A 60,948-nucleotide genomic window follows, 5' to 3' on the forward strand; every position below is an offset into this window, starting at 1 on the left:
CTTAGCGACGCCGCTTCCAGCGACGGATATCGCGACCCCAGAATCCTCTCACAGAAGTGACCCAGCTGATGCCCCTCTACCACCTCCCATCATACGGTTGACGATTTGGCTTGATGGCAGAACGACGCAAGTATTACTTTAAGTCTTGTATATGTTGATTATGTATGATTATTGATTCTAGTTTTAGTGGATTTAGAGTTGTAGGTTTGAACTACTAAAGTATTTGATATATCGTGATTAGTGATTCTTAATAGTTGATTCTAGTTTTAGTGGATTTAGGGTTGTAGGTTTGAATTCCTAAGAGTGTTTGATATATCCTATTTATTGATTCTTGATTATTGATTCTAGTTTAGTAGATTTATGGATTTTGCTTCTTGATTATTGATTGTTGTTAATTGATTGTTAACAACTAGTGTTGTTTAAGTTAATTGTTGATGGATAGAGTTTGTGGCACATTCCAGTTATAAATGAAACTCTGCAAAAATTTTTAAAAAATTCTCTATATATTATGGTTATTTGCTTTTGAAGTTTTAATTTATATTATCATATTGGTTTGTTTGTAAATTGTTGATAGGTAGGTTTGCGCCTAACAACAACGCATGTACTCAGGAGATGACCAACATTATCAAGTTGATGTACGGTATCCAAGGCCGAGCTACAAGAAGATCCCCTCTGAGACCAGAGAACAATGATTTCAGAAGTGGACAGTAAGAACTTAATATAGTTAAACCTTCTTAACTAGTTAATGAAAGATATTTGAATTATCTATGTTATTATATATTATATAAATGTTGACTTGTTGAGTAAATTAGTTAATATATTTTTTAATTAAAAAAATAATATAATCTGATAAATTATGTGTGTAATTTGTATTAAAAAAATTATTACAAAATAAATAGTGTTTTGTAACTAAAGAAAAAATGTTACAAAATCAAGTTACATTTTGTAACAAAATTTTATGATAGGAAAAAATAGATTGTCACAAAAAATACCTTGAAGATCAAAATTTGTTACCACTTTTGTAACGACTTCTGATTTTTTATATCAGAAAAATTTGTTACAAAATATCATTTTGAATTGTAATAGTTCCGTTTTTTGTTACAGAAACTTTTTGTAACGGGACATACTGCAACGACCCCTTTTTTTATTACAAAATCCTTTTGTTTCAAAATTTTGATTTTTTGTAACAATTTTTTTTGTTACAAATATTACTTTTTCTTGTAGTGTTTGTTTAATACGATATATTTTGATTAAGTAATTTTAAAGTTTCTTTGTGCAACTAAACTTTATATGGGACAAGGAGCAGGATCTCATCATCAGGAAGATATACGACCATCGTATCGGGAGGAGGCTGCAACACATGCTGGAGGATGTACGTGAAAAGCGCTACCACCTCATTTCCTAGCTCTGTCCAGAAACCAAGAGGACTCTGTACGTTCACTAGGAGACCAATGAGGGGTTCAGGCATCAACATTTCACAAACAGAGCTAACATTGACACAGACATCACCGCCTTCTTCGCCTCCTTAGCAGGGCCATGGGATTGACGACAATGATGAATACCAGGATCTTTAGGGTTTAGGTCTTTGTTTTACTATTTCATTGTATTTGATTTATTTGACTTTTAATTTATTTGAACATTTGATATTTAATAATATTACATAATTGATTTCTATTATTTATACTTTGACCACTAATTGTGTGAAAAATAAATTTAAATAAAAAATTAAAATTAAAAAAGAAAAAATTTAAAAATAAATTGTGTCACAATATTTTTTTTTACCAAAGACATAATCCAATGGAAATAGTGGGGAAACTATATGTTGTGGCGCCAACGTTACCATCAGAAAAATTTGCTGGTAACAAAAAGATTTTTTGGGCCAGTAATTTGCCACAGAATTCAACGGTAATTACCGTCGGATGATAAAATCTGACAGCAATTGATTACCGACGATGTTTATACAGTCGGATTACTTCTGACAGTAAATCTAATGGTAATTAACTTTTCATCGGATTTTATTCGTTTTCCGACAATAATTCTAATAGTATTCAACTTTCTTTTGTAATGACATTACAATATTTGTTGGTTTCAAGTTGCATCAATCTTGTGGTGCTTCTTGAGCGGCTACCAACTATAAATTCAATTTAATTTTTATTGTTGATGTGCTTTTAGAATCAAAAATCAGAATTATGATACTGATTAATTGATTAGAATTCCAAAAATTAAATATGATTATATGTTTTGGCTTTCTTATATTTAGCCCGTTTAAGAATTTGTAATTGAATTGAACTTTGTTTTGTGTTAATATTATATATTTTTTGGTTTGAAAATTTGTATTATTCAATTCTTTATGTGATATGTTAAGTTAATAGAAATTTTTTTTTAAAAATATTTTTAACGATAAATTATGGATGAGTTATTTTGTAAAATTATAAAATTTTAAAATTAATTTAAAAATAATTGAATTTAAATTTTTAAAATTATATATTAAATTATTATTAATTTTATTATATATTTAATTAAATCGATTTAATTACAGTTCGAATTCAGTTAAATTATTAAATTAGGTTTATTTAATGACTGATTCCGTTTTCGCAACTTTAACAAAATAGTATATATGATATATTTTTAAATTTAATTAATATTCAGAATGGATATATAAGAAGATATAAAGTTAGGATTTAAAATATAATACCAACTAATATATAATTTTTACCCTTCGCTAAGAATAGTATAGGAAAAAGCACCTTATTTTAAATATTGGAAATTTTAAATCTAGGTATAAGTCAAATAGAAGAGCCATATTCATCTCAGGAAATTTGAATACGTCTCCCAACTTGAAGAACTATATTTAGGAAATATATGGATAGGATGAGATAGGATCGAATTATGGGAGACTAAGATTTTTGCTTGTGCGATGTAACCCTACCCCAATTCTGCCCTTTTTCTTTCTTCCGAAAAATCACGTATTAAAATTTTATTTAAAAATTTATCGTTGATTAATAAATTTATTGATAATATTAAAAAAATATTAAAATTTATCTTATTTAATATTTATTAATTATTATAACATTATATATATAAAATAAAATTTAAATTTTAATATTTATTTAAATAAATTAATAAATTAATTATTAAAACAATTCAAATCGATTAGTTCTGGTCCTACTTATCCTGTGGCTTTTGCCTTTAGTCATGAAAAACACGGTCCAGGGGTGTAAATGGTGTGCCAATTTTCTTCGCTGATTCAAGTATGACTAAACTTAGCCACTCCATTTCATAGGCCAAGGAGGGAACAAGAAAGATAAAAAAAAAGAAGAAAGAGAAAAGAAACAGAAACTGAGAAAAGGCTCGAAAAATATAATAGAGTACAACTATTTCTAAGAAGTAGTATTCAATCTCCTTTTCCATATGGAGTGGAGTTGGAAGAAGCCATGGTTGGTAATGATGATAGCAATAATAGTGATAGGACTACTTCTATTCCAAGTATCCGGGAGTAACAGTAGTGGTTACTTCCCAGAAGAGAAGAAGGCACTGCTAGAATTCAAATCTGCTTATTCCAATGAGTCTTTGCTGCCTTCTTGGGTGAATGACTCGAAGAGTAATTGCTGCGAATGGGAGCGGGTCACTTGTGATCGCTCTTCCGGCCATGTTAACTACCTTTCTCTTGAGACGCTAAACATTTAAACAAGAACCATGGTCTTGGAAACGGGGTCATCGGGGGCATGAACAACTCAGCGACACGTGTCAACTGGTCCTTGTTCCATTCCTTCAAGGAGTTGAGAAGCCTAAATTTATCGGATAATTGTTTTGATGACTTTATTTGGGAGGAAGGTATTCTCTATACTCTAATCTAGTTTTTTTTTTTTTTCCAGATTTATTTATTTTATGATTTACAATTCACAGAATGAATCTAAACTTATCATAGATTATTACTAAGCTGATTATATATATGTATGTGTGTGTGTAAAGAACGAGGAATAGACACAAACAGACAGAATAAATTAAATTCAGAAAACTGAATCAGGTAAATAATAGTTGATAGCGATAGAGATTGAAGATCAAAGAGAAGAGCGACTACAAAATTATTTTTTATATTATTATTCTTTTTGTTTCGTTTTCTTGTACTCAATTAATGTTATATTTAATTTATCTATCACTCCATGAAAAGAAATGTTTTTTGTTGGTCAAATGGTCAGAGTCCAGCAGGAGGACAGAAAATTATTTTTATGAAAAATATTAAAAAATTATTAAAATTTATTATTTTTAGTTATTATTTAATTATTAATTTATTTTTTTAGTTTAATTCTTTTAATTTAATAATTTAATAATATACTTTATTTTATATTTTTAAATATTAATAATAATTAATAATAAAAAATTAAAAATTCTGATCATTTTATAATATTTCTCTAATTTTATTATGGCAATAAATCTCATGTTTAATCAGAAAATGGTGCATTTTAGTATTTCCTGCGTGTTTAACACCAAGGTTCTGAAAATTGGACCGGACCGGCCGGTTTGACCGGTTTAATCACGAACCGGCGATGTAAACGGTCCGGTCCTCCTCTAAAAAATGCTCAGAAGAACCGCTGAAGAACCGGTGAACCGGCCAAAAATCGGCCGGTTGGGTCGGACCGGTGACCGACCGGTTCTGCTAAACGACGCCGTTTTGATTTTTAAAAAAATAAAACCGTAACCCGACCCGACCCACTCGTGGAGCACCCCACCCCCCTCTTCTTTCCCCGACCCCATTCATTCCTGATTCATCTCACGGTGAGTGAACCCTATCCGCCCTCTGAAGTCTGAACCCAAGCCGGCCAGTCGCCCTCCATCGTCGCCGCGGTCTCAGGTGGTCAGCGCCACCGCCGTCGCCTGGTCCTCAGCCCCAGTAACCCTCCATCGTCGCCTGGTTCCCTGCCCAGTAGCCCTCCATCTCCATCGTCTTCATCTTCTCAACACCAGCAGGCAGTAGCCTTCCATCTTTGCGCGGTCATCAACACCATCTCATCGTCTTCATCGTCGCGTGGTCCTCAACAGTCAACACCAGAAGCCTTCCATCGACCCCAGGTGAGTGACTCATCCTCTGCTCATCTTCTTTGTTCTTCGCCTCTGCTCATCTTCTTTAGTATAAGAAAGATGAAGTTGATACTCTGTGAACTTCCTCTGTGAACTTAGATTTCTGTTCAATTTTTGTGAACTTCCTTGTGAACTTTGATTTCTGTTCAATTTCTGTGAACTTTCTCTGTGAATTTTCTCTGTGAACTTCCTCTGTTCAATTGTTGGTTAGTATAAGAAATAAATAATCTGAAAACTGTTGTTATTCCATTGTATTCAATTTGTGAACTTCCTCTGTTCAGTTGTATAAGAAATAAATAATCTGAAATCTGTTCAATTGTTGTTCAATTTGTGAACTTTCTCCTGTTCAATTGTATTCCAAATTGTTAATTTGTGAACTTCCTCTGTTCAATTGAATTCCAATTTGCAATTTGTGAACAAATGGTTTAATTTCTGTTATGTTTAGTTTCTGTGTGCTAACTACTTGTATTGTTTAATCAAGTTTGTTGGTATTTAGAACCTTATAAAAAGAAATGAGCAATTATATAGCTCAGAAAACCCTCCCAGTGGTATATCTTTACCTTTTATTCTGGTACAGGTATACCCGCATCGCACTGTCTCTTGTTTTTTGTTCAGTAGAACATGTCATTTTTTCCCCTTGGATCTTCATCTGTATAGTCATTCTTATTCTATATTTTGTTGTTGTTAACTCCCTAATTGGCATGTAGCAATCGACTGATTTTGAAACTATATGAAATATATGAGATCTCGCAGTGTTGTGACCCTTGTATTGAGTTTTGGTAGATTTCATACATCTGACTTTTTTTTTAAACTGTAGACACGTCCTCATGCACTGTTGAAGTGGAAATATTAGGCCAAGCTGATACAATAGGCATTGCGATGGGAAGAGTTTTGCTTGGAGAAATAGAGGGAACATGTATCACACAAGATATGCAGCTTGTGCATTTTGATTTCAATAGGTAAGAAAGCTTCGACTGCATGTATCTCATTTTGATGTTTTCTTGTCCCAACTTTTCAATTCATATATAACTCTCTCTCTCTCTCTCTCTCTCTCTCTCTCTCTCTCTCTCTCTCTCTCTCTCTCTCTCTCTCTCTCTCTCTCTCTCTCTCTCTCTCTCTCTCTCTCTCTCTCTCTCTCTCTCTCTCTCTCTCTCTCTCTCTCTCTCTCTCTCTCTCCAGTACTCCTTTTGAGCTGCATGATGACAACTATGTGCTAAAGGCAATGAAGTTCTGTGGGAGACCACAGAGTCATAGTATATTTAGTTTCTAATGATTTTTTAGAATGTTGCTAGCTTTTAATATAATGATAACATGTCTATTTTATTAGGTGAAATTGATGCTGATTTATATCAAAGTGGCGGTGGTAGTAATGGTCTTTATGCTGCATCTCTTATTCTTCTGCTCAACAGGGTGTGAATGAAAGTGAAGATCATCCCACCGAAGTAGATTTGCAACAAGTTCTTGCGGATTTTGATGATTGATAAACCATGATGTTGGGATTTAATATTTAGATATGCTTTTATTACTATTTAACTTTTGAGTTTGGATTTTGATAAGATCATATGTATTTGGTTGATGATATTTTATGTAGTGTTTTAAATTTCGAAGATATTTTAAGATTTATATTAGACTATAATTATATTTTAGGATGTGTATTTATAATTTATTTATTATTCTATTCTAAAACAGTTTTTTCGGTTGAACCACTGGTTAGACCGGTTAGACCAATAAACCAGTAAACCAGTGACTAGAGCGGTTTGATGACCGGTCCGGTTTTCTGAACCTTGTTTAACACTTTAACCAGTATAGCCGGTCACATAAATAAAGAATTGGTTGAGTTAAATTTTTCACTTGTCATAAATATATTTTTACAAATAGTAATAATAAGTGGATAATTAAAATATTTAACATGATTAGTTCAATTTATATTTTGGTTTAAATTAAAAAAAGGCCGCACTTTAAAAAGAAGGCTTGGTGTCTGCTTGCATTTTTTGAATAAAAAAAAAAAGTAAATCCCCAAAAATGCATCTGAATAATTTTATCGTTAATAAAGATGTATTTAAATTTTGTTATCGATAAAAATACTTTCGAATAATTTAAAAACACGACAAAATATCGAGCATTAAATATGTATTCTCAAAAAATATTTTAGAAATTGAATTTTGATGTAGCTTTTTGCAAGTATGTTAAAAAAATAAAATATTTTTATCCTTAAAATTTAGTAATTTTTTGCTAAGTATCTTTTTTTTGTAATTTTTTCGTCAACAACTAATAATACTTTTAAAAAATAAAAATGTATAGAGATAAAATTTTATCCGATTTTTATGTGTATTTTTTAAATAGTTATCTAAATATTTCTATAAAATTTTGGATCAAATGCACAAGCAGTTTGTCAAATACAAAAGTCGTTTGTTACTTATAAAAAAATTGGACATTTTTGTCGCATTTTTAAATTATGAGAACGTTTTCACTGATAACGAAATTCGAGTGTATTTTTATCAGTGATAAAATTATTCGGGTGTGCTTTATCCTAAAAAAACTTGAATAGTTAAAAGCTCAAAGTCCATTGCATGGTCTATTTTCCAAAAAAAAATTTAAAATAAAATAAAAATAATACTCAATTAATATTTACTTAGCAAATATTTCAATCAATATAATAAATAATTTAATTTTTATTATTTGACTAATTAATTTTATTTTTTCATATGTTTAGCTAATAAGATCAAATCCTATGATAACTACAATTATTTCCAGCATTTTTTTTACACTTATTTTTTTTCATATTTTATTTTCTCATTTATTTTTCTTCTTCTTCGTCGCCTTTTAATATTCTTTTTCTTATTCACTTAAATATCAGCAATGTATTTCACCCTTTTTCTTCTTTTTCATCCTCAATTTCAATTTTTTTAATCATTTTTCATCTACATAATTATTACTCTTTCTTCTTTTTCGTAGGTCATCATTATTTTGTCATTATTAATCTTTTAATTTTTTTCATTTATGCTTTTTCATTGTTCATGCTATATAATCGTCTCTTGTAAATTTTTGGTGATTAAGAATATTTCATTTTTTTTATTTATAGGCTATATAATATATTTTGTAGCTCATCCCAGTCTTCACACTATAATACATCCATACACACGCGGACACGCCTATATAGTACACCGATATATCTCATAATATTTTTACATTATATGCAACATAACACATTCATGCTCTCATGTTTTGATTTTTTGGTTTTTATTTTGAATCTATTTTGATTTTGTTTTGAATGCGATGAGAATTTTTAATAATATCACCTTCAAATTCAATTATATTTTGTGTATATTAAAATTTAGCTTTTCAATTAGTCATTAATATAAAATAAATATTAAAATATAAAATATATATTGATGACTATTTTTTGTGTGCATATCATATCTTTGTTTTGAGTTTTAAATGGATAAGATAGGTGTGAAAGAAATAAATTTAAATTTGTTGTCTCTATAATTATTTTGTTATATCTCATTTATTATTTACTAAACAATGACAACCAATTAGTGTTGATTATCTATCAGCATTGAAAATAAAAAAAAAAAAAATTAATGGACATCAATTATATTGTTCTTTTCTTCCTAGCTATATTGTTTACACATACTCCAGTACTCCACTTATTATTCTTTCTCTTCCTATTCTTAGCTCCTTTCAAAAAAAGAGAATATTATTCCTTTCTTAGTCACAAATCCTTTTTTAACCACCAGTTTTTTCTGTTTTATTTTTTCTCTTCATCATACAACCAACCATATTTCCTCTTCATCTTTATCCACCAATCTTGTTCCTCTCTTAGCTTTCATCGTATTATCAACTATATTCTTCACCACTCTATCTATCTTTCCACCAATTTTTCTCTGATCGAGGGGCAAAGAGGAGAACGATAATGTGGAATAACAACTTTATATCAGACTATTTATTAGTTAGGACAAGAAAGTTATGCCAATTAAAAAGTTAGTAGTTAGTTATTTCGGTTAATGTAGTTTCTCTCTCCTTTTCATTTCTAGCTTTTATATATATATATATATATGGTTAATAGTCAAATTCGTCTCTAAAAGATCACCAATTTTTTAAATTAGTTTTCAAATGATTTTTTTAGTCATATTAATCTTTGAAAGATAAAACATAAGTCAAATTGGTATTTCCATTAGTTTGATGATGATGTGTCACATTAAGTGCCACGTGGCATGATGACGTATCACGTTATGTGCCACGTGTTACCAGATGATTGGTTGACGTGTCAGGTTAGTGACACCTAGCATGTCACGTGTTACTTAACATATAAATAAGTTATTTATAATCAAAATAGTCTCTGAAAGTCCAAACGTAAGACATTTTCATCCCTAAAATTTTAAAAATTAATCAAATTAGTCTTTATATAATTTTTTTATTTTTTTATAATATCAAATTAAAAAATTTTTTATAGTACTTTAGACCTTAATAAACAAAATTTTCTTTACATAAAATAATAAAAATAATTAAATTATTATAAAATTATTTTATCATTTGTATTTTAAAGTTTTATATTTTTAAATTGTAAGTTTTTTTTATAGTGAAATTTTTTTATTTAAATGAGTTTATCAAATTATTGTTGATTATATATTTAAAAATTTAATATTTTAAATCTCACTAAATAATATAGTAGTTATTTTAAAATTTAAATCTTTTAAATTTTTTAAAATTATAATTTATATTATTGTTTAATTTATATGATAGAACTTAATAATTTAAAAATCAATTTGTGGGATCACTTGTTGAATAAAAGATTACAATATTTAAAATAACTACTATATTTATTTAGTGAAATCTAAAATATTAAAACGTTTAGTATATACTAGTTACATACTAGTTATTAAGATTCAACAATAATTTGAGTTCTATCATATAAATATATTAATATTCTATCATATAAATATTTTATATTAAAATATTAAGATTCAACAAGTGATTCGACAAATCGATTTTTTAATTATTGAGTTCTACCATATAAATTAAACAATAATAAAAATTATAATTTTAGAAATTTAAAAGATTTAAATTTTAAAATAACTATTATATATTATTTAATGAGATTTAAAATATTAAATTTTTAAATATAATCAACAATAATTTGATAAATTTGTTTAAATAAAAAAATTTCACTATAAAAAAATTAAAATATGAAAAGGTAAAATTTTAAAATACAAATGACAAAATAACTTTATAATAATTTAATTATTTTTATTATTTCATGTAAAGAGAATTTTGTTTATTAAGGTCTAAAAATAATATTAAAATTAGTACTATCAAAAAATATTTTAAATTTAATATTATGAAGAAAAATAAAAAAATTATATAAGGACTAATTTGATTAATTTTTAAAATTTTAGGGATAAAAATAACTTACGTCTAAACTTTCAGGGACTATTTTGATTATAAATAACTTTTTTACATGTCAAGTGACACGTGGCGTGCTAGGTGTCACTGACCTGACACGTCAACCAATCATCTGGTGACACGTGGCACTTAACATGATACGTCATCATCTAACTAACGGAAGGACCAATTTGACTTATGTTTTATCTTTCAAGGACTAATATAACTAAAAAAATTATTTGAAGATTAATTTAAAGAATGGATGATATTTCAAGAACGAATTTGACTATTAACCCTATATATATATATATGTGTCATAATGAAGTTGACTTTTGGTGAGTCTAAATTTTCTTTGGGATTTTCTTTAGAATTTTGTGACTCCTCATGAATGATGTTAATGGCAACTTTTGCGGATTATTTAGTGACTCTTGTTGATGACTCCGTAGTTTGAGAAGTTTTAAGGATAGTCATTTGGCTAAGGAGATGGTTGATTTTTTTGTAAAACTTCCAAGTCTCCTTAATCTTATTTTAATATGGTAGAGTTTGTTACGATGGTACAAAGGGTTTAAGAAAGAAAAGAAGAATAATTTAGAAAAGTATCATTGATTTCTTGTCACTTTTGATTATAAGGTTCTTACCAATATATAGACCAAGAGTACACTAATGAGTATGCTAATTATGAAATAATATCCTAATAAATTAATTGATTTTTTTCTGATCCTCTTTGATATTTTTCTGATTTTGTTCCCTAATTATGATATTCTAATACTCCCCCTCAATGTGAGTAGTGGGATCACCAACACTCAGTTTGATTAGAACTTTAGCAAGAACTTGTCGTGAAACTGCTTTAGTAAGAATATCAGCCAACTGATCTTCTGATCTTACAAATGAAAGCTCAATGGTGCCATTCTCAATTTTTTCTTTGATAAAGTATCAATCCACCTCAACATGTTTTGTTCTATCATGTTGTACGAGATTTTCTAAAATGCTGATTGCAACTTTGTTGTCACTTGTCACATTTCAACTAGCTTGACAATTGTTGTGAAAACCCAATCTCAGTCACCAATTTTCTTATCCACAATACTTCAGTTATGTCTTTAACGATCCCTCAAAATTCTACCTCTGCGCTTGAAAGTGCTACAAATTTTTGCTTCTTACATTTCCAAGTTACCAGGTTGCCTCCAACAAAGGTAAATTAACCAGCGGTTGATCTTCTATCGTTTGGGTTGCTCGCCCAATTTGCGCCAGTGTATGCCTCAACCTTCAAATGGCCATTCCTTTTGAATATGATTCCACTTCCTAGAGCTCCCTTCAAATATCGAACTATCCTCATGGCGGCTTCCATATGATCTTCTTGTGGCTTATGCATAAACTGACTTACTATTCCACAGCATAAGCTATGTCAGGCCGAGTATGTGATAAGTAAATTAGTTTTCCAACCAGCCACTGGTACCTTTCCTTAACTGCTAGGGTGGCACCTTCTACTATCTTCAACTTGTGATTAACTTGAATGTGCGTATCTATTAGTTTGCAATCCACCATTCCTGTTTCTGCCAGAAGGTCCAAAATGTACTTTCTTTGGGAGATAAAGATTCCTTTGCTGCATTGTAGAACCTCTATTCCTAAGAAATATTTTAGTCTTCCCAAATCCTTCATTTCAAAGTCTGTAAATAGGTTCCTTTTTAATTTTGTAATTTCTTTAGCATCACTTCCCGTTATGATCATATCATCCACATAAATTATTAGGCAAGTGATTAAATCTTCCTGTTTTTTTTTCAAAAAAAAAGGGTATGATCAGAGTTGCTTTGCTTGTACCCATACCCTTTCATGGCCACTGTGAATCTTCCAAACCAGGCACGTGGAGATTGTTTAAGCCCATAAAGAGCCTTCTTTAACCGATAAACTTCATGTTTTCTAAATCCTGTTGAGAAACCTGGAGGAGCATCCATGTACACTTCTTCTTTCAACTCTCCATGCAAGAAAGCATTCTTGACGTCAAATTGATGGAGTGGCCATTCTTCATTTGCTGCTATTGAAAACAACACCCTGATGGTATTAATCTTTGCAACCGATGAAAAAGTTTCAGTGTAGTCGATACCATAGGTCTATGTATAACCTTTGGCCACCAACCTTGCTTTGTACAGTTCAATGGTGCCATATGCTTTGTGTTTAATGGTGAAAACCTATTTTCATCTGACTAGCTTTTTTCCTATCAGTAGGATACACTTCTCCCAAGTTCCGTTCTTCTCTAGAGCTTCCATTTATGTATTCATGGCTTTTCGCCATTCAGCTTTCTCATTGGCTTCTCGAACAGTTCTTGGAATGTCTTCTGTCAAGAGTGTGGTGGAAAAAGTCTTTGCAACGTTCGCTATTCCTTCCCTAGCCACCCTTATCGGGTATCTTGAATTACGGGAAACATGTTCTGGTGAGTACCGATCAAGAAGCATCCCTTTGTTTCTTTTTGGAGGAAGAATAAAGGTTTTGGACTCTAGTTCTTTATGTTCTAGTACTATACTGTTATTGTTAGTGGCCTTATTAAAAATAGGGAGTAAATTACCAGATTAGCAATTACTTACCTCTTGTCTGACATTCTCAAAAGGACTCTCACTAGTTGTATGTACCGAGTTGTTTCCTACGTTGAGTGAAGTATGCTCAGTGGCTCCATCTGCTTGCTCTGTTTGAACAGTTTTTGGGCAACAAAGGTTACTTTAGCCAACTTGGTGGTTCATTATTGTTCTTTCCCTGAATGCCATGTTGGCAGCTGAAGTAAAATTTGGATTCTAAAAAATCACAGTCCATGGTCATATGAACATGACGAGTGATTGGATTGTAGCACCTATACCCCTTTTGGTGTGTAGCATACCCAACGAAAACACATTTTTCTGCACAAGGATCAAGTTTAGTTCTATTGACTTTGGGGGTATGGACAAAGATGGAACATCCAAATACTCGAGGTGGTAAGGTTAGAAAAGGCGGGATTGCAGTCTGAGTAGCCAAGACTTGTAAAGGTGTTTTGTGGTGGAGAACTTGGGTAGGTAGACGATTCAGTAAGTAGGCAGAAGCCGCTATAGCTTCAGACCGAAAATTTTTTGGAACTTGTGCATCAAAAAACATGGCTCGAGTCATCTCAAGTAACTTACGTTTTGCTGCTCAGCCACACCATCTTGTTGGGGTGTATTTGGGCAGGAAGTTTGATGGATAACGCCATTTTGCATAAAAAAAAAAATCGTGCATTGATTGGTTTATAAATTCTCCACCATTATCTAAACGAAGTACTTGAATTTTCTTGTTGAATTGAGTTTGAATCGTTTGGTAGAAAGCAAAGAATTTATCAGGTATTTCAGATTTGTGTTTTAAAAAATATACCCAAGTCATGCAAGAGAAATTTTCCACAAATAACACAAAATATTAAAAATTATTCTTGGAAATAGGGGATGGACCCCACACATCAGAGTGTATTAGAGAAAATATGAAATTGGCTCTAGTGTTGGTTGGAGGAAAAGAAACTCTGTAATTTTTTGCACGAATACAAGTTTTACATTTGAGGAGTTCAGTGCTACTTGTAAAAAGACTAGGAAATAAAACGTGGCCTTAATGAAATCCTTTTGCCACGCTTTTAAAACGTCCTTGTTGCTCTCTATGGACACGCTTTTGAAGCGTGACAATTTTAAAACGTGGCCGTTTCTCTAATCAATTGCCACCCTTATAAAAGCGTGGCCGTTGATCCTTTTTGCCACGCTTTTGAAGCGTGGCAAAAAAAAGGTGGCCAAATCTCTAATCTATCGCCACCCTCATAAAAGCGTGGCCATTGACCACTTTTGGCCATGCTTTTAAAGCGTGGCAAGAAAAAAGCGTGGCCATAGGCCTTTTTTCTTGTAGTGACTTGAGGTACCCAAATGAAAGATGTTCGAGACGCTTGTGCCACAACTAAAGTTTCCTAGTAACCGTTTCGTAAGCAAGCATGGCATGACCCTGGTGTGCTATTTCATCAGCATAGTAAAGGCCTTCTCGCTCAATACCACGCCCAATGATCTCCTTCGTAAGAATGTCCTGTAAAAGAGAAAAGGTAAAGTACATGAGTACCACACAATTTAGTTCCTTTGTTACTTGACTAGCAGACAATAATTTTGATGATAGTGCAGGGACATAGAGGTAATTTTTAAATTTTAATTTTTTTGAAAAGTAATGGAGCCTCCTCCTTTAACATGAATTAATTTTTCACTAGCTATTTTAATATGGACTTTTGAGCGCATAGTCAAGCTGTTAAAATCATGGAGGTCATGAGTCATAGTATCGGTAGCCCCACAATAAAAAATTCATTCATTTATTTTTTTTAATTGGATTCTAATTTTGGGTCTCCCTTTTATATTGAGTCACGATCTGGGCTGAGCAGCCAAGGAGTTCAGTAGTCCTTGAGCCATAAAATCTATTAGGGCTCAACAAACTTTCTTCCTCCTTACCTTCTGGCACAGTTTCAGCCCTTACTGCTGCTACTGCCTTGCCATCGCGACTTGCTTCCTTTTTTCTGGCCTCGACGCTGCTGCTACTGGTGACCTCTGGGATCCTCACAGCGACAGCTCCCTTGCTCTGATTTCTCCATGACTTGGGATTGTTTTTCCACCAATCTCGGTAACCCACAATTGTAAAGCAGTTTCCTTTTATGTGTTTCTTCATTCCACAGTGTGTGTAGGAGAGATGACTTTTATCCTCCTCGTCTCGTGGCGACGAACGCTTGAAAGCAATTTCTGAGCGACTACGTCCTTGTACATCTTGGTTTGCTCTATTTTTTGCAGCTAGTCTGATCCTAATTTCTCCTTGTGATGCATCGCCTACGTAATCGGTGGTGGGCTTCAAGATCTGAAGTCGAGCCACCTCCCTACGGAGAGCGGCGTAAGCGAACTCGACTGAAGGAGATGTCTCTTGCTTCAATAAATCCCTTCTGATTGTTTCGAATTTTTCATCAATTCTAGTAAGAAACTGATACAACCTCTGTTCTTGTTTTAATCGGTTGAAAATCAGAATATCTTCAGGGCATTTCATGGGATTTGGTTGTTTTCTGTCGATGGTCATCCATATGGCTTGCTATTTGTTCCAAAATTTGTCTAGGGTATCCTGTCCTTGTTTCTGAGTGTTGACTCATCGATGTAGGTTGTAGATCTGCATCAGATCGATACCGCTTCCATAAGTGGTTGCCAGACCGTTCCATAATGCCTTTGCAGTTGGAAATTGAGACATGTTGTTCATCAAGTTTGCTTCGATGTTCTGGATAATCCAAATAAAAATTATTTGATCTGCTTGTTCCCATTGATCATATGTTGGTTCTGTCTCTGCTGGTGCCGGAGGTACCGCTGTTAGGTGAGCCTTCTTTCCTCTTCCACCAATTGCTTTTTTCATCAGAATTGCCTATAATGGATAATTATTTACATTTAATTTGAAACCAATTGACAAATTGTCAAAATTGGTTTGTGATGATCGCATTCCAAGACTATTGCATAGCATATTTGCAATTTGTAATGTTAATTCGTCAGAAATGGTTGATTTTAGGTTGGTAGTGTTGCTGGTTTTTTCAAATTCGGACATGTTGGGTTTTGGTAGTGTTGTTGGGACAATGATGATACTTCTGAGTTCCCAGAACCTAACTCTGCTCGGATACCATGTTATGATGGTACAAAGGGTTTAAGAAAGAAAAAAAGAATAATTTAGAAAAGTATCATTGATTTCTTGTCACTTTTGATTACAAGGTTCTTACCAATATATAGACCAAGAGTACGCTAATTATGAAATAATATCCTAACAAATTACATTGATTTTTTTCTGATCCTCTTTGATATTTTTTTGATTTTGTTCTCTAATTATGATATTCTAATAGACTTGAGGCTTTGTCTAGCTTTGTGGTTAATTTTGAAAGGTTAAAATAAGGATTTTTTTTTCAGCAGTTTAGATGTTGAAGCCTCTTATATGCTAATTTTTTTGTTTTGAAAGGCGAAGCCATAACGAAATTATGTGTTGCATCAATTGTATCTGTAGGGATAAATTCTTTTATTAGGGGAAACTTAGATTTAACTAAATCTCCATCCTTAATTTTTTAGGTTATTATGATGTTCGTAGAATGAGATATGCTCATGTCAACTTTGAAATGAGAATCTATGTTATGTTTGATGCTATATACATAAAACCATTCGAAGAACGAGATATGCATTTTGGCTTACGGGAGAAAGTTATAATATTTTTTCCTAAAATCTAAGACTTGTGGTGCCTTCTAAGTCTATACAAATTATTCTTTCTGAAGTGTTCATTCTTCAGAGTTAATGTTTTTACGTAAGGATTCTTTATTAATAGTAAACTTTTCAGATGACATGGACATCATCATTTAAAAAAGAATATGTTGGGGGATTAAATAGACTGTTCGTCTATATCCTCTTTTTTTTGGTATGATAGATTTGGGAATGTTAGAATTAGTTTGTAATCCTGTAATATTAATTTCAGAGTTGGTGGTTTTGATATGTGGGTTTCGAAAAGAAGATTGAGAAGAGATCGAAAGAGGCCTTCTGGTTGAGGCAAAGTCTAATCTATAGGTAAAAGCTACTTTTGACCTAGAAGAGAATGAATTTTTTCTATCAAAAAAGATTTCAACTCTACCAATTTCATCTTGTTTAATCTCTTGGAGTTGGGAGACTTGTCTAGGAAGACTTGTCTAGGAAGACTAGATATAACTCTGTCTATGGTCCAAGATTTAGGAAGATCAATTTCATCCCATTTGATAAAGACGTGGTATGGTTACATTTGTCTTTGACATGTCTGTGACAAACAAAGTTGTTTTCCGATCACTTGTTTTTAACAAGACTCGAGAATTACAAGTGTTCATAACCTTATATTGAATCCTATAGATTAAAGCTACAGGAATAGATCTTTTTTTCATGTCTAGACCATGAAGCCGGATATTCAGGAATAATGAATCTAAGATATTTCTATATAAGAAACTCATTGTTTTGTTTGAAAAACAATTGAAATATATTGGATCATGTCCTAGAATGGTTTCAATTGTCCCAATGAGAGTCATGAAAATTGTTATGCCGAATATCTCTTAGACACATGAGGATAAAATCATTTAAACCTTCTCTAATTAGTGGTTTAATTGCAACCTGAACACATCCGATGCAAAGGTAATTATACCTTCTAGTATGTTTTTGTATAGATTGTTTGTTTAAGAGATGAAATTCCTCACTAGATTTAGGCTCTAGAGGGATGTTATTTTAGCCGTTTTAAATATATAATCAGATTTGCTGCAACGTTTGGTTTCTTCTGGAATGTATATTTCATTCTGGGAGATGCTTGGTATCTCCCAATTGTCTATAACTTGATTAATATCTTCGAAACAGACCTCTTCTTCAAGGATATTATGTTTGTGAGAGAGTTCCTCAGGTAAAGTCACTTTTTCAATAAGAGGATTGGATTGTGAATGTGTGGAAGAGCTTGGATTACTAGGGCTTTTAATGGTAAAGCGATAGGAGATAGAATGGATTATCTTTGACATAAATTCAAAACATCTGATAGCATTTTCCTCCTTTAATTCTGTAAAAATATGCTTATAAATATTAAACTAGCACTCATCAATTGAAACTGGGTTTTTACTCTTTTTTTTCACCAGTTCCATAGCCACCAGAAATCTTTATCGTTTTGTTCTTATCATTTACAAGAACATTGATAGGTTAGTCTTACTACCCTTCTAGCAGGTCTTACTACTACTGTTTTGTAAGAGATAGGAAGAAACAACCTGTGCTTCCAAATCGAAGAATTAGATTCTTCATAAAATATGTACAAGGAAAAAATAAATAGTAAATCATAAATAATTCTAGTTTCATGTGAATTAGAGTTATTCTAATATTAATAAGAACATTTTCTTACTTCTTCATTAGGCTCTGATATACAAACTTTACCATTATTCTCTCAAAATTATTTCTCTTTTTCTATCTTAGATGACATTATCCAGACTCATCCACATCCCTTCAACCTTCTTTACAACTCATTCTTCATATTCACTCTCTAAAATTTTTTCTTTTTTTTCTCTATTTTTTCAGTCTCATACTCAAAGTCCAACAACAAAGCTGATAAGAGTTGTTTGACTTAATGATTCAATAACTTGATGAAATGAATGCTCTAATTATGAGACTGAGTGTGGGAGATCTTTTCATTCAATCTCCACATTCTTTTTTCTTCTTCTGCAGATCTTCAAAATCCTTCAACCACAACAGATCTCTATGCACTTTCTGCAGCTAATCAACTAGTTCTAATTCTTGTCACTCGGCAATCACTAAGGAAAATTAACACTCATGGAGAGTCGTGCCATGAAGAAAGTTCTCAATGTGAAAAGAAAGTTCATGAAAAATCGTGGCTTCCTTACCTAATTAAATTCTGAGCTTTGTAGAGCTCGACGCTACGGTCGCGTGGCTGCAAACGGTGCGGTGATCAGAGCTCCGAATTGAAAGTTATATGAGATTTAGTGAAGGGTTAGGGTTTGGAACTTACCCTCTTTGGTGTTTCTGCATTCTTCACATGCATAGGAAAGAAAATGAGCTGAAGCTCATTTATATTAAGGAATTGGGTTGGGCCTTAGGCCTAATACGGGTCCGGTTTGCCCGGTTCGGCCCGTTTGGCTCAATCTTGGGCCAAATTCTTTGAAATTAGTGTCAAAATTCTTGTTTTAATTAGCTCTACCTCACTATAAAATTCTATTTCCTAATTATTTTAATTAATAATTAATTTATTGGATAATTATTTACAAATTTTGTGGAGTTTACATCCTACCCTCCTAACAGAAATTTTCGTCCTCGAAAATTCACTCTCAAATCTTCATATACGCCCTCTCAGATTTAACCGACCTCTTACCATTCATTTTGCCATTCTCCCAACATTAATTCAAATACTAATTCACATTCTCTAGTCTCAGGTAAAAGATCATAAACTTAGTCAAGTCCGAGCCTAAGTTATATCATTTGTTTCACTCTCAGTTTCGTCTAGCTCTTTCTCAATAGTTAATCAGATGTCTAACTTGCCTCATCTCTTATAAAACCTTCCACAACTCTCATCCGAACATACTTTCAAAACTCCCAACACCTTCCAATTTCTCTTCAAGTTTATCATTCAAAACTCATCCATTCCGTCAATCATTCATCAATGCCATACATATTCTATACAATCCCTCAACCAACCAATCAATCCTCATCAATGCTAATGGTCACATAAGCCTAAAGTATTTATGATCATCCTCTAATACTCCTCATTGCAACTATCCGCAAGCTTCTACTGCACCACTCTGATCTCAAATCACTAAGGGCTTATTTATCTATCAATCTCAACTAAAACTCTCCTTGAATCTCTTTACCTTACTAACTAAACATAGCCCACTTCACCAGTGCAACAATAAAGTCCACTGTATCACCTCGCTGGCGTCCACGAGTCACCATTTGGGTTCTGTTCACACCGGACGAGTGATATTAAGGTGATCAATCTTAATATCTCAAGTCTAGTGCTTCGAATTCCCAAACATATGCTCATGAACATTCATGCCACATATGTCAAGCAGACATCCTAGACAACATGTACACACAACCAGAGTATGCTCAGAAGCATAGTCAGTCCATTTCCCAAGCTCTAGGGGAACGAACTGCTCTGATACCATAATGTAACACCCTACCATACAGAACCTTATGCTCGAGTCATAAAGTAAAGGGTGGCGAGGTATTACGACCTCTAAAATAAAATGTGTATATATATAATAATTAAAATAAGTGTACTATACGAGGAGCCTTGAAGGATAGTTAAAGCAAAACCGTAAAATTAAAAGTGCAACGCTCGGAAATAACGTTTACTTGCGTACGAAGAAAGCTTAAACACATAATATATAGGCATATATAGACAAAGAGAGTAGAAGGTCAAGAATACATGATAAACAAGCTCTTAACTCGACCTTCGAAGCAAAGGTCGGCCAGAGTATACATATATATATACAACCCAAAATTGTCCCAGAAACATAACAAAACACCTATCTCTCTAAAAGTCCACTCAAAAGGCGAAATACAATGTATATATATATATATATATATATATACACACACACACACACATAGAATAACCGAAAATATAGTAATCCCAACCTTCGCTTGCAAAATGAACTCCAGACGCTTACCGAGGTGCCTCTCGACCTGCATATGAAAAACAAAAATATTGTATGGGATGAGAACCGGGGGTTCTCAGTATGGTAACAGTGTGATAAGCGAGAGTTTTGTTGTGTCGGTTTAGATTTTCTTCTCATAGAGATAAGAACTTCTTCGTTGTAAGCATAGCTCCAAACCAACAAATAATTCTCACATAAAAAATTTTGGTTGTCACAATAACAAACCCCAATAAAAATTAACCAAAGTATTTAGACTCTGGGTCGTCTCACAAGGAATTGCATTGAAGTGGTCAATTATTGGCTATGACGAACAAGGGGTTTGGTTGATAAAAGGGCAATAAAATAAATGACAAGAAAGTAAAGAGAGCAATTAAAGAAAGCAATTAATAAAGAGAGACATTCATAGCAAGGTTTGAGATCATAGGCTTTCTATCCTAGTCATTAATCATAACAATACTTAACAAGAATTTATCTTATTTCGTCATCCCCAATGTTGGAAGAAGGTGTAAATTATCTTCCATTAGAGAAAGTCAAACAAGACTAGTTAATCTCAAGTCAAAATTCATAATCAACTCACTAATTAAATTAGCAAGAGATTAGAGTCATTGAAAATGATATTAACTAACAACTCTAGATCACCAATCCAAATTGGGTATTAATGACTCAAGATTGCCCAATTACTCTTTCCAAACCAAGAATGCTCAAAATCTACTCAAAAGCCCAACCAAGCATTTTGTCAAACACTTGGTGGGTACAAATGGGAAGCATGGTGAAAATGCAAGAATTATAAATCTACCAACTACCAATTGCAAGGAAAGTAAATCAACAACTCAAATCATCAATTAAAAGAACATCAAACATTAAATTTCATTCAATGTAAACAAAATCCAACATGAGCATTCATGAACATAAAAAAGACATAAAAGTAAAATTGACAAGAGAACTAAGAAGAATAGAGTAGTATAAACAAGAAATTATGAAGGAAACAAGATGAGAACATGAAAATTGACCTAGATCTAAGATGGAAATATCCTAAGAACCCTAATTCTAGAGAGAAGAGAGAGCTTCTCTCTCTAGAAACTAACCTACATGATGCTAACACTTCAAACAACTGCTTCCCCCTTTGCTTGGGCTTTAATTATGCATGAAATACACTAAAAAACAAGTTGGAATTGGGCCTGGTGAGCTCAGAAATCGCCCCCAGCGTTTTGCCTTTAAGTGAGTCACGTGCGAGTATCGGTGCGTACGCGCCATGTGCGCGTGCGCGTCGATTGGCTTAATTCCTTATCCTTGCGGACGCGTCATGTACGCGTGCGCGTCCCTAAGCGAGGTCACTTTTGCGTGTGCGCGCCTTGTACGCTTGCCCGCCCATTGATGCATTCCCAATTTTTGTTTCCTCATGCATTTTCCACTTTGTATGCTTTTTTTTTCTCATTTCTTCCATCCAATGCTTGCCTTATGAACCTGAAATCACTTAACAAACACATCAAGGCATCGAATGGAATTAAGGTGAATTAAAATCACCAATTTAAGGCCTAAAAAGCATGTTTTCACATTTAAGCATAAATTAAGGGAGAATTACAAAACCATGCTATTTTATTAGATAAATATGGGAAAAGGTGAATAAATTCCCTAAAATAAGCACAAGATAAACCATGAAATCGGGGTTTATCACAGTGCCCACATCTCTAAAATATAATGACTTAGGAAAGGCGAAGGCGATCCTAGAACTTTGACAATCAGATTATGAAACTTAAAGATAATAAATTGTAAACCACAAATAGGGTAGGTCATCTAAGGTTCTAAATCTTAACTAATGTCTAACTAAAACCCTCCGTCATCTACTTTCCTCTAAAACCTCCAACTCCGGGGGAAAACACAGACAAGCAAGGAGACAATAGCGAACACAAGTAGAATACAATTACAGCAGGTAGCAAATTTAGCAAGTAGGCATAATAATCATGTAGGCAAGCCCAATTAATGCAGAATCAAACAAGACACACAAATGTATATGTTGCATGCCTGTCCTATGGCTGATGATATCATCTGTCAGTTATATAGCCAATCCGACATGTCTTGGTAGCTAATCATGGACAGAAACACCCTTCGCGGAGCAAGCGGGTTTGAGCTACAACCCCTTTACTACTACCCGCTTAACCCAGGGCCAGTGGAATAACCACTACTGCGGCTGCTACCCAGGAGGGTGTTTAAAAGCTCAACCTGGAGCAAGCAGAATAATCGACTACTGCTACTACTACCTAGGCGTCACAATCACTGACATGGAGCAAGTGGGACGAACCACAATCCTTGCTACTGCCCAGATGTCACAATCACTGACATGGAGCAAGCGGGACAAATCACAATCCTTGCTACTGCGCAAGTATCTCATTCAAGAATTCATTCAATCTTAAGTCAATCATTAATTATAATTCATCAACATTTCATCATCAATCATTCTCATGTATCATATTCATTCAAAATTCAATAATTAACTCAGTTTTTCATAATTCTCCTTCCTCATCTCATACCCAGAGCAAGTGAACAATGCCAGTGCCTACTAGCCGGGGGTCACATATCACATTTATTTACAAACTATCATTTTCGCACTTCCTCAATCATAATTCATTACTCCAAACCTTTCTTCATCAACAAATTATCTTCCTCACAGCCCAAAATCATACTTCACTACCTACCCAAAGATCCACCTACCAGGCTTTAAACAAATGTTAAAAGGGTTTTGAAAGCTAGTGGAATACATTTAGAAACAAAAATCAATGTTTTGGAAAAACAGGGCTCGCGTATGCATCACTACGCCTGCGTACGGATCATTGAAAAATTCGCCCATCCCGCGTATGCGCCACTCAGCCGCGTATGCAGAGGCACTGGGCAGAGACCACCATCCACGTATAGGGGGTCCGTGTACGCGGGCTTAGCAGCAGAAGCAAAAAGCTGCTAAGTCCAAAATTCCTGTTTTGCACACCGAACATCGAACACGCATAACTTTTTCGTTTTAAAATATTTTTCCTCCGTTCTTTAAACCGTGTAAACCTCTCGGACCAAATTTTCTTTCAAGAAAAGTTTGATAAAATTCAGAGGTCCAGAAGCCAAGTTATTCTTCGCCAAAGTTGGCTAAAAATCATAGTTTTTATAAAACTTTACAAACCTCCACTTTTCAAAACATATCAATTCCAAACCTTTTTAAAACCAACTCAAACCTTATCAATTCAGCATTAAACATTTCCCAACACATATTTTCAACTTCTTCATTCAATTCATAACCTACCAATTCCCCACTTTCATCAAAATCAAATTCAAAGTTTCAAATTAAACCATATTCAATACTTCAACTTCCAACAATACTCAACTTAATCAACCATTATGCATACCAATCAATATCGTATACAAATTACATATTCATCAACAAGAGCATTAATCTTAACCTTCAAAACTATTAACCATATAATCAATACAATGCACCTCAACTAATCAACAACATCAACAATTTAGTTCCTATCCTAGAGGGTCACTAGCCTAAGTTTTCACAATACATTATATTTCAGATACGAGAAACCGAAACCATCCTTGGACAATTTTCTGATAAACCCAGAACACCTCAAGCGTTCTCGCACCACAAGCTCCACAACTCCAGCCCCCTCACCAATGACACCCAGCCTCCAAAGTTAATCCTCTAGCTTCCAATTTTTTAAATTAACTCCAACCGATAACCAATTTCAATCTAACACTACAATTATCACTATAATCAATATAGAGTTCACTAATTCAACATTTTCACAAAGAGTTTGAGGGTTCTTACCTGACTTACCTGACCTACAGCTCAAACAAGCTAACCTGACAATACCTACAAGTTAACTCGAACCTAAACACCGAAATCATGCAAAATTCAACATAATTTTACATTGAGTTTTGAAATTGGGAAAGATAAAATTGAAAAGGAAAACGTGGATTTCTTACCTAATTATGTTCTGGGCTTTATAGAGCTCGACGCTGCGATCGCGTGGCCGCAAAGGGTGCGGCGATCGGAGCTCCAGATTGAAAGTTATATGAGTTTCAGTGAAGGGTTAGGGTTTGGAACTTACCCTCTTCTTCCCTCTTGTGTTTCTGCATTCTTCACATGCATAGGAAAGAAAATGAGCTGAAGCTCATTTATATTAAGGAATTGGGTTGGCCCTGGGCACAATACGGGCCTGGTTCGTCCGGTTCGACTCGTTTGGCCCAATTTTGGCCAAATTCTTTAAAATTAGTGTCAAAATTCTTGTTTTAATTAGCTCTACCTCAATAAACTATAAAATTCTATTTTCTAATTATTTTGATTAATAATTAATTTATTGCCTAATTATTTACAAATTTTGCGGGTTTTATAGAGTTTGTTCCAGATAGGATTGGGTTAAATCTTAGGGAAATTGGTGTTTGTAATCGTTGAAAGATAGTGAAAATTATTCCACCACTGTTGTGGGAGGGACTAGATGTAAGTCGCATTGCACATAGTGACTGAACCAGGATATATGGCTGTTTCACTTTTTTTTTCTCTGTTCTAATTCTGGTTTTATCTTCTAAGAGACAAAATAAAATTATCTTACTTATTCTAACCAACAAGACGTCACAGCTACTCTTGACTCATACAATTTAGTTCTATCTCCTTTATCGAAAAGAGACAAAATAAAAGTGTCTCCTGAACTTTAAACAAAGAAGACTTAGCATATTCTTAAAAGTTCTATCCAGTTTAAAGTAAAAACAAGCAATGTAAAAAGAAACCTAAATTCAACCGTCCATTCTCTAAGTTACTAATATCCATCAGTTAGTTATAGCAATTAGTAAATTAGAAGGTAATTATTTTAGCTAATGCATTATGACTCTATCTCTCTTTTATTTCTAACTCTATCGTTTGTATGTGTGTCAATATATAGATTTCACCCTTATTCTCTCAAAATATCCCTCTTTTTCATTTCCTAATACACTTATTGGATGAGAGAAAAAGATAAAATAAAAGTACAAGACTCTTTTAATTTAATTTTATTTTTTTATTTTTATTTATTTATTTATTTTTTGCGTAGGAATTCCAAATGTGTCAAATAAGACTTTTTTAAAAACTAGTTTAACTACCAATCCGAAGGTGATTCTTCCTTCAAACAATATATGCATGATTATCTTTTTTCTTTGGTTACGTTATGGATGTGATTTTTTTAATAATCTTTTGAAGGTAATAGAAGCAAGTCAACATTAAAAAAGTTGGAGAATTTAGATCTCAGTTATAATAACTTCAAGAAAGAGTGTAATGGAATTCTTTTCTGGTCTAACATCCCTCAACAATTTGAACCTTGCTAGTAACAATATTGGTGGACTCTTTCCTAGCAAAGGTATGAATTTACATGAATTATTAGAACATAATTTTCATGCATTGTAAGTATAAATGAGTTAAAAGAGTTTTATGTAAAAAATCAACTAGATATTATGATATTAGCAAAAATAATTAACTTTCAAACTTACTATTTAAAAAGTCATCTAAATACATAAATCTAATTAGATGATTGTATGTAAACTTTTTTATTGTATTCATGCATCAAAATTAAATTCTTATATTATTTTATACATAAGAATTTGTTTAATTTGTAGATTCTGATTAGAAATATTTGTTTAGTGGTATCACATCTGCAAAACTTGGTGATGTTGGACTTGAGTTTTAATTATCTTTATGGCGGCTTGACAACTCAAGGTACCCATTTCTATTTGAGGATTCATTTTTATCTCGTTTGGTGGGTTTATCAAAAGAATTGTGTTATTCGTATTATCTATCTGAAAGCATTAGGTAGAACTCATTAGTTATAGTATCTATGGTTGATTTTTATTCAAATTTTTATTTTCGTTTAGGAATGACAGTGCAATGGCGCGGGCAGGGATAGATTTTCGCACTACTTGAATTAGTCTAGCCCTATTTTATTCTATATAAATCCTATCCTGTTAGAACTCGTGAATAATAAAAATTTGTATCCTAATTCGTTCCGTGGAGTACTTGTCCATGGACGGATATACCCATATCCGATCCCGTTTCCTCCCAAGCACCAACTGTCTTATCAAAATTCACCATGAATTAGGTTGGATAATTACCCACCCCAGCTAAATAGGAACAAGACGAGTACTCGCAGGTACAAATTATATTATTATCTCTATTTTAGTCATTTTGATTACATTGTAAATTCAAAATTCGAGTGCAAGCTAAGTGCGATTAAACTAAAAAAGTTTTGAACTGACATTATATCTTCACTTAGTGATTAAAAGTTCGTTTTTGTAGAGACATATAAAAATAAGGAAGACCTATTATATTTTAAAACACCATTAAGAAGAGTTTATTAATGAAAGGATTATTTTAAAAATACTTAAGAGAATGACCAATTTTTTTTTTAAGTAGGCATTATATTCTTAGTTGTTGTTGTCAATTGTATTACTATATAACCAAATCTTGAATGGGTGAAAGTATCTACATAAAATTCTACATAAAGTCAGCAGATATTTTAATAGAAATATATATCAAACTGGATTAAAATTACTTGAGTTGATGTAATATTTATAGAAGTGTGAATTTAATGCAGCTGACTATTTCAAAATGGGAGAACTTACTCTGTAGATTGAGGGCACTTAACTATCCTCATTATGAGGAAGGTTTTATGCATAACAAAAAGTTATTCCCTCTACACGTAGTGAATTTGGAGGAGTGAGGGAAGCATATGGCTTGCTTCCTAAGTTAGATCGGGTCATGGATGAAAGAATCCGAATTGGAACCCTTCCGGATATAGGTGATCTATCAGCCGTCAGCGCGTTGGGTCAGATCGAGTTAAACTTTAATATAGAAACAGGATAGGGCTTCTTGAGTTATTGAACTCATATTTTTTTTTGGTGACTAAATAGAAAAGAAAGAAAGAAAAAGAGACAAAACCAAATTAATTGGATAGGGTCATATCTAAATCTATTAGATGTTGAAGCTCACTCCATGGTTGGCTCCAATTCGAGTGAATGTCCGCGACAGAAGCAGCTGCTTTAGCCATACAATCTGCAACACTATTTGCAGTCCTCTGAATTAAAAGAATAGAGACTCTCCAATTCCAATTCATAACCTCCTGTATATGTTTTGCCAAATCCCATTCCGAAATATCCTTACCAAGCATTCTTTGGTTTACCAAGAAAAGAGCTTCTAAACAGTCTGTTTCACAAATAACCTCACGAAATCCACTCTCCCAAGCAAGAAGTAAACCTCTCCAAATTGCATACAATTCAGCAAAAAGAACACTGCACACTTCGACTTTCCCAGTGCAACCTTTCAACCAACATCCATCAAGATTGCGAATGATACAACCAAAACCAGCATAGCCAGAAGGAGCAAACCAACTAGCATCACAATTCAATTTAACAGAATAAACTGGAGGTGGAACCCAATGCAAACAAAGTGAAGGAGGAGACAGAGATTAATGCATAGCAAAAATAGTGTGAAACTCCCTTACTGAACTACGAATCAAACTCACCACTTTACTAGCACTCCATGAATCATCTATATTAAATAAGTCATGGTTCCTGCTTCTCCAAATCCACCAGATGGTCGAAAAGAAAAGAAAAATATTTTCACTCCTTGCACCTCTATAGAGCCAATCATGTAAATTCGAGTTATCTGAATACAGGCCTAAAAGGTTCCAGACCTCCTTGGCACTAGGGCACTCCCGAAGACAATGAAGAATTGATTCAGAACCATTCTGACATCGATGACAGATGCTAGATAAAGCTAAACCACGACCCAAACGAAAATCTGCCGTAGGAATAGCATTATGAAGACTGAGCCAAATCAAGAACTTGTACTTCTCAGGAATATGCAGTCGCCATATCCACAACCAATTATCATGCTCATTCCAGTCAAACTTTCTTTTGACTAGCCAACTGTACCCACTCCTAGCTGAGTAAAGTCTAGAAGATGCCACACCCCACGACCAACCCGAACTCTCTCCAGCATTCAAATCTGGATTATAAGCATTCAAACGCTGTTTGACATCTTCTGGAATGATAGAGAAAATATCATGGAGATTCTATTGACCATCTTTCCAAACGTCTCTAATAGTTAAATCAGAGTCAGATATATGTATAAAAGGGACATCTTGAGCAATTGGACCCTCAATACTCCAATTGTCAAACCAAAAAGATTGATCAAGTGACCCAACGCACCAAGAGAAGGCATCCTTAAGAGCACCAAAAGCCTTTGAGATACTCTTCCAAACATGAGAAGCATTGCAAGGGACAGGGCCATCTAAAACTCTCTCATTCCTCATATACTTCGCCCTCAATAGAGCAACCCAAGGCTTGTCCTGACAATGAAAAAGTTGCCACACCAATTTACCAAGTAAAGATATATTAACACACGTAGGATCTCTAACACCCAGGCCACCAAATTTTTTTGGAGTGATCACGGTCCTCCAATTAACAAGAGAAAGACCTTTACCATCAACTTGACCCTTCCAAAGGAACTGTCTCATCATAAAAGATAATTTATCGCAAACCCAATTTGGAAAAAAAGATATCTGCATATGATAGACAGGAATGGATGCTGCAACAGAATTGATCAGGCAAAGTCTCCCTGCTTTATTTAGAAGCCTTCCTTTCCAATTAGCTAATCTTCCCCTCACTTTTTCAATCACCGAGTGAAAAGAAGCCCTACTCGTACGGGAATGATTAAGGTTAACTCCAAGATATCTTCCTAAGTTCAAAGCAAAACGTATTGAAGAAACACTAGTAAAAATATCTCTTCTACGAGCAGTCACATTTTTAGAACAAAAAGCTTTAGACTTTTCAAGATTCACTTTCATGCCAGATGCCTTGCAAAAAATGTTAAGAGAATGCATGACCATTTGGACCTGACTCTTTGTAGCCTGACAGAAGAGTAAGAGATCATCTGCAAACATCAAATGAAAAAATTTTGGGTCACCCCTAGTGACAGAAACTGGTTTCCACACACCCTCGACCACCTTATGAGATATATAGCAAGCAAGTCTTTCCATACAAAGCACAAATAAGTAAGGAGACATTGGATCGCCCTGTCTAAGCCCCATTCTAGGAGCAAAACTATCCAATCTATTCCCATTCCACATAATAGAAAGAGATGATGCACGGACACAAGTCATAATCAAATTAACAGTGATGATAGGAAAACCATATAGAAACGGATAGAAAAATTTCCGATATTTCAAGTTCAAATATTAACTTTTGGCAATAGAATTGCAAATTAAACTTATTTTAGTTCGATTTAGTTGGAAATTAAATATGAGAATTAGAATTATCTAAAAAATTGAAAATTATATTTTTATTTTATTTTAATATAAATTTTTTTTTGAGAGGAGAGTTGAACCTGAATCTTCTAGTATAAGGATCAACCTAGCAACTACTAGACTGATTTTATTATAGTTATTTTTAATGCTTTTTAAAATATATATTTTATTTTCACATGATATCTTAATTAATACACTATATTTTAAGTATATATTTTATTATTTTTAATTATAAATTTATTTATTTTTTTATAATTATATAATATCTATTAATATTATTTTTTTAATAAATACTTATAATATATAATAGTATAATAGGTATAAATTAATTAATAAATTATTAAAATTTTAAAATAATAATTATTTTTTATAAAAACAAAATAAAAATACTTTGATAGAATAAAAATAATAAAATATTTATTGTTCTTGTTCTATATTATTTTAGAATAGTTTAGTTATTTTTAAAATATTAGTAGTAAAGATATGTATTTTAAATTTTAATTTTAAGTTTTTGATTATTTTATATTTTTATTTACATAGAATCGAGTTAATCAGTTCAATAAATAATCCATCAGTTAAACCAATAACTCAGTAATCCAATAGCTTAACCGATTTGATCATCGATTCAATTCTGATAACTATGAGAATATTTATTCTCGGAATGTTTCAAATCTACTATTAAAGATTTGAATATTAATGCTTTTTTAAAAAATAAAATAAAAGAAAATTACAAACATACACCAAGTTCTCTTTAGGTGCAACCTGTTTTTCTTTTCTTATTTAAACCAAAATAATAAGTTGAAACAATTAAATATGATCATGTGTATATATAGCATCTAAACGTATTTCTCTATCTATTCTTGTAAAGCTTTGGCAAATCTAAGCAATTTGCAAGTCCTTAAATTAGGTCAATTATCTCTCAATGGATCTCTCCCAATTCAAGGTGAGCAAATCTTCATTGTTACCTCCAAAAAAATTTATCTTTTTACCCTCAGCTTTAATTTGAATACCCATGATGACATGATGTAAAATTGCATTCTAATCATGTTATATACTACTCATATGTAGGTTTATGTAAAATGAAACAACTAAAAGTGCTAGACTTATATGGAAATGCATTCGAAGGAACTTTGGATGCATGTGTGGCAAATTTGACATCGCTTCGAGTTCTTGATCTCTTCGGAAACTTCTTAAGCGGGAACGTTTTTGGACCTTGGATTTCTAGCCTTGCATTGTTGGAGACCCTTTCCCTGGGTATGAATTCATTTGAGGGCATATTCTCATTAAACATGTTGGCTAACCATTCAAAGCTTAAGGTGTTAGAACTCGAAGAAATGGATTCTGAAACGTTTCAAGTGCAAACCGAAACCTCCCCTTGGATTGCATCATTTCAATTGGAACAATTAGACATTTCCAGTTGCAAAGTCAACTCGCATACAAAAACACTTCCTTCTTTCCTTTCATCTCAGACCAGTTTGGAAATTATTGCCCTATTAGATAACGATCTAGTTGGTTCATTTCCCATCAATTGAAAGAAGTATACTTTGGCGGCAATTGTTTTACTGGACCTTTTGAACTACCCTTTGATCTAAATTATCATCACATGGATCAACTAGAGTTCTTGGACATATCAGACAACAAAATCCAAGGTGAGCTCCCCAGGAACATAGGAGTTGTCTTCCCAAATTTAATTCTTCTGGATGTGTCTAACAATAAGTTTGGCGGTCATATTCCCCAATCAATTGGAGAGATGGAAAATTTGACAACATTGTATCTTGAAATAACAGATTTTCTGGAAACTTACATGAGCACATTCTTAATGGATGCTTGTCATTGTCTAGTTTGATTATGGATAATAACCAGCTAAATGGAACACTTCCCAGTTTCACTGGAAATCCAAAGCTTGTCTTGTTATTTGCATCAAGGAACAATTTTCAGGGTTCTATAACGAGAGAGTTTTGCAGGCTTGGACTTGCCATTTTGGACCTCTCTTTCAATAACCTTTCTGGTACCTTACCACCATCTTGTTTAAATAGGTCGTTCATAAACTTGCAAGGAAATAGCATCACTGGTAAAATACCCGAGGCACCGACGAACATGTCAGTGTTGATGGATTTGAGTGACAATAAATTTACAGGAAGTATTCCAGAAAGTATATACAGTCTCCCGAATTTGAGGTATTTATTATTGGCAGGTAATGACCTACAAGGCCAACTTTCCAGTCAAATATGTCAGTTAAAAAATCTCCAGGCCTTAGACCTTTCACGCAACAACTTATCTGGCTTTATTCCTTCTTGCTTGAACAAGATACGATTTTCAGAAGAAAGTTATGATACACCGAGTAGAATACCTGGATTCTCTTCAAGAGGTGTAGACATCATCGAGAAAACTTTGATGCTTGTTTTGATGCTTTTGTTTATGGAACAGAAAGTGCAATTCACAATAAAAGCTTCTTCTCGTGAATATAAAGGTGATATACTTGAAGACATATCAGTATTAGATTTGTCATCTAACCAATTGACGGGAAAAATTCCTTATCAGATAGGAAATTTACGTGACCTTTATGCACTTAACCTGTCCAACAATAATCTGAGTGGATCAATTCCAAAGAGCTTCAAGAAATTGCAAAGTATAGAGAGCTTGGATCTTTCAAATAACAAATTGAGCGGACAGATCCCACTTGAGTTACAAGACTTGCACTCATTAGCTATCTTGAATGTGTCTTACAACAACTTATCAGGTAGTGATCAAGGACAATTTGGCACCTTTGGTGATAGCAACTACAAAGGAAACCCATATCTCTCTTGGGGTATTAGCAATAGAAGAATTGCAGCATCGCCACTATCTCCCATTCAATTGGATGAGGTAAACCACGATGATTCTTCAGTGGATTCCACTTCCTTCTATTGGAGTTTTGTTGCCACCTTTGTCACGGTGCTCTTGGCAATGCTGACGATCCTTTGGGTCAATCCTCATTAGCGCGGAGCGTGGTTTTATTTTATTGAAGGAGTTCTTCTCAAATGTTTTGGTGGACTTCTTAGAGATGCATTCTACTAGGAAAAAGAAAATTGTGTATGATCTATCTTGCTAGCTTGCTTAAGAAGCCATACTTGTATAGCATCACTCAAGAAGAATAAAGTTTGTATGCACTTCTGAACTATTTCTATCTCTCAAATTCCCATAACTTTGTTTTTAATGTCATTTAGTAGTTGTGTGCTAGTAATATGTTTTACTATCACAAATTCACAGTGTGCTAAATGTATGCTAAAATATGGTGTTATTAATTAGATAAAAAGTAAATATTAAATACATATTAAATTAGTTGTTATATATTTATATATAAATATATATTTTAATTTTTAATATATATTTTATATTTTAATATATATTTTATACAAATAATTAATTTTAGTTTTAATTTTAATTTTAATTTTAATATTAATTTTAATATACAATTAGCATCATTGTTAAATCAAACTTGATAAATTTTACGTTATTGCTGTCAACGAAAGAAGACTCAAGAAGATATTAATCATGCCAAATATCGTATAATTCAAAGGTTTCATTATCTATTCTATCATATGAAAATTTGAGTTTTTGTACTTATTCATAAAGTTAACGTGACATACTTTTAAGAGTATTTTTTTTTATTTTTTTTAACTCATTAAATATAATTCATTATGATGGATTAATTATATTAACTAATTAATTTAATTAGATATTTAAGTATCACACAATTTAATATTTTGTATATCAATTAATTGAATATAATAAATACAAATTAATTTAGTTAAAAGTTAATTGTTTTATAGTTTTCTATATATATAAATATGACAGAATAAAATTGTAAAAATAATCTTTTTATCACTTTAGTATTTTAACTCTTTTTTTTACGTGTAATTTTGTTTTGTACTAACTTTGTTTATTTAATGATAAAATATACTCGTGTTAATTTTATTATATAATAGTCTATTTTTCTCTCATATATTTTGATTTGTATAATTATTATTGATCTTGCTGTTAGTTTTTATTTTCTTGAATTGTTTTTTTTATGACATGATAATTTAAAAAAAAAAAGCAAAAAAAAATATAGCCAAAAATGGAGGCTAAAAGTCTAAAGCAGCAAGATCAGTCCTCAACATTATTATTATTGATATGAATTTTATTATTTCTTTTCTAACATTCTTTAATATGAGCTTTATTTCTTATTATTCTTTATTATTATTAATATTTTTATTATTTTTCTCTAATTATAATTCTCCTTATAATAATTTTTTGATAAAATATTTTTTTAGTCTAATAGATTTTTTTCTATTTTTGTCAAAAATAATATATATAAAAAGAAAAAAAGAAGATACAAATTAAATTTTAAAATTTAAATTTAAATAAAATGTGCAAAGTGCAACTATTGAATTGAAATCTAGAATTCATCATTTGATAGATTTAAACTCTTTGTATTATCGTCATTGAAAATTTCAAATACTATTATAAAATTTTAGATATTTTTTATCTTATTGTTCTTAAATTATACATTATACTGTTTATTTGAAGAGTTTTATTTTTTTTTAAATAAGTGTGACATTATATACTTTTTTGGATATAAAGAAATAATGAAGTTGAAGTGAATAACAAAATTAATTATATAATAAGATACAAATTTTTAGAATTTCTAACACAATTGACAAATTTTTTGTTTTAAAATAAAATAATTTCATTTCAATTTTAGTTCTTTCCATCCGATCTGATGAGAATTCTTTTCCTATGCCAATGGCTCCATTTTTTTTAAGATATCAATCTTATTTTAGCAAATAGAAATATATGACGGGCTTTAGGGGAAAAAAAAGGGAAGAGGGGCTCGCTTTTCAATCTTGCCGCACAACTCATATCGGCAAACTTCATTGTTTTGTTAAGGTTTCTACACTTTATGATGGAGCTGACATGACATACTCTGGAGAGTATTTCTCGGTTTAATTATTTTAACTCATTCAATACAATTTATTACAATAACTTAGCTATATCAGCTTATTGATTTGATTAGAATAGGAATGGCTTTGGTATACAGGAAAGGTGAAGAATAGGAACGTGGTTGGTATTATTATGGATAAGCAGTGGAAGAAGGACGCAGTGGATGCCAAGAGGGTGGGAGATCGGATCATCTCTATCAAACTTGTGGTGGAGGGAGGTGCTTTTCATGTGATTAGCGCCTATGCACCCCAAGTGGGTTTAGACGAACAACACAAGATAAGGTTTTGGGAGGATCTAGAGAGTTTGGTCTAAGGCATACTGGTGCACGAAATTGTGATCATCAATGGCGCCAACAACTTGGTACGCACAATTGTAATCTCAACTCTTTTTCACAATTCCGCACAACTAACCAACAAGTGTACTGGATCGTCCAAGTAATAAACCTTACGTGAGTAAGGGTCAATCCCACGGAGATTGTCGGCTTGAAGTAAGCTATGGTCATCTTGTAAATCTCAGTCAGGCGGATTCAAATGGTTATGGAGGATTGATAATTAAAAGATGAATAAAAGATAAAATAAGATAGAAATACTTATGTAATTCATTGGTGAGAATTTCAGATAAGCGTATGAAGATACTTTGCTCCTCCTGAACTTCTACTTTCCTATTGTCTTCATCCAATCATTCATACTCCTTTCCATGGCAAGCTGTATGTTGGGTTTCACCGTTGTCAATGGCTACCTCCCGTCCTCTTAGTGAAAATGGTCCAAATGCGCTGTCACCGCATGGCTAATCATCTGTCGGTTCTCGATCATGTTGGAATAGGATCCATTGATCCTTTTGTGTCTGTCACTACGCCCAACACTCGCGAGTTTGAAGCTCGTCACAGCCATCCCTTTCCAGATCCTACTCGGAATACCACAGACAAGGTTTAGACTTTCCGGATCTCAGGAATAGCCGCCAATAATTCTAGCCTATACCACGAAGGTTCTAATCTTAGATTAGAAACCCAAGAGATATACATTCAAGCTTGTTGCATGTAGAATGGAAGTGGTTGTCAGGCACGCGTTCATAGGTGAGAATGGTGATGAGTGTCACATAATCATCACATTCATCATGTTCTTGAGTGCGAATGAATATCTTAGAATAAGAATAAGCTTGAATTGAATAGAAAAACAATAGTACTTTACATTAATTCATGAAGAACAGCAGAGCTCCACACCTTAATCTATGGTATGTAGAAACTCCACCGTTGAAAATACATAAGAACAAGGTCTAGGCATGGCCGTGAGGCCAGCCCCCATAAAGATCTAAGATAGCATAAGACTAATCGAAGATGAAAATACAATAGCAGAAGGTCCTATTTATAGAGAACTAGTAGCCTAGGGTTTACTAAAATGAGTAAATGATGCAGAAATCTACTTCCAGGCCCACTTGGTGTGTGCTTGGGCTGAGCATTGAAGCTTTCACGTGTAGAGGCTTCTCTTGGAGTTAAACGCTAGCTTTTGTGCCAGTTTGGGCGTTTAACTCCAGCTTTTATGCCAGTTCTGGCGTTTTGACGCCAGAATTTTTATGCTGACTTGGAACGCCGGTTTGGGCCATCAAATATAAGGTAAAGTATGAACTATTATATATTGCTGGAAAGCCCACGATATCTACTTTCCAACGCAATTCAGAGCGCGCCAATTGGGCTTCTGTAGCTCCAGAAAATCCACTTCGAGTACAGGAAGGTCAGAATCCAACAGCATCTGCAGTCCTTTTTCAGCCTCTAAATCAGATCTTTCCTCAGGTCCCTCAATTTCAGCCAGAAAATACCTGAAATCATAGAAAACCACAAAACTCATAGTAAAGTTTAGAAATATAATTTTTAATTAAAAACTAATAAAAATATAATAAAAACTAACTAAAACATACTAAAAACTACCTAAAAATAGTGCCAAAAAGCGTATAAATTTTCCGCTCATCACAACACTAAACTTAAATTGTTGGTTGTCCCCAAGCAACTGAAAATCAAATAGGATAAAAAGAAGAGAATATACAATGAATTTCAAAAATATCTATGAAGATCAGTCTTAATTAGATGAGCGGGGCTATTAGCTTTTTGCTTCTGAATAGTTTTGGCATCTCACTTTATCCTTTGAAGTTCAGAATGATTGGCAACTATAGGAACTCAGAATTTAGATAGTGTTATTGATTCTCCTAGTTCAGTATGTTGATTCTTGAACACAGCTACTTTATGAGTCTTGGCCGTGACCCTAAGCACTTTGTTTTCCAGTATTACCACTGGATACAAAAATGTCACAGACACATAACTGGGTGAACCTTTTCAGATTGTGACTCAGCTTTGCTAGAGTCCCTAATTAGAGGTGTCCAGAGCTCTTAAGCACACTCTTTTTTTTTGCTTTGGACCACGACTTTAACCGCTCAGTCTCAAGCTTTTCACTTGACACCTTCACGCCACAAGCACATGGTTAGGGACAGCTTGGTTTAGCCGCTTAGGCCAGGATTTTATTCCTTTAGGCCTTCCTATCCACTGATGCTCTAAGCCTTGGGTCCTTTTTATTTTTACCCTTGCCTTTTGGTTTAAAGGGCAATTGGCTTTTTTTGCTTGCTTTTTTTTTTCGCCATTCTCTCTTTTTTTTTCTGCAAGCTTTTTATTCACTGCCTTTTCTTGCTTCAAGAATAATTTTTTATGATTTTTCAGATTATCAATAACATTTCTCCTTTTCCATCATTCTTTTAAGAGCCAACAATTTTAACATTCATAAACAACAAATTCAAAAATATGCACTGTTCAAGCATTCATTCAGAAAACAAAGAGGATTGCCACCACATCAAAATAATTAATCTGTTTTAAAATTCGAAATTCATGTACTTCTTTTTTTTTTTCTTTTTTTTAATTAAAATATTTTTTTATTTAAGAAAGGTGATAGATTCATAGGACGTTTCATAGCTTAAAGGCATAGACACTAAGACACTAATGATCATGTAGTAAAGACACAAACATAAATAAAACATAAAGCATAATTTTCGAAAAATAGAAAAATAAGAACAAGGAAATTAAAGAACGGGTCCACCTTAGTGATGGCGGCTTGTTCTTCATCTTGAAGATCTTATGGAGTGCTTGAGCTCCTCAATGTCTCTTCCTTGCTTTTGTTGCTCCTCCCTCATGACTCTTTGGTCTTCTCTAATTTCATGGAGGAGGATTGAATGCTCTTGGTGCTCCACCCTTATTTGTCCCATATTGGAACTTAATTCTTCAAGGGAGGTGTTAATTTTCTCCCAATAGTTTTCTGGAGGAAAATGCATCCCTTGAGGCATCTCAGGAACTTCATGATGAGGAATTTCCTCATGCTCTTGGTGAGGTTCTCTTGTTTGCTCCATCCCTTTCTTAGTGATGGGCTTGTCCTCATCAATGAGGATGTCTTCCTCTATGTCAATTCCAGTTGAATTGCAGAGGTGACTGATGAGCGGATAACTTATACGCTTTTTGGCATTGTTTTTACATAGTTTTTAGTATGATTTAATTAGTTTTTAATATATTTTTATTAGTTTTTAAATAAAAATCACATTTCTGGACTTTACTATGAGTTTGTGTGTTTTTCTGTGATTTCATATATTTTCTGGCTGAAATTGAGGGACCTGAGCAAAAATCTGATTCAGAGGCTGAAGAAGGACTGCAGATGCTGTTGGATTCTGACCTCCCTGCACTCAAAGTGGATTTTCTGGAGCTACAGAAGTCCAAATTATGCACTCTCAATTGCGTTGGAAAGTAGACATCCAGAGCTTTCCAGAAATATATAATAGTCCATACTTTGCCTGAGTTTTAATGATGCAAACTGGCGTTCAACTCCAAGGAAGACCTCTACACGTGAAAGCTTCAATGTTCAGTCCAAGCACACACCAAGTGGGCCCGAAAGTGGATTTCTGCATCATTTACTTATTTCTGTAACCCTAGTAACTAGTTTAGTATAAATAGAACATTTTACTATTGTGTTAGACATCTTTGGATTATCTTTTATCTTTTGATCATATTTTGATGATTGAACCCTCTTTGGGAGGCTGGCCATTCGGCCATGCATGGACCATTATCACTTATGTATTTTCAACGGTAGAGTTTCTACACACCATAGATTAAGGTGTGGAGCTCTGTTGTTCCTCATGAATTAATGCAAAGTACTATTGTTTTTCTATTCAATTAAAGCCTATTTCTTCTCTAAGATATTCATTCGCACACAAGAACATGATGAATGTGATGATTATGTGACGCTCATCACCATTCTCACTTATGAACGCGTGCCTGACAACCGCTTCCGTTCTACATGCAAACAAGCTTGAATGTGTATCTCTTAGCCTCCTGATCGTGAGATCAGAGTCTTCATGGTATAGGCTAGCATTATTGGCGGCCATTCTTGAGTCCGAAAAGTCTAAACCTTGTCTGTGGTATTCCGAGTAGGATCTGGGAAGGGATGGCTGTGACGAGCTTCAAACTCGTGAGTGCTGGGCGTAGTGACAGACGCAAAAGGATTACTGAATCCTATTCCAGTATGATCGAGAACCGACAGATGATTAGCCGTGCGGTGACAGCGCTTTTTGGACCATTTTCACTGAGAGGACGGGAAGTAGCCATTGACAACGGTGATGCCCTACATAAAGCTTGCCATGGAAAGGAGTATGAAGGATTGGATGAAGCAGTAGGAAAATAGAGGTTCAGAAGGAATAAAAGCATCTCCATACGCTTATCTGAAATTCTCACCAATGAATTACATAAGTATCTCTATCATTATTTTACGTTTTATTTATCTTTTCATTATTAAAACTCTATAACCATTTGAATCCGTCTGACTGAGATTTACAAGGTGACCATAGCTTGCTTTAAGCCGACAATCTCCATGGGATTGACCCTTACTCACGTAAGGTTTATTACTTGGATGACCCAGTGCACTTGCTAGTTAGTTGTTCGAAGTTGTGACAAAGAACTAAGATTATAAACGTGCGTATAAAGTTTTTGGCACCGTTACCAAGGAATGAACGATCACGATTTCGCATACCAAGTTTTTGGCGCCGTTACCGGGGAATGAACGATCACGATTTTGCATACCAAGTTTTTGGCGCCGTTGCCGGGGATTGTTCGAGTTTGGACAACTGACGGTTCATCTTGTTGCTCAGATTAGGTAATTTTATTTTAATTCTAAGCTTTTTATTTTTATTAATTTTATCTTTATTTTCGAAAAATTTTCAAAAAAAATATTTTTAAAATAAATAAATCATTCTATGTTCTTCAAAATTTTTAAGAATGAATTCTAGAGTTTCACGATGATCTGTTGAATTCTGGCTGGCTGTGAAGCCATGTCTAATCCTTTGGACCTAGATTTCAACTTATCATCACAAGAGTCCGTAGATTCTCATCTAATCAGCTGTTATATGTCTGATTTGTATTTGCTGAAACTTGGCTGGCCATTGGCCAGGTCTAGTGTTTTGGACTGGAGCTTTCACTGAAAGCTTGGCTGGCTAGTAAGCCATGTCTAATTCCTGGACCGGAACTTTAGACTAACATTTCATGATTCCTGGAATTCTTATTAAAAATTTTGAAATCCTTATTTTTCTTTCCAAATAATTTTCGAAAAATCCAAAAAAAATTTAATAAAATCATAAAAACAAAAAATTTGATGTTTCTTGTTTGAGTCTTGTGTCAAATTTTAAGTTTGGTGTCAATTGCATGCTTTTAATTTTTCTTTAAATTTTCGAAGAACACATGCATTGAGTCTCTTTCTTGTTCTTCATGATCTTCAAGTTGTTCTTGACAAGTCTTCTTGTTTGATCTTCATATTTTCTTGTTTTGTGTCTTTTCTTGTTTTTCATATGCATTTTCAATTTGTTAGTGTCTAAACATTAAAAATTTTTAAGTTTGGTGTCTTGCATATTTTCTTGTCTTAAAAATTTTCAAAAATAAGTTTTTGGTGTTCATCTTGACATTCAAAGTGTTCTTGGTTTTCATCTTGACATTCAAAGTGTTCTTGCATGCATCATGTGTTTTGATTCAGAATTTTCATGTTTTGAGTCTTTTTGTTGTTTTTCTCTTTCTTCATTAAAAATTCAAAAATAAAAAAAATATTTTTCCCTTATTCACTCATAAATTTTCGAAAATTTGAGTTGACTTTTTCAAAAATTTTTAAAATCTAGTTATTTTTTATGAGTCAAATCAAATTTTCAATTTAAAAATTCTATCTTTTTCAAATCTTTTAAAAAAAATCAAATCTTTTTCATTTTTCTTTAATAATTTTTAAATTTTCAAAATTTATTTTCAAAAATATTTTTTAATTCTATTTGATATTTTCGAAATTAATGCTAACAATTAATGTGATTGATTCAAAAAAATTTTAAGTTTGTTACTTACCTAGTAAGAAAGGTTCAATCTTTAAATTTTTAAATCATATCTTTTTGTTTCTTGTTAGACAAGTAATCAACTTTAATTTTCAAAATAAAATCTTTTTAAATTTCTTTTTCAATTTTTTTTTCAAAATAAGTTTCAATCACATCTTTTTCAAAATCTTTTCTAACTTCTTATCTTTTCAAAAATTGATTTTCAAATATTTTTCAATTAACTACTTGACTTTTTGTTTGATTTTAAAAGTTTACTATTTCAATCATATCTTTTTCAAAACTACCTAACTAATTCTCTCTCTAATTTTCGAAAATCACCTTCCTCTTTTTCAAAATTCCTTTTTAATTAACTAATTGTTTTAACTTTTAATTTAATTTAATTTTTCTTTTTTTTTAAATTTTTGAATTTTAATTTTAATTTTAAATTAAAAACAAAAATATTTTTCTCTTCTTTTAAATTATTTTTGAAAATTCTTCTCTCTCACCTTCTCCTAATTATTTATTCATCTACTAACACTTCTCTTCTTCTTAAAAATTCGAACCATCTCCCTCTTTCTGTGTTCGAATTTCTTTTCTTCTTCTACTCACATAAAGGAATCTCTATACTGTGACATAGAGGATTTCTCTTCTTTTCTGTTTTCTTCTTTTTCATATGAGCAGGAACAAGGATAAGAGCATTCTTGTTGAAGCCGATCCTGAACCTGAAAGGACTCTAAAGAGGAAGCTAAGGGAAGCTAAAGCACAACTCTCTGGAGAAAATCTGACAGAAATTTTCGAAAAAGAAGGAGACATGGCCGAAAATAATAACAATGCATGAAAGATGCTTGGTGACTTTACTGCACCCAATTTCAACTTACATGGAAGAAGCATCTCAATCCCAGCCATTGGAGCAAACAATTTTGAGCTAAAGCCTCAATTAGTTTCTCTGATGCAACAGAACTGCAAGTTTCATGGACTTCCATCAGAAGATCCTTTTCAGTTCTTAACTGAATTCTTGCAGATCTGTGATACTGTCAAGACCAATGGGGTTGACTCCGAGGTCTACAGGCTTATGCTTTTCCCGTTTGCTGTAAGAGACAGAGCTAGAATATGGTTGGACTTTCAACCTAAAGATAGACTGAACTCTTGGGATAAGCTAGTCACGTCTTTCTTAGCCATGTTCTTTCCTCCTCAAAAGCTTAGCAAGCTTAGAGTGGATGTTCAAACCTTCAAACAGAAAGAAGGTGAATCCCTCTATGAAGCTTGGGAGAGATACAAGCAACTGACCAAAAAGTGTCCTTCTGACATGCTTTCAGAATGGACCATCCTGGATATATTCTATGATGGTCTGTCTGAGTTATCAAAGATGTCATTGGACCATTCTGCAGGTGGATCCATTCACCTAAAGAAAAATCCTACAGAAGCTCAGGAACTCATTGACATGGTTGCAAATAACCAGTTCATGTACACTTCTGAAAGGAATCCTGTGAGTAATGGGACGCCTCAGAGGAATGGAGTTCTTGAAATTGATACTCTGAATGCCATATTGGCTCAGAACAAAATATTGACTTAGCAAGTCAATATGATTTCTCAGAGTCTGAATGGATTGCAAGCTCCATCCAACAGTATTAAAGAAGCATCTTCTGAAGAAGAAGCTTATGATCCTGAGAACCCTGCAATAGCTGAGGTGAATTACATGGGTGAACCCTATGGAAACACCTATAATCCCTCATGGAGAAATCATCTAAATTTCTCATGGAAGGATCAACAAAATCCTTAACAAGGCTTTAATAATGGTGGAAGAAACAGGTTTAGCAATAGCAAACCTTTTCCATCATCCACTCAGCAACAGATAGAGAATTCTGAGCAGAATCCATCTAGCTTAGCAAATATAGTCTCTGATCTATCTAAGGCCACTTTAAGTTTCATGAATGAAACAAGGTCCTCCATTAGAAATTTGGAGGCACAAGTGGGCCAGCTGAGTAAAAGGGTCACTGAAACCCCTCCTAGTACTCTCTTAAGTAATACAGAAGAGAATCCAAAAAGAGAGTGCAAGGCCATTACCTTACTTGGTGTGGCCGAACCCAAAGAGGAGGAGGAGGACGTGAATCCTAGTGAGGAAGACCTCCTGGGACGCTCAATGACCAATAAGGAGTTTCCCTTTGAGGAACCAAAGGAATCTGAGGCTCATCAAGAGACCATAGAGATTCCATTGAACCTTCTTTTACCATTCATGAGCTCTGATGACTATTCATCTTCTGAAGAAGATGAAGACATTGCTGAAGAGCAAGTTGCTCAATATTTAGGAGCAATCATGAAGCTGAATGCCAAATTATTTGGTAATGAGACTTGGGAAGATGAACCTCCCTTGCTCACCAATGAACTAAATGCATTGGATAGGCAGAAATTACCTCAAAAGAAATAGGATCCTGGTAAATTTCTAATTCCCTGTAACATAGGCACCATGACCTTTGAGAAGGCTCTGTGTGACCTGGGGTCGGGCATAAACTTAATGCCACTCTCTGTAATGGAGAAACTGGGAATCTTTGAGGTGCAAGCTGCCAGAATCTCATTAGAGATGGCAGACAACTCAAGAAAACAGGCTTATGGATAAGTAGAGGATGTGTTAGTAAAGGTTGAAGGCCTTTACATCCCTGCTGATTTCATAATCCTAGACACTGGGAAGGATGAGGATGAATCCATCATCCTTGGAAGATCCTTCCTAGCCACAGCAAAAGATGTGATTGATGTGGACAGAGGAGAGTTAGTCCTTCAACTGAATGAGGACTACCTTGTATTTAAGACTCAAGGTTCTCCTTCGGTAACCATGGAGAGGAAGCATGAAAAGCTTCTCTCACTGCTGAGTCAACCAAAGCCCCCACAGTCAAACTCTAAGTTTGGTATTGGGAGGCCACAACCAAACTCTAAGTTTGGTGTTGAATCCCCACATTCAAACTCTAAGTTTGGTGTTGGGAGGTCCCAACAATGCTCTGAACATCTGTAAGGCTCCATGAGAGCTCACTGTCAAGCTATTGACATTAAAGAAGCGCTTGTTGGGAGGCAACCCAATGTTATTTAATTATATCTATTTTATTTTTATTGTTATTTCATGTTTTATTAGGTTGATGATCATATGAAGTCACAAGAACAACTGAAAAATTAAAAATAGAATCAAAAACAGCAGAAGAAACAGCACACCCTAGAGGAAGAGCACTCTGGCATTTAAACGCCAGAAACAAGCATCAACCTGGCATTAAACGCCAGAAACAGGCTACATTTGGGCGTTTAACACCAAAAACAGGCAGCAGTCTGGCGTTAAATGCCAGGATTGCACTGCAAGGGCGTTTACACGCCTAATAGGAGCATGGATGATACCTCCTTGACCCCTCTGGATCTGTAGACCCCACAGGATCCCCACCTACCCCACCTATTCTTCCCTCCTCTTCACACCTTTTCATAACACTCTTCCCCAAATACCCTTCACCAATCACCTCCATACCTCTTCCCCAAATGCCCTTAACCACTCACATCCATCCACTCTTCCCCATAAACCCCACCTACCTCTAAAATTCAAATTCTTTTCCCTCCCAAACCCAACCCTAATGGCCGAAACCTACCCTCCACCCCACCCCTATATAAACACCTCAACACTACTCCATTTTTGCACATTACAACCATCACTTCTACCCCTTGGCCGAATACACCTTCTCCCTCTATCACCTCCATTTTCTTCTTCTTCTACTACTTTCTTTCTTCTTTTGCTCGGGGACGAGCAATCCTTTTAAGTTTGGTGTGGTAAAAGCATTGCTTTTTATTTTTCCATAACCATTAATGGCACCTAAGGCCAGAGAAACCTCAAGAAAGAGGAAAGGGAAGGCAATTGCTTCCACCTCTGAGTCATGGGAGATGGAGAAATTCATCTCAAAAGCTCATCACTAAGAAATGGATGGAGCAAACAAGAGAGCCCACTCATGGACCTCAATAAGAGCATGAGGAAATTCCTCACCATGAAATTCTTGAGATACCTCAGGGGATGCACTTTCCTCCACAAAACTATTGGGAGCAAATCAACACCTCCCTAGGAGAATTAAGTTTCAACATGGGACAACTAAGGATGGAACACCAAGAGCAATCCATCATTCTCCATGAAATTAGAGAAGATCAAAGAGCTATGAGGAAGGAGCAACAAAGACAAGGAAGAGACATAGAGGAGCTCAAGAACACCATTGGTTCTTCAAGAGGAAGAAGACACCACCCTCACTAAGGTGGACCCGTTCCTTAATCTCATTGTTCTTATTTTTCTGTTTTTCGTTTACTATGCTTTATGTTTTATTTATGTTTGTGTCTTTATTACATGATCATTAGTGTTTAAGTGTCTATGTCTTAAAGCTATGGATGTCCTATGAATCCATCACCTATCTTAAATGAAAACTGTTCTAAAAACAAAAGAACAAGAAGTACATGGTTTAGAATTCATCCTTGAAATTAGTTTAATTATTTTGATGTGGTGACAATACTTTTTGTTTTCTGAATGAATGCTTGAACAGTGCATATGTCTTTTGATATTATTGTTTATGAATGTTAAATATGTTGGCTCTTGAAAGAATGATGAAAAAAGAGAAATGTTATTGATAATCTGAAAAATCATAAAATTGATTCTTGAAGCAAGAAAAAGTAGTGAATACAAAAGCTTGCGAAAAAAAAAGAAGAGAAAAGAAAAATGGCGAAAAAAAAAGAGAGAAAGAAAAAGAAAAAGCAAGCAGAAAAAGCCAAAAGCTCTTTAAACCAAAAGGCAAGAGAAAAAAGCCAATAGCCCTTAAAACCAAAAGGCAAGGGTAAAAAGGATCCAAGGCTTTGAGCATTAATGGATAGGAGGGCCTAAAGGAATAAAATCATGGCCTAAGCGGCTAAACCAAGCTGTCCCTAGCCATGTGCTTGTGGCGTGAAGGTGTCAAGTGAAAAGCTTGAGACTGAGCGGTTAAAGTCAAGGTCCAAAGCAAAAAAAAAAGTGTGCTTAAGAACCCTGGACACCTCTAATTGGGGACTTTAGCAAAGCTGAGTCACAATCTGAAAAGGTCCACCCAGTTATGTGTCTGTGGCATTTATGTATCCGGTGGTAATACTGGAAAACAAAGTGCTTAGGGCCACGGCCAAGACTCATAAAGTAGCTGTGTTCAAGAATCAACATAATGAACTAGGAGAATCAATAACACTATCTAAATTCTAAGTTCCTATAGATACCAATCATTCTGAACTTCAATGGATAAAGTGAGATGCCAAAACTATTCAAGAGGCAAAAAGCTACTAGTCCCGTTCATCTGATCGGAGCTAAGTTTCATTGATATTTTGGAATTCATAGTATATTCTCTTATTTTTATCCTATTTGATTTTTAGTTGCTTGGGGACAAGAAACAATTTAAGTTTGGTGTTGTGATGAGCGGATAATTTATACGCTTTTTTGCATTGTTTTTACATAGTTTTTAGTATGATTTAGTTAGTTTTTAATACATTTTTATTATTTTTTAAATAAAAATCACATTTTTGGACTTTACTATGAGTTTGTGTGTTATTCTGTGATTTCAGGTATTTTCTGGCTGAAATTGAGGGACCTAAGCAAAAATCTGATTCAGAGGCTGAAGAAGTACTGCAGATGCTGTTGGATTCTGACCTTCCTGCACTCAAAGTGGATTTTCTGGAGCTACAGAAGTCCAAATGGCAATATATAATAGTCCATATTTTTTCCGAGTTTAGATGATGCAAACTGGCATTCAACGCCAGCTTTCTGCCCTATTCTAGCGTTAAACGCCAGAAACAAGTTGCAAAGCAGAGTTAAACGCCAAAAATAAGTTACAAACTGGCGTTCAACTCCAAGGAAGACCTCTACACGTGAAAGCTTCAATGCTCAGCCAAAGCACACACCAAGTGGGCCCGGAAGTGGATTTCTGCATCATTTACTTATTTCTGTAACCCTAGTAACTAGTTTAGTATAAATAGAACTTTTTACTATTGTATTAGACATCTTTGGATTATCTTTTATCTTTTGATCATGTTTTGATGATTGAACCCTCTTTGGGAGGCTGGCCATTCGGCCATGCCTGGACCATTATCACTTACGTATTTTCAACGGTAGAGTTTCTACACACCATAGATTAAGGTGTGGAGCTCTACTGTTCCTCATGAATTAATGCAAAGTACTATTATTTTTCTATTCAATTCAAGCCTTTTTCTTCTCTAAGATATTCATTCGCACATAAGAACATGATGAATGTGATGATTATGTGACGCTCATCACCATTCTCACTGATGAACGCGTGCCTGACAACCACTTCCGTTCTACATGTAAATAAGCTTGAATGTATATCTCTTAGCCTCCTGATCGTGAGATCAGAGTCTTCGTGGTATAGGCTAGCATTATTGGCGGCCATTCTTGAGATCCGGAAAGTCTAAACCTTGTCTGTGGTATTCTGAGTAGGATCTGGGAAGGGATGGCTGTGACGGGCTTCAAACTCGCGAGTGCTGGGCGTAGTGACAGATGCAAAAGGATTACTGAATCCTATTCCAGTATGATCGAGAACCAACTGATGATTAGCCATGCGGTGACACGCGCATTTTGGACCATTTTCACTGAGAGGATGGGAAGTAGCCATTGACAATGGTGATGCCCTACATAAAGCTTGCCATGGAAAGGAGTATGAAGGATTGGATGAAAGCAGTAGAAAAACAGAGGTTCAGAAGGAATAAAAGCATCTCCATACGCTTATCTGAAATTCTCACCAATGAATTACATAAGTAGCTCTATCTTTATTTTACGTTTTATTTATCTTTTCATTATTAAAACTCTATAACCATTTGAATCTGCCTGACTGAGATTTACAAGGTGACCATAGCTTGCTTCAAGCTGACAATCTCCGTGGGATCGACCCTTACTCACGTAAGATTTATTACTTGGACGACCCAGTGCACTTGCTGGTTAGTTGTGCGAAGTTGTGACAAAGAACTAAGATTATGAACATGCGTATAAAGTTTTTGGCGCCGTTACCAAGGAATGAACGATCACGATTTTGAATACCAGTGACAAATGAGATGAGGGAAGGCTAACCTTGCCAAAGTAGAGGACTTGTCCGCCACCTTGTAGAGTTCTAGGGATATAACCTCATGAACTTCTACTTCCTCTCCAATCATGATGCTATGGATCATGATAGCCCGGTCTATAGTAACTTCAGACCAGTTGCTAGTAGGAATGATTAAGCGTTGGATGAACTCCAACCATCCCCTAGTCACGGGCTTGAGGTCATGCCTTCTTAGTTAAACCGGCTTCCCTCTTGAATCTCTCTTCCATTGAGCGCCCTCTTCACAAATGTCTATGAGGACTTGGTCCAACCTTTGATAAAAGTTGACCCTTCTAGTGTAGGGGCGTGCATCTCCTTGCATCATGGGCAAGTTGAATGCCAACCTTACATTTTCTGGACTAAAATCTAAGCATTTTCCCCGGACCATTGTAAGCCAATTCTTTGGGTCCGGGTTCACACTTTGATCATGGTTCTTGGTGATCCATGCATTGGCATAAAACTCTTGAACCATTAAGATTCTAACTTGTTGAATCGGGTTGGTGAGAACTTCCCAACCTTTTCTTTGAATCTCATGTCGGATCTTCGGATATTCACCATTTTTGAGTTTGAAAGGGACCTCGGGGATCACCTTCTTCTTGGCCACATCTTCATAGAAGTGGTCTTGATGGACCTTTGAGATGAATCTCTCCATCTCCTATGACTCGGAGGTGGAAGCTTTTGCCTTCCCTTTCCTCTTTCTTAAGGTTTCTTTGGCCTTTGGTGCCATCAATGGTTATGGAAAAACAAAAAGCTTTAGCTTTTACCACACTAAACTTAGAAGGTTTGCTCGTCCTCGAGCAAAAAAAGAAAGAAAAGAGTAGAAGAAGAAAATGGAGGAGATGGAGGGGGTTTGTGGTTCGGCCAAGGGGGAGAAGTAGAGTGTATGATGTGTGAAAATGAATGAGTGAATATGGGTTTATATAGGAGTGGAGAGAGGGGTAGGGTTCGGCCATGTATGGGTGGGTTTGGGAGGGAAAGTGGTTTGAATTTGAATGGTAAGGTGGGTGGGATTTTATGATGGATGGATGTGGATTGGGAAAGAGATTATGGAGAAGAGGGTAGGATTTGATAGGAGAGGGTTTTTTTTGGGGAAGAGGTATTGAGATGATTGGTGAAGGGTATTATGGGAAGGTGTGAAGAAGAGAGAGAGAGATGAGGTAGGTGGGGATCCTGTGGGGTCCACAGATCCTGAGGTGTTAAGGATTTCTCATCCCTGCACTATATTGGCGTGTAAACGCCCCCTTGATTGCCAATCCTGGCATTAAACGCCAGGTTGCTGCCCATTTCTGGCGTTTAACGCCAACTTTTCTCCCCTTTCTGGCGTTTAAACGCCAGCTTTTCTCCCTTTTCTGCCGTTAAACGCCAGTTATGTGTCTCTTTCTGGCGTTAAACGCCAGTCTGGTGCCCATTCTGCTACCCTTACTAGCGTTTAAACGCCAGCAAGCTTCTCCTCCAGGATGTGCTATTTTTAATGCTGTTTTTCATTCTGTTTTTGCTTTTTCAGTTGTTTTTGTGACTTCACATGATTATCAACCTACAGAAAACTTAAAATAACAATGGAAAATAAATAGATATGATTAAATAAAATTGGGTTGCCTCCCAACAAGCGCTTCTTTAATGTCAATAGCTTGACAGTGGACTCTCATGGAGCCTCACAGATACTTAGAGCATGATGATGGCCTCCCAACACCAAACTTAGAGTTTGAATGTGGGGGCTCTATTTGACTCTGCATTGAGAGAAGCTTTTCATGCTTCCTCTCCATGGTTACAGAGGGAGATCCTTGAGCTTTAAACACACGGGAGTCCTCATTCATGTGAAGAACCAATTCTTCTCTGTCAACATCAATCACAGCTTTTGTTATGGCTAGGAAGGGTCTGCCAAGGATGATGGATTCATCCATACTCTTCCCAGTGTCTAGGATTATGAAGTCAGCAGGGATGTAGTGGCCTTCAACCTTTATTAGAACATCCTCTACAAGTCCATAAGCCTGTTTCCTTGAATTGTCTGCCATCTCTAGTGAGATTCTTACAGCTTGCACCTCAAGGATCCCTAGTTTCTCCATTACAGAGAGAGGCATGAGGTTTATACTTGACCCCAGGTCACACAGAGCCCTCTCAAAGGTCATGGTGCCTATGGTACAAGGTATTGAGAACTTTCCAGGATCCTGTCTCTTCTGAGGTAATCTCTGCCTAGTCAAGTCATCCAGTTCTTTGGTGAGCAAAGGGGGTTCATCTTTCCAAGTCTCATTACCAAATAACTTGGCATTTAGCTTCATGATTGCTCCAAGTTACTTAGCAACTTGCTCTTTAGTAACATCTTCATCCTCTTCAGAGGAAGAATACTCATCAGAGCTCATGAATGGCAGAAGTAAATTCAATGGAATCTCTATGGTCTCAGTGTGAGCCTCAGATTCCCATGGTTCCTCATTAGGGAACTCCTCGGAGACCAGCAGACATCCATTGAGATCTTCCTCAGTGGAAATCACTGCCTTTCCCTCCTCTATGCATTCGGCCATGTGGGACGTGTTTATAGCCTTGCACTCTCTCTTTGGGTTCTCTTCTGTATTGCTTGGGAGAGTACTAGGAGGGAGTTCAGTAACTTTCTTACTCAGCTGACCCACTTGTGCCTCCAAATTTCTAATAGAGGACCTTGCTTTAGTCATGAAACTGAGTGTGGTATTGGATAGATCAGAGACTACAGTTGCTAAGTCAGAGTGGCTCTGCTTAGAATTCTCTGTCTGTTGCTGAGAAGATGATGGAAAAGGCTTACTATTGCTAAACCTATTTCTTCTACCATTACTGTTGTTGAAGCCTTGCTGGGGCCTCTGTTGGTCCTTCCATGAGAGATTTGGATGATTTCTCCATGAAGGATTATAGGTGTTTCGATAGGGTTCTTCCATGTAATTCACCTCTTTCATTGATGGGTTCTCAAGATCATAAGCTTCTTCTTCAGATGAAGCTTCTTTGGTACTGCCTGTTGCTGCTTGCATTCCAGACAGACTCTGAGAAATCATATTGACTTGCGGAGTCAATATTTTATTCTGAGCCAGTATGGCATTCAGAGTATCAATCTCAAGAACTCCTTTCTTCTGATTTGTCCCATTATTCATGGGATTCCTTTCAGAAGTGTACATGTATTGGTTATTTGCAACCATCTCAATGAGTTCCTGAGCTTCTGCAGGCGTCTTCTTCAGATGAAGAGATCCTCCAGCAGAGCTCTCCAATGACATCTTGGACAGTTCAGACAGACCATCATAGAAGATACCTATGATGCTCCATTCAGAAAGCATGTCAGAAGGACACCTTCTGATCAATTGCTTGTATCTTTCCCAAGCTTCATAGAGGGATTCACCTTCCTTCCGTTTGAAGCTCTGGACTTCCACTCTAAGCTTACTCAATTTTTGAGGTGGAAAAAATTTGGCCAGAAAAGCACTGACCAGCTTTTCCCAAGAGTTCAAGCTTTTCTTAGGTTGTGAATCTAACTATGTTCTAGCTCTGTCTCTTACAGCAAAAGGGAAGAGCATAAGTCTGTAGACCTTAGGGTCAACCCCATTGGTCTTGACAGTGTCACAGATTTGCAAGAATTCAGCTAAAAACTGATGAGGATCTTCCAATGGAAGTCCATGAAACTTGCAATTCTGTTGCATTAGAGAAACTAATTGAGGCTTCAGCTCAAAGTTGTTTGCTCCAATGGCAGGGATAGAGATGCTTCTCCCATAGAAGTCGGGAGTAGGTGCAGTAAAGTCACCAAGCACCTTCCTTGCATTGTTGGCATTGTTGTTGTTTTTGGCTGCCATGGCTTCTTCTTGTTTGAAAATTTCTGTTAGGTCCTCTCCAGAGAGTTTTGCTTTAGCTTCTCTTAGCTTTCTCTTCAAGGTCCTTTCAGGTTCAGGATCAGCTTTAACAAGAATGCCTTTGTCCTTGCTCCTGCTCATATGAAAGAGAGAAGAAGAAAGTATGGAATTTTCTATGTCACAGTATAGAGATTCCTTGAGATGTCAGAGGAAAAGAAGAATAGAAGGAGGAGGTAGAAAGGAGAGAATTCGAACTTATAGAGAGAGGGAGTCCGAATTGCACTTTGAGGAAGAGTGCTAGTCCCTTAAATAGAAGAAGGTGAGAAGGGGGAAAAGAATTTTAGAAATTAAATTTTGAAATGATTAAAAGAAATTTTGAAAAAAATTGATTGATGATTTTCGAAAATTAAAATTGAGAAAGTAGTTAAGTGATTTTGAAAAAGATTTTGAAATTAGAAATAAAAAAAGATATGATTGAAAATTATTTTGAAAAAGATGCGGTTGAGAAGATATGATTGAGAAAACATGGTTTAAAAAAAATATGATTGACAAACAATTAAAAATATTTGATTTTTAAAATTAATGCCTTGGCTAACAAGAAATTTGAAGGATATGATTCTAACATTCAATTATTGAACCTTTCTTAACAAGGAAGAAATTTTTGAATCACATCTCTAATTGTTAGCAAGGATTTTTGAAAATAGTAAAAAATGAAAAGAAATTGATTTTGAAAAGATATGATTGAAAATATATGATTTGAAAAAGATTTCATTTTGAAAAATTATGAAAATTTGAAAAAGATTTGAATTAAAATTAAAATCTTTCCTCTTGTGCCATCCTGGGGTTAAACGCCCAGAATGGTATCCATTCTGGCGTTTAACGCCCAAAATACTACCCTTTTGGCCCTGGCTGGCGTTTAAACGCCAGTTTTCCTTCCTCACTGGGCGTTTTGAATGCCCAGCTTTTTCTGTGTAATTCATCTGCTGCGTGTTTTGAACCTTCAATTCTCTGTATTATTGACTTGAAAAGACATAATTTTGAAACTTTTTTTTTTAAATTTTAATGATGAGAAACAATAAAATGAAACTAATCATGGAAAACTAAGATCAAATAAACAATGCATGCAAGACACCAAACTTAAAAATTTTCATATTAGAGACACTAACAAATTGAAAATGCGTATAAAAAACAACAAAAGACTTAAAACAATAGAATTTAAAGATTAGAACCAAGCAAATCATCAAGAACAACATAATGCATATATTCCAAAAATGCAAGAAGAATAAAGACATGCAATTGACACCAAACTTAAAAATTGACACTGGACTCAAACAGAAGACACAAAATATTTTTGGTTTTTATCATTTAAAAATTTTTTGTAAATTTTTTTTTGAAAATTATTTGGAAAAGAAAAATAAGGATTTTAAAATTTTTAATAGGAATTTCCAAGAATCATGCAATGTTAGTCTAAAGCTTCAGTCTAAAAAGATTAGACATGGCTAGCCAAGCTTCAGCAAGACATTACATACAACAGCCAAATTGATGAGAATCAATAAGCTTTTGTGATGATAAAAACATCATCTGAAACTCTAGAATTCATTCTTAAAAATTCTGAAGAATAAAAATAAAATAAAGTTACCTAATCTAAGCAACAAGATGAACCGTCAGTTGTCCAAACTCGAACAATCCCCGGCAACGGCGCCAAAAACTTGGTGCACGAAATTGTGATCATCTATGGCGCCAACAACTTGGTACGCACAATTGTAATCTCAACTCTTTTTCACAATTTCGCACAACTAACCAGCAAGTGTACTGAGTCGTCCAAGTAATAAACCTTACGTGAGTAAGGGTCGATCCCACGGAGATTGTCGGCTTGAAGCAAGCTATGGTCATCTTGTAAATCTCAGTCAGGCGGATTAAAATGGTTATGGAGGATTGATAATTAAAAGATGAATAAAAGATAAAATAAGATAGAGATACTTATGTAATTCATTGGTGAGAATTTCAGATAAGCGTAAGAAGATACTTTACTCCTCCTGAACTTCTGCTTTCCTATTGTCTTCATCCAATCATTCATACTCCTTTCCATTCAAGCTGTATGTTGGGTTTCACCGTTGTCAATGGCTACCTCCCATCCTCTCAGTGAAAATGGTCCAAATGCGCTGTCACCGCACGACTAATCATCTGTCGGTTCTCGATCATGTTGGAATAGGATCCATTGATCCTTTTGCGTCTGTCACAACGCCCAACACTCGCGAGTTTGAAGCTCGTCATAGCCATCCCTTCCCAGATCCTACTCGGAATACCACAAACAAGGTTTAGACTTTTCGGATCTCAGGAATGGCCGCCAATAATTCTAGCCTATACCACGAAGGTTCTAATCTTAGATTAGAAACCCAAGAGATATACATTCAAGCTTGTTGCATGTAGAACGGAAGTGGTTGTCAGGCACGCGTTCATAGGTGAGAATAGTGATGAGTGTCACATAATCATCACATTCATCATGTTCTTGAGTGTGAATGAATATCTTAGAATAAGAATAAGCTTGAATTGAATAGAAAAACAATAGTACTTTGCATTAATTCATGAAGAACAGCTGAGCTCCACACCTTAATCTATGGTGTGTAGAAACTCCACCATTGAAAATACATAAGAACAAGGTCTAGGCATGGCCGTGAGTCCAGCCCCCATAAATATCTAAGATAGCATAAGACTAATCGAAGATGAAAATACAATAGCAGAAGGTCCTATTTATAGAGAACTAGTAGCCTAGGGTTTACAGAAATGAGTAAATGATGCAGAAATCTACTTCCGGGCCCACTTGGTGTGTACTTGGGCTGAGCATTGAAGATTTCACGTGTAGAGGCTTCTCTTGGAGTTAAACGCCAACTTTTGTGCCAGTTTGAGCGTTTAACTCCAGCTTTTATGCCAGTTCTGGCGTTTTGACACCAGAATTTTTATGCTGAATTGGAACGCCAGTTTGGGCCATCAAATCTCGGGCAAAGTATGGACTATTATATATTGCTGGAAAGTCCAGGATGTCAAATTTCCAACGCAATTGAGAGCGCACTAATTGAGCTTCTGTAGCTCCAGAAAATCCACTTCGAGTGCAGAGAGGTCAGAATCCAACAACATCTGCAATCCTTTTTCAGCCTCTGAATCAGATTTTTGCTCAGGTCCCTCAATTTCAGCCAAAAAATACCTGAAATCATAGAAAAACACACAAACTCATAGTAAAGTCCAGAAATGTGATTTTTAATTAAAAACAAATAAAAATATAATAAAAACTAACTAAAACATACTAAAAACTACCTAAAAACAGTGCCAAAAAGCGTATAAATTATCCGCTCATCACATACTTTCGTCCATAGTTGTTAGAACCGAACCGGTGATCGAACCGGTCAAGCTACTGGGTTACTGGGTCATTGGTTCAACCGGTGGGTCACTGGTTGAACCGATTAACCCGGTCCTATGTAAATAAAAAATAAAAAATAGTCAAAAATTTAAAACTAAAATTTAAAATACATATTTTTACTAATATTTTAAGAATATTCAGCTATTCTAAAATAATATGAAACAGAAATAATAATTATTTTCTTAATTTTACTCTATCATAAATATTTTATTTTGTTTTTATATTAAAATAATAATTATTTTCAGATTTTAATAATTTATTAATAAATTTATATCTGTTATACTATTATATACTACAAGTATTTATTAAAAAATAATATTAATAGATATTATATAATTATGAAAAGAAAAAATAAGTTAATTTATAATTGTTGTTAAATAAAAATATAATTAATTTAAAAATATGTGAGTTTATAACTAAAATTAAAATAAATTAAATAGAAGTAAATATATTTGATAAAAGATATATATATATATATATATATATATATATATATATATATATATATATATATAATAATTTGTAAACATGTTAACTAGAATTGTGATAGCCTGGTGGTTGTGACTTGCTCCTTTTTCAGTGAGGACAGGGGTTCAAACCCCAACCCACCCATTTTGGAAAATTTTAATTTCTATCAGTTCGGTTGGACCGGTTTTAACCGGTTCACTCCGGATTTGACCGGTCCACACCGGTTCTCATCCTTGTTCGGTTTAAATAGCGGATCGGACCGGTTTGGAGTCCGGTTCACCAATTTTCTGGTCAAACCAGTCGGTTCGGTCCAGTTTTTACAACACTGTTTCGGGTGATCAATGTCGAGGGTAAAACTATTTTGGACTTTTCCTCAATCTTTGACCTTCTCATCGCAAATACATATTTTAAAAAAGAGAGACGAACATCTTATAACCTATAAGAGTGGTATGACAAGCTTTCAAATTGACTTCTTCTTGTTGAGGAGAATCGACCAGAAATTTTGCATTAATTGTAAAATTATCCCGGGGGAGAGCTTGACAACACAACATAGGGTGTTCGTCATGAATTTTCGCGTTGAGTAAAAGTTGAGGAAAATACATCATATGAGGAACCCAAGGACGAGGTGATGGCGGTTGAAAGGAGAGGAACAAAGAAGCTTCCTAAGACGGGTAGGAGAAGACACAACTAGAAAATTGCTTAATACAAACAGATTTACAGACAGATTTAGTCTTTATTACAGACAGATTTTTGGTTACCGACGGATTTTGTCCCTTTGTAAAAGCCTCGTTGGAAATTATTTACCGACGGATTTTTTTCCGTCGAAAAATTACCGACAAATTTTTACTAGTTACCAACGGATTTTTCCTCAGTAAATTCTCCCCTCTATTTCCCTGAAACGGCGAACTTTCCGACGGATATTCCGTCGGTAATTACAGACGACTTTTTCGACGGATTTTCCGTCGGTAATTACAGACGGATTTTCCATTAGTAATTACAGACAGATTTTTCGACAGATTTTTCGTCGGTAATTGGCAACAGATTTTCCGACAGATCTTTCGTCTGTAATTTGAATCTTGAAAAATCATCCCACACTCTGAATACAGACAGAAAATCTGTCTGTAAATCCGTGAGTAATATAAAATAGTATTTTTTTTAGATTTTTTATTGCAAAATAAACCTAATTTCATACAAAATAAATATAAATTTAATAAATTCAAATTTTCATCTAATTTTTATCTAACTTGTATCGAAACATTCATAGTATTTAAAAATAACTAATATTTGATATTAGCAATAGAATCAAACATGTTGTTTGGTTTTGACAATGTATCAAGAACAAAGACATTTAATAATCTCCTCTAAATAGTCCAATATCATTAGTATATATTTTTAACATACAAGAGATAATCACTTATAAATTTATTTTGATTTGAATTGATTTTGTGACGAGGGTTTCACTTAATTTAATTTTTCCTTGCTTCCATCTTATGAGCATGTCAAGTGCGGCTTTTAGTTGGTCCATAGAAACCAAGTGTCCAGCTTTATTTACCTGTTTAATATAACATAAACAAATTAAACATTAATTTTAAGAATCTTGAAAATTAGATATCTAAAATCTATATGGATATTATTATTAGAAAGACATACATACCTTCAAGAAAGTGATAGTATTTGTTGCTCTGAAAAGCCATACAACTCCCCACAGTAGCTCATCCTGAACAACCAATACAACAAAATGCTTATTAATGAATTAATTAATGAATTATTCAAAAGAATAATAACTGGTGTCTTACCATGAAATCAGAATAGGAGCAATAAAAAGGGAAAACTGCTGATCCAAGTGAACTACTATAAGAACCCTAATGCTGATATGCAAACTGGAAAACTTGCATGGTATGTCAAGGAGACTTGATTTGAATAATTTATCAAAATTTTATTTTCCACCTGCTTTGTTGTTTTTGGAACATATGATCCCACAACTATCAAACCACCATTCCTTTCTCTTGTAATTCCTAGATCCTTTGGCAATATTGGGGGCCTCGAGATAATTCCAATTCGGGAAGAAACAAAACTAGCAGCAATACAACATAAGAAGTATTTTTCCATCAATGCTTCCTATTAACAGGACAAAACAATAAAGCAGCATTAACATCTGTAAACAATCATGCAAAAGAGCCAAATAAATACAATTAACATGAATGAAATTCTACCTTGATCATTCCAAGTGCAAATACAGCCATATCTCTTTCACTAGCTGCATTAACTACACATGTTGAACCCTGCTTTTACAATAGAAACACAGTAAGGGGACTAGTAACAGACACACACTAATTCATAATATTCTAACAAGACAAAGTCAACTCACTGGTTTTCTTCTTATAACTTAAGAATGTAGAAACTAAAGTGCATTATCAATTTCTGTACACCTTTTTCAAACTGCATAGATGCTAGAAAACTGCATCTGGTCCTCCTTTCCTCAAAAGTTCAATGGAAACAGAAGCAACAGTGGATGCAGGTATTCGACCACCAGTCTTCTCTTCTACCCACTAATTGGATAAATATCTTTCAAAAAATTTGGGCTCTTCAAATCTGCGTGAAAGAAAGCATCATTACAACTAAAAAGTAGGATTAGGGCTCTTCAAATTATTAGGAATCCCTTCTAAACAAACCAAAGAATATAATAATTCAAATTCTTAATCTAAATATAATAAGTTCAATCTGAAGAGTCCGATCATTCTTCATTCAGTGTTTACAGTTTCATTAGCAGAAGTTCACGTCACTACTATGTCATCCAACCTAGATTGATTATATACTACTGCTAAACTAGAAGGTGCACAACGCATCAATCGATGTACAAGGCTAGTTAACATTCTAAAGGCTTTGTTTACTTTCATATAATTATTTCCAGAATTTCTTGCTTTCAATGTTAATCATAGACCTGCCACCTTATTTTTATAACATTTCCTATTTAAAGAATTTTATAAAGGAAATACAAAATTATACAAGGGTTTCTAACTGTAAGGTTTAAACCCTAAATCCTTAATATCAATTATAAACCTCTCACATTATTTGTTTCCTGTTTATATAATTTTGTAAATGTAAAAAAAAAAAAAAACTAAAACATATCCTAAGTTTCAACTGACTAACTATCAAGACTAAACCTAAAACCCTTAAAATTAATTACAAAATACGAATCTGTCACCTAAGTTGTTTCCTGTTTATAGGATTTTGTAAAGGAAATATAACACCAAGCAAGCCCTAAGCTTCTAACTGTCAGGACTCTGCGACCATGACAAACTTGTTCATGCATTGCAATGAAATACAGAATGAAACACAACGCAAAACACTCTCCACCCCTCCCCCCCCCAAAAAAAAACCCAACCCACCCCGGATTGTAATGGCAGGAACATACCATCACAACAACACAAAGGTTGTGCTTATCACTATGTTCTTATCACTTTTAAGTTTTATGATATTCCAAGTGTTAAAGCAAAAACAAAAGTAGCCAAAGTGAGGTTCAATCAATTGAAAATGAAAAATACCACAACCATAAACAATTAATTAGAACAAAAAAGAAGTCATAAAAACTAGTACAACTACTACAAGAACATGGTTGAAAGAGTTAAATACCATCCATGGCCTGAGCCACTGATTCAAAATCCATGAAAGTTCTAGTTGCTCTGTTCGGAGAGGTCTGCATTAGAATAATCGTGTGGCGATTAGCAAACTCTGTGTCCAGTAAGAAAAAGAAACAAAGAGGCTTTTACATCATGCAGATTCGAAGATTTGTAGCCAAAGGCAGCATCTTTAGCAAACTCTGTGTCCCCTGCAGGAACAAGCCTGTAGACAAAAAGTGAAGTAAGCAAGGTTTCTAATGTCCATTCCTAATTCCTTTCAACCAAGTTAATGAAGAATGGCAAGACATACGTATCAGATGAATTCTAATTGAAATATTGAATAATATAAACAAGTTTAAAATATTCATAAGAAAAACCAAATAATTAATATTCTCTCCCACTTTATCCTCACACAGTTTTTGAAATAACAGGGGATTTATTCTAAAATCTACCTGTGATTGTTAATTCTGAGATTTTGAAGATTGCATCAACCTAGCAAAATTGGTTGAAATCTCAGAGGTTCAAGTTAAAATTTAGTATGGCCTATATTGGTTTCAATATAAAGAGCACTTTCATAATCATAAGTGTTATGCAACACATCAGACATACTACCATCATTTGATAGTATAAACGGAAATCAAAAGGAATAAAATTTCAAAATATTATAGTTTATGCAGATGATGCAGATAAAGTGCAATTGCTCCTTCCAAGTTCCAATAATTCAGCTTCATTCACTGTATTCCATTTTTGATTGTGTCATGCTCCTTACTGGTTAGCTTAAAGACATTCACTTCAAGTCCTCATCTCTGTAGCTGGCTTACACTAACTGTGTCCTTGATTCTAAATTATTTGATGAATGCAACATGATTACGTCTTGTTGGCAGTTTTAATTAAAGTGTTATCTTGTGACTTATGGGACCAAGCTCAATAATACTACTATACCAAATTAATAATCTCTCTCCAATGCATCAAATCACATTAGTTATTGTATAGATCATGTTATTTACTACTTAATATCAAATTAAGAGTTATGCTACTATTTCAACTATTACAAGTGATTATCAAGCAAAGTTATTGATTCAGAGTTGGATTCCAGAGCTTCAACCACCCCACAATATTCTTAAAAAAAATTCATAATTTTGTGTTTTTTATCTCTATGAAGAAGCAAAAAATTTCAAGGCTTTCAACTTTTGTATAAGCAAGGTAATAGTACGGTTTTCTACAATAAATTTAGTGACTGCAAGAGCTTCAATACTGTTAAT

At 34.3% G+C, this 60,948-nt stretch overlaps 1 protein-coding gene, 2 long non-coding RNA genes and 2 other non-coding genes across 5 annotated transcripts; 3 read left to right on the top strand and 2 right to left on the bottom strand.

Moving 5' to 3' along the window:
- The first annotated feature begins 2,908 nt into the window (after window positions 1-2,908).
- LOC112773253 (uncharacterized) lies at window positions 2,909-6,725 on the top strand. Its single transcript, XR_003187851.3, has 3 exons — window positions 2,909-5,070; window positions 5,897-6,038; window positions 6,407-6,725. It is a non-coding gene; the product is annotated as an uncharacterized lncRNA (long non-coding RNA).
- A 24,360-nt stretch (window positions 6,726-31,085) lies between these two features.
- On the top strand, window positions 31,086-33,128 carry LOC112769927 (cuscuta receptor 1-like). Its single transcript, XM_025814376.2, has one exon. It carries the CDS (start codon window positions 31,804-31,806, stop codon window positions 32,932-32,934), a length of 1,131 nt encoding a protein of 376 aa, XP_025670161.1. The 5' UTR covers window positions 31,086-31,803; the 3' UTR covers window positions 32,935-33,128.
- A 9,356-nt stretch (window positions 33,129-42,484) lies between these two features.
- On the bottom strand, window positions 42,485-42,592 carry LOC112773387 (small nucleolar RNA R71). Its single transcript, XR_003187939.1, has one exon. It is a non-coding gene; the product is annotated as a small nucleolar RNA R71 (small nucleolar RNA).
- Window positions 42,593-51,673: 9,081 nt separating this feature from the next.
- LOC112773879 (small nucleolar RNA R71) lies at window positions 51,674-51,781 on the top strand. Its single transcript, XR_003188403.1, has one exon. It is a non-coding gene; the product is annotated as a small nucleolar RNA R71 (small nucleolar RNA).
- Window positions 51,782-57,428: 5,647 nt separating this feature from the next.
- Window positions 57,429-58,603, bottom strand: LOC140181556 (uncharacterized). Its single transcript, XR_011876343.1, has 5 exons — window positions 58,496-58,603; window positions 58,280-58,348; window positions 57,863-58,184; window positions 57,721-57,783; window positions 57,429-57,618 (listed from the first exon to the last, which is right to left on the bottom strand). It is a non-coding gene; the product is annotated as an uncharacterized lncRNA (long non-coding RNA).
- Between the last annotated feature and the right edge of the window lie 2,345 nt (window positions 58,604-60,948).

The sequence above is a fragment of the Arachis hypogaea genome, chromosome 18 (genome assembly GCF_003086295.3).
Source record: "Arachis hypogaea cultivar Tifrunner chromosome 18, arahy.Tifrunner.gnm2.J5K5, whole genome shotgun sequence".
In the NCBI taxonomy this organism is placed as follows: Eukaryota; Viridiplantae; Streptophyta; class Magnoliopsida; order Fabales; family Fabaceae; genus Arachis; species Arachis hypogaea.

Excerpts from the sequence above, each read along its gene's own strand:
- LOC112769927 (XM_025814376.2), top strand. The coding sequence starts at position 31,804 with ATGGATAATAACCAGCTAAATGGAACACTTCCCAGTTTCACTGGAAAT.